Raw genomic sequence first — 72,089 nt, 5'->3', positions numbered from 1 at the left:
CAAGTTTGAATCCGGACTATTTGTGACAGGCCAAGAAACCTGTATTTTTTCAGTAATTTTTTGTAACTTAGTTATTACTTGTAAGTTCAACTGCTAGTTAGGGGAAATCTTTTTCTTTTTGGAATTTCCGCCCTAGCATTTCTATATGGGTAATACTAGGATTGCTATCGATACCCATAGAAAAATTAAAAAATCCACGAATCAAACTGGAATCAAATGTAGGACGAACTATGTCGTGACAAAGTTTGTGTGTTCGCCGAATCAGCCGCGTACTGAGTGGGGTACGATCAGATTGTTGGTCAGAGTTCGTGGTGTTGTCAGTGAATAAGTGATAAGATCAGGTAAACAAGGGATGGTGGACACACACATACACACACCCACACACACACAAGCGAGTATAACTCCCCAGAGGAGGACACATCACACAGTCACGCTGAAATAACTCAAGTCTAACTCACACGCGAACCTGACTTGGTTTGTGGCGGTGGTAGAATATAAAGAGATAGTTGATTTCAGAGGTTGATCCAACAGCTAACTTCTCTCTGTGGATTGTGGATGGTGTGGTGTGGAGATACAACGCCTTAAAAAGTCTTATCTAAACTACAAGACCTAAAACATAAACCATTACCTATCAAACCATAAATCTTAACTTATAAGATTAATAAATAACGGAGAATGTCCGTGGTACAATAGTAAGCAAATTATGAGCTGATTGACGATACCTACAACAAAAAATTTTAGAACTCAACGTATTCAATGGAAATTAGTACACATCGTCTATAGCTGAAACAATGATGATTCTAGAAGTATGCTCAATCCATGCATAAACAAATTGGCTATCCAATACTGTAAAACCTTTTCGAAAATCACCACCCCACTACAGTGTCAACAGTTGTAGATGTTGGTGTAAAAGTGCGGGAACACAGCTACAACCCCACCGAATCTCGCGGTTATAAGAAACAAAAACACTTCAACCCAAGAAAAGTGATAACACAAACACCGCGACCAACTGTCGCAGCCCATATGTGACGTCACAGGGTTGTGGTAATCGGTGAATCAACAATCAACGGGATCTGTTTGTTTCCGTAATCGAAGGCTGGACGCGTCAGCTGCGCAACCCGCATCAAAACAATTCCAAATAATTGGTAAGTGGCCAGCTGGTAGAGGGAGGCGGTCCCGCCTACGTAACATGTAGAAGTGTAAGGCTGATGACTTTAGCATGTAGCCTTTTTTGTAGGATGATGATTTGGTATTCGACTATTAGCGAAATGTGTCTCTGTTGCTTTCAGAAGGATGTTTTGAACGTGTAGTTGTGGTGTAAGGACAAAGACCTTTACACGTACCCTTTCTAAGTCGTTAAAGGGTCGAGACCTGTCAATCACCGTAAAGATATACAAGTTTCCGAGGATGAAAGTATTTTTTAAACCTCTATTGTAGAACATAACTTAGCAATGTTGGCTAATTTATTTTTCACCGCACTCGTTTGATTAATGGACTTTCCTCGCATCGATTTAAGTAGTTTGGATAGTTGTATTGTCGCCTTATAAACGAAACAAAATCAACAAATCGAATGAACATTTACGAAGATGGCTGTGTAATAACGCCAAAACTTGAAACCTAAAAAAAGAAACTTATTCTATAAAATACAAAATTTGCACCATGGATGTTTCTAAATTCACAAATCATATTTGTACAATTTTTCACGGTTATTTTTTGTTATTTTTCAAACCAAACTTAATTATAAAGTTAGCAGATATGTAAAATACAAGTAGTCTAATATTCTAATGACAACAAGTGATCACAAATTAAAAATAACCTCTCAGAGAATTAATGAGTAATGATTGTTAAGTCCTTAAGTCGATAGGAGCATATAACAAATGTTGACAATATTTTATACTTAGATCAGGGTAATAAATGGCGAAAAAAATGTTTATCTTATAACAAAATAGTTTAGACGTAAAAAAATCACTTGCTCATAATATGGGAACTTAAAATAATTTAAACATATTTTCACAATAATATTTACAGCACCGAGTCCTCATCGCCTTAGCATTCCCATCAATGATTCACTGGACCAGACAGTGGCAGCGACTGTATTCAGCTTGAAAATAAAAACAGCTGTTTGGCTTCCGCGACTTTTACAACTTGCTTCAACGAAAGTCCCACACTTTACGAGGGCCCCATAAAGCTCCACCAAACACTGGCACAACAGCGGCGGGGCGCAGTAGTTATATCTACAAAAGTCATAAATATAGGAAGTACCGTGGTAACAACAGTAAATTATTGACTATATAGTATATTTCATCAATAATTGCTTAAGTAACTCTCTTCTACATGAGCTCAAGTTTAACAAGTTTAACTCTGAGCGAGGGACGAGAATTCACTTTCTGTCTTTGTAGTGGACTATATTTTTTGTCAAACTGCACCATTATTTAAGCTCACTAAACCACAAAACGATGATTCCGTACAAAACTTTTTTATAAATTAGCCTTCAAAATAATTAATTTCTCATTTTTCAATTGTTTACGATCAGCTGTTACATAAACTTAGAAGGGATATTACTCCGCCAACACAATATTAAATTTAATTTCGACATATCTGTCTAAATGTCGATAAAAGGAAAGTATCTATGTAATTATATTGAATCACACAATGTGATACGATGATAAATCCACCATTTTTTTTTCATAACGACGCAATGATATATTTATCGATTGGGACTATTTTCTTTAGGCAAAATCAGCTGTCAAAAATAAGACAGGAAAATGTACAGGTGATCTCTTCGACTCCAATAATTCTTTGTTGCAAAGACATTTCTTTATCCCAACAACGAATGTATGAGAAAAAGAGGCAAAATAAAGCTATTTTAGGTAAAAAATAAAAGCTGGAGTCAAAGATGTCAGCTGGACATTTTTTTTACTTTAAAATCAGAAGGCCGACATTTCGAAAGAAAATAGTATAATTATGATAATTTAAACTTATATTAAATTCTTGGTCTGCACACTACCTTTATAATGTTATTTTATTTAGTTATTATATGGTTTTAATTTGGTACTCATGTTTATGTAGAGTTTATCATATTATTGCATAGGAGAGGACTGTAATTAAAACTGTGGCATTTAATTAAATACTGTTATTTCTGCAAACGTAATATTACTTTTCAATAATGTAGTAGTAATTAATTTAAATATTTACATGCATCGTTAGTTAGTATTTTACAGTTTTTTTTGTATTTGTATTTTAAATAGTTTTACTCTTTTGCTCTTCTCGTCATGCATAAAACACAATGGTGCTTTGTAAAACATCACAAACTAGTCTTATGTATTTTCAATCTCTTTTCGGTAATACAGTCTTAATTTGTATACATAATTTATTTCATACCTTCTACGTTTATTGTAAAAATAAAAATCTCCTACACCATACACTAACTATCCTAAACCTTATTTGCCCGTAAAAATCCCAATGCCCTTTACAAAGGTTGCAAAAAGCAGAGAGGAAATAAAAAGTGACCGTTACAAGTAAAGCGGCCACAGAGTAATCTAAACAGTTGTACCAACCGACATTGGCCAAGATTAATTAATCCCTCGGCGGTCTTTGGGCAAGAAAACACAGAGTTTAATCCAAGGTCCGGGCGTTCACGCTTCAAAAATCCCGCTTATTGCGGCCACTCTAATGAATGGGCTATAAAGCGACTGGCGACGGAGGGCTTAATGAATTAATCCCGGGTATAATTGTAGGGGTTGACTTCTCCCCCCACCCCCTACATCTGCGACTTAGAAATCGAACGCTTTGTCAAGTATTCAGAAAGGGAAATTTATGGGGATGTATTTGTGCCGCTTGATCGTGTGAAAGTTTGTAGAATTGTTGGGGAAAAAATATATGTTTATAATATATGTAGAGTACTATTATGATTTACTGTTAAGCTAATGCAATAGATGAAAAAATAATCCCTTATTGATCATCCTGAAATTCTTATACACCCGCTGACAACACTATTTTTATGTTTTTCTTCAGCGAATTTTTTTGTTCATTATGGAATAAGCTATTACCGTTTGTCTTAAGGTAAGACATATATAGACCCGAAACCAATTATTGTTTTTTATTTTGAAGCACACGAAGGTTATTAGCATTTATGTATTGGGCTTGATCTGGCATTCATTCCCTTTACGACCTAGACCACACTCCGGTCAATGTTGTCCTTTCATGGAGTGGAGAATACCCTGGACGAACCCTGTGAATACTGACCATCAACATAAATATAATCATCAGGCCTAACTTATAATTACAGCACTCTCACATCAGCTCATAACGTGACCATAAACATTACTGCAACAAAGAAGTAACAGCCCGAGTCAATCAATTCATCTAAGGCTAAACAGGCTCCTGCTGTTACATTGGCCGGGACTACCCCCCACCCCTTATCAGCTGTTATCACATGGGTGGGAAGGGGGGTGAAGTCATCACATAAATCGTCCAGTTATCTTCCGTTTTTTGTGTCCAATCCTTAACTAGATAACAAGCCGAGAGTACGAGTATAACTCAGCCAATCAAGAGCCAATCGCCAATTGTCGTGGTTTACTTGATAAACCCAACTGTCTCTAGTTTCTAACGCATTTGTCCCTCTTGTAAATTAACTGGATAAAAATTGCTTTGTCAACTGGTGTTGACGATTTATGACCTGTTTAACCGCCGGCGACCGTAATGAAAATCTTGACAGCCACTTTGTATTTCTTATTGGAGGAAAGAAGGACGAGACGAATTGCTGCATTTGCATTTTTACTGTTAATTTTGTGGGATATTTTTCATTTTTTCTAAGGGTATTGGTTTTTGTGATGTTGGTACGGTTATGCCAGGTAGGAGGGTGTGGTTTAAGTTGAGTAAAGCTCAGCTGTATAGGTGTAAGTCAATAATATAGGGGAACATTATGTCTACCCACGAGGAGGACTGTTTAGCCAATGTAATGTTTATTATGGTATAGTTTGCAGAAATAGACTATAAATATAATGTCGCCAATAAACAGCTCCTCCCGGAGAGAGTCTCACTCCACCTCTACGACATCTAGGCGTTTTTAAAAGTACAACACATTAAACTTTTCAAAACAAAGGCTACATATTTGTGAGCATCAACACGATGTTTACGCAATGTCCGCAATAATCTCTATAACAATGTTATTGTCGGTCCACAGTTACACAACGACCTTGTCACCATCATCCCTCGCCTTATCACCGTGAAGGGGCAAGGACAACCGTGAAGCCGTTGATTGATAACACCCCTGAATGACGCGGGGTTGTGAAAACAATCCTCATTCATCATTTATTAGGCTGGAGAAAAATGGGCCGCGTAGGGGCAGGGGTGGGCAGGCGGGCAATAATCGTAATCATTATGGGCATTCTACCCTCTTTGCCCTCCCCAACAAAGCGGCCCTCCCCGACAAATGTTTTTGCACATCTTGATTTGGACTGTGGCATTTTGCTTCTATATGTTGTGAATAAAGTGTGAGAAATTAATAGGGGGTTGTATTTTAAATTGTGACAGAAAAGTAAATGGGAGTGTTAGGGTGTATTTAGAATTGTACATGAAATACATTATTATATGTGATACCATTCAATTAAAACATTCCCTGTGGCTTTGTTCATCCCTAAGAACCATCTGAAAATTTTAAGGAATTGCTTGGCAGTACAAGAAAACATTTAGTTCTGGTGTTTTTCCTAAAACGTTTGTAAACGTCGCCTTTCTTGTCTACAAAGAACCCAGAAACCAGTTCCTTACTATGTAGACCACTTCATGTAATTTGTAAGCTATTACTCGTTCTTCATTATAGGCAAATGGCAAGTGGTCATTCTAATGTAAATAGTTCATAATTATTGCACTTAATATTTGAGATGCAATTAATCCATTTTTATCCGTGTCATTTTACGCCCAGGTTATATACATTAATTAATTGGTAACTTTATTGAAAAAATCTGAAAAATTCTCATTGGATATCAGTCTATTTAAACAAATATATATATATAGTTTAATGCATATTGGCGGTAAACATTTAATTTTCCTCCAACTTCTTTTTAAATGAATCAATAATGGCCTAAATTAAATAAAGTATACATGTATCTATTCCCTAGGCAGGTTAAGTAAAACTGTACTAAAACTGGTCTTTATATTAATAAATCCAATAAGGGTATATAGTAGTAAATAAAAAAGTATTCAATGGCAAATATGGAAACGTGTAAAGGTATTTGTTTTACTTGTTACAAAGGTGTTCACTGTTCAAAACCATATAGAAGTCTTATAAAACACTTGTTCATTTAATTGTTTCTTTCTGCTACAGTATTACATTGCAAAAATGCACTCTTAAGCTATCTTTTGTAACGAACGCTATTTTTTCAGAAACATTAATCTTAACAAACAAAAAATATTAACAAGCTTTGTAGAATTAATCCCAACAACTTGAAACAAAGACGACGATTTTTCATGGACGAAATTAATGAATACATTTTTCTGTTCCCTGAATGTGGTGGGATCAAAAAAGTCTCTCCGATAAAAAATGTGGGAACGGCGCTTGTGGCCAAACAATAGCAATTGTTGGGGGATTAAAGGTCGGGGATTACGTGCAAGATGCCACTTCTCACAATCTTGCAACGCAAATGGACCGAAATCACTGGGTATTTATCAGATTTTTAACAGCATAATAATCATAATTCCCCACAATGCCTGGGGCAGTTTATAATAACCATACACATTAGTTGCCGCGAATGCAATAGAAAATATAAAAGTGTTTTGCTATTCGACGATTAGTATGCTATTAAATTTTGAATTTAGTTTTTAAGTATCATTTAAAGGTCATAACAATCTGACTGAATACAGTATCTACATAAAATAATACACCGTTATATGAACAAGAAATATAATGAGAACGATTTACTAACGAATAATAATTAACTGTCTTTATCATAACAGAAAACAAAACAAAGCAAGCAGTAAAACAATAAACTAACAATTGTTGAAAAATAAATGTAAAAACATAAAGAGAGTTCAGTTCTAGGAAGTTGTCCCCACAGTTGGGATTCTTATTCAAAAATTAAATATACCCATCACAAAATTCCTGCTGGCATAGAGGATTTCAATTTACATCATTGGGGCTTTTGAATTCATACAAATTCATTAGAAACCAATGAAATCGAGACTCGGATCCATGTCCAATGTAAACAACGTGACTTAATGATCACTTTTCTTAATACGAGGAACGGAATACTATTGTTTTGGTAAAATCTATAGCACCTACAGTGGGAACAGTATTTTGATGAATACGTCTTGGACAACTCGCTGTACCTTTTTCAAAACTACATTTTAAACATGGACTGATATTTAAATATAGCCATAAGTTGTTTTCACATACAATCGGCTTAAGTTATAACCTGTGTAGCTTTGTTGCTGATTATGACCAGTTATTTCTTCAGCCAAGATCATAATATTAAATCCAAAGAGCAAGAACAGCTGGCTGTTTATAACTAAAAATCTTGCTTATCTCAGGATTGAACCAGCGACCTTCTGAATGATAAGTGATCACTTTAAAAAATTACCCACCACACAGTAGCCCAGTGTTCTTCCGATTGCTCGTTCTGACGATTGACAGCCGACACTCTACCCTAAATCTAAATCGTATCCAATCTTCAGTTCTAATCAACTCCGGGACTCCAGCTGGGTTAACATACATGATCACGTGACATATGCCCCTTCCCCCTCCCCCTCACCCACCCTGATCGTCAGCCCATTCACAAATTAGACGTCTAAATCACCCTGGCTCTCTCAAGGCGGTGCTGGGGTCGCGGTTTGTTTTGATATGCTAAACGGTCCGACTGATTTACTTTAACACTCTCCTATCGAGACCATTGTAGTGCTAATGCTGTCCAAATTGTGGGGGAGGTTTTTATTTGATGTTTCAATTCTGTGAACTAGTTTGTGAACTGAAAATCGGTGGGGGGGGGACGGTTTGGATTGTTCAAATTGTGTTGAAATGGTGTGTGAAAAAGTTGGTTGGTTTCATCAGTCGATCCATCGATGTTTAATATGTATGGTATAGATAATGCATAGGTAATGTAATACATTTTGTGGGATAATCAATATCTATTATCCAAGCTGAAGCGAAATGAGGAAAAATCGGTCCTGTCATTACAAAATCATATATGAATGAGGAGTTAATAACCCACCTAGCAATAGACGTAGGCATTGGTAAAATTTAGGGGTCGTCTCCCAAAACAAACTATCTAGGTAGCTAGAACCTGCATTTTATCGGGTCTTATTCCTGGCAGTTTTATCTAAATAACATATATAGCATTATATATGTCGTCTAGGTGACCACCAAAATACCGTGGGTGTCCGTTTTTATTATTTTTAACAGTTCTACCACAGAGAATAGACCATCTGTGGTTCTACATAATCCCGCCCGGTCAATGGACTTCCCGCGTGTTAAAAATGCTTCGTTCAACGTAAATAAACTTTCGATTCTTTAAGAGATCTACAACAGTGTGGATAAAATGCTTCTAAACATTTTACGATGTATGAAGGGGTGGACCAATAATTTTAACTATTCCTATAATATTTGATCAAATTTGATAAACGTAACACATAAACATACTGTTTGGACTTTCATGAGTGCTTATCAAAGCCAAGAAAAAAGAGTTGCGGGGATCACTTGTTTGGTTATCCAGAATATATTATTATATTATTATTTAAGTTTCGCTTCAAACACTTTAAGGTGGTAAGCATTAGCATGATCACCAAATGATCGTTATCTAATATATCTAGATCACCATAACTTTAATTTACTACTTCTCATACATGTCAAAGACTCTCAACGAATCACTCAATTGAAACACATTCTATAATACATAAGTACATTCAACAAAATACTTACAAATTCCTCTTTCAATACTGATAACTTACAGCCCTAACAATGTCCACCCTAAAAATGAACAACTCCAATTCCATCTGGAACTGCGTTGCGAGGCGAATCGAGAGTGATAAATAAAAATAAGAGGTCGTCGTAAAAATAAACGAAGACCACCCTTATTTAATTTACAAGTACACAAGCAACTGTCAGATGGCCACCCACCCAGTAACAATAACTACCCCAAGTGTAACCGATGGATTGCGAACCCCGTGTTATTTTTGCGCCCTTTGCCCCTTCGCGCCCTTTTTGTCAACTAATAATCTGCCCTTTCGCTCGGAAACCGCGGCATCTGCTCTCTAACAGCTCATTTGATTCGCTTTACCCCTCGTCTCCCTTCCCCCGCACTCCATATAATCAGTCGATTAAACTTAGTCGTAGATTCTTGGATCGAGGTTTTATTGGAGGTTTTGTGTTTGATTCAGGGCTTTGTAGAGTTTATGTGTTATGTTAGAGTTTCAAAATTTAAATCAGGTGTCGGAATGGTTGCTGTCTTAAGGTTAAGGTTAGAATTTCAAAATTGTACTTTCTCCTCAATACATAGTAGGCCTATATGGAGAACGTATTGTTGTCTTCAAAAGTATTGGGTTTGAGTTTTGGGTGGAAATATTTAATTTTCACAATATTTCCTTTTGTGTTGTTTTCCTTCTTGACTCTAAACAAAAAGGTACAAGCCTCATTGCTGTTAACATTACGGTGCAAGAGCCATAGCAACGTTTGAGGTTTTCCCCATATAATATCATAGTTAATTCCACCACCCATTCTAAGGGTTGTTGACAAGCTAATGGGAGAAAGTTTGTATCAGATTACTGATACCGTTTATTGTTCTTGATTATGACAGCCTGCTTCTGAATTACATAATTTGTGTTAATTAATTGTGTTATTAGTTCATATGAAGTGTACCCAAGACTATCAGTAGTTCAATATATCACTATTGTACAATTTTTAATCTTCAACAATTTTTTTAAACATTGACTTACAAGAATGTAGGATATAATAGCAATTATTTTTCTACGTCAAATGAATACCGTAGGAAGGACGAAAGGAAGAAAACAGGAGAACGCAGAATCGATCTGGTACGTTGATGGCAAGGACGGTGGACGGTGGTTCTGTTTTGGATCATCTTAACCCACTTAGACCATCCAACATGACAAGTCGCTTCTGTAGTTTGGTCAAGGCACCTGCAACTGGTAAAGTAATACAATAAAGAGCGGACTACAGGCCTAGGTGAACAAACAAGAATGTAGGATAGTGAGTATATAATCAACTAGCTGTTGCTGTTTGGTCCGTTCTGGAAATTTGTTTAGTAGAAAAATAAACCACCTTTGAAATATATCTGTTAGGCCCGGTTTCCCCAAAATGGTGTAAACTACGTTCATAATAAACTAGTTTATTTTTAAACTCCGTTTAAAATGTGTGTTCGGTTTCTCCAACATTTTACTGGCTTCGTTTAAGATAAACGGCAATTTGAGTGGTTGGAAATCCTGAATGTGTATTTGTAAGGAATCTTCGGTGGGTTGGACTAGTGTTTCCTACAACCACCACAAAGCTACGCTACAACTCAGTAGAGCAGACAGCAAAGTGCGAGTGCAGCTAGAATAACATCACTGTTTAAGGTTATGTTATTAAGTTATTATAAGTTGTTGTCACACTCAGATTCATTCCATTTTTAGTAGGGCCTCTTGTTCTAGGTAAAAGTGTCATAATCTTAAATTTCTACTTCTTCGAAAATGTCTATTAACTCTTCCGTTTGAGTTAAGGGGAAAATACTGCAATTAATAGTAGCCTAACTTGACATAAAATCAAATGTTCAAAAAAAGAACTTAATAAAAACAATAAATTAAAATATAAATAAAACTTAACTTATACGTTTACTTAAGCTAGCCCCAAACCAAGCCTATTTTCGTCCAAATGAATTTGTAGTTGCTTCAATTATTATTGCTTGAACACCTACTTTTTGTTTTGATTTGAGGTTATGTTAATGTTGTAATTTACTAATTTGAACTCAGTTTATTTTATCCCCAGTAGTTAAACCAAGTCGAGAGGTGGTTTAGTTTGAACTTAGATTAATACCTAGTTTAAATTTGGGGAAACACAAATCAAAGTTAAACTAAGTTTAAATGAGTTGGGGAAACCGGGCCTTAAAAGGTTGACAATTATCATCGTATGATGGAAATGAACTACCAATTAAATTATATTATTGTCCTAGCACTTTGAAAGAAGGCATTGAAATACGGCGTAAAAATATAAATATTAGTCGAACTTTATTTTTGAAGTAATGTGTACAAGAAACAAGGTGTTGACCATAATTTCGTATCCTGGTTAAGAAAGTGAAAATAGATTTTTAAGAAACATGCTATTTTTACTCAATAAATCGGTTAAGTTACCTTTTAAACTCGTTAATATTTATATATTTTCTAAGATTACTATGGTATAAAGGCTTGAGGTGCATTTAGGCAAAAACCTCTACAACTGTAGAACACATTTTAGAAAATCACGTGAAACAATTCTTGTCTCCGCATGAACTTCGATCTGAACTACGGTATGTCACAGTAAAAAAAAAACTAATTCATGTTTTGTAGCGAAAGTGGGCATTTTTAATTTACGACGATGTTAAGTGTTTAACAGCGAAGATGGACAATTTGGTAACCTTAGCCTTAAAAACTATAGTGTTATGAAAAATTATAAGGATTGTCGGTGGTGAAAGGTAACAAACTATTCATTTGGTCGGTGTATAATTTCAAACCAGGAGACAGATAATATGAATATATAATATTTTTGAAATTCGTCTCCGATTGGACTTGATAATGCTCAGTAAGACGGACCAAGACCAACCGCTGCGCCGTTGTAACACATTTTAATTATATTTACCGTGTTTTAAATAAGTCTGGCTAGAATCTAATCCAGCAAACTTAAGATTTTAAGGCGAGCACTAACACCACTCTTGGCTATCCAGACTATTTCTTACTTTGTTCAAAGTTTCTCCTTGTATTTGTTGATCAAAATCTATTGAGATGCGTGGTCGAGTGGTTTTTAGCTTTCAATGCTGATATTGAGAGGTACTTCATAATCAAATTAAACATCCATTAAACCATTTCTCTAATGCTATTCTTTAACACTGATACTGTATAAACACTCAGAGGAAGTTAAAACAGTCTCATATAAATCTGGCCACCAACCCCATAAATCTAATCAACTACACGAATGACCTTTCCCACTAGAATTCAGGTCAAACACATGTTGGGAATTCGCGAACATCCGCAATCTCAGATGCAAAAAGTGGCAAGTTGACGCGGAACCGCAGTAGGATACGGAGAGTGTGGCTCGACACCATCTGTCGTCTGCTAGACCAGATGTCCGTGCCGGGCCCGCATCGACCCACCGACTATTATTGCAGTCATTGGTGCAATTTCGCAATTGCCTTAACAAGATAACGTTTCACACAGACTTGTTTGATGCGAGAAATGCAACTAGTAATCAAGGGTAGTTTGTCAAAGAACAGCTCTTCTAGTGTTTAAAACCGACTCAATTTTGTTTAACAAACCCCAATTTTTAGAAAAGAACAACATTTTTTGGTCAAGGAACAACTCATTTGGGAAAGAACAGATCGGTCTCTTGTCTGTAAGTTTTTACACGACGACATCCTCTACTATTGTAAGGACTATTTAGCATTTTCATTTACTACACTTTTTGATTTTCTATGTGTGTTTATTTCGCTTTGCCCAGGAGAGTTCTTTTTCGATGCGTCTTGATCGGTATACAAGTAAAATATTGTGTAAAAGGCGTGGGTTCTTTTAAATAAAACGTGTCGTTTTAGCAATTATGCTCTTTAAATTTGAAATGAAATGCTACATAGGTCATGGTAAACTAATTTGTTGTGTACACAGATCAGAATGGCAGAATGTAGAATCGAGATGATATGTATTGTGGATACAAATCATGCAAATGTTAAAAACCACATGGTAAACTCAAAAGAAGGATAGTGATAAATACTTTACATAATATTTTAACTGTGTTTCATCCTTAAAATTTACACGTGAAAAGGAAACAATCAACTAATTGAACAAATAGCCCATAACTACGCTTAACGTTTATAGTTCGATGTAAAAACTAAACTGAAATTATTATTACCTATCTATATAATTAATACGCTACATGAAACTTTGTCGGTTGAACTCCTCCGCCATTTCTTAACCGATTTTATCCATTGACGTCTCATTGGAAAGAGCGTGTCGCATAGATTTGCAAACTGGCCTTACATTTTTGAAAAAAGTCCCTTGGGCTCTGCCCCAGTGGCTTTGAAAGTTCCCATGTTATCCTTATGAAGAACTTAATTGTTTACATTTTGATCAGCTGTATAATTTAAATGTTATTTATTTTTCAATTCAATGAAACCATATGAAACGCATTGAGTACATTTATTTACTATTTGAGTTTGTGTAAACATAACCCCTTAAGACGGATTGTGTTAGTATGGTTGTATCTTAGATTTGTGTATTTATCATTGTTTTGTGTCGCTATGACGGGTCGTGTTAGCATGATTGTAACTTAAATTTGTGCATTTATCGTTGTTTTGTGTTGCTATAATTTGTTTATTTGTTGTTTTTTCTTTTAAATGCCTCCGACAACGAAACATAGACAGGAGGCGTAATCGTGATAACGACCGCAGCTACAGAACGCTGGCGCGTAATAGGCTTAACTCATCACAGTCAGCACCTGACCCTGGGCAATCTCAACTATTAGGTTACAAATGCGCCCTTAGCACTAACCCAAAACGACTTTTCGTTCTCAATTGGCTCTCTATAATGACCTGTGTTTTACGTACAGCGAGGGATTTTGAGAAGGAGAAAACCGGCCGGAATGCTTTAGGTTTATCAATAACGAAGATAAACATGGTCTGAGTTACACATCAGTAATCTTTGAGTTGACTCTTAAATTCATTGTAAATATGACTGTTATTCGTTTTGAAATAACTGCAATTGCTCGAATTCGAGCAACATGTACACTAGTTATTATTATTTATAACAAATAAGTTTTAACTCCACGGCCTCTTTTCAAAATTCTAAGAGTTATTATCCTGCTAAGGATGTTTTGTACTAAGTATGGCTACAACATTTCTTCATTTAAATAAAAAAACATAAAAAACAAAAAAAATAAAATAAACTATAGTTTATTTTCCTAGATGATCCCAATCCTATTTTCTTTCTTTCGTTCTTTAATCCAACATCCTTTATAACTTATAGAGAGACACACGAAACGAAACTAAACCAAATTTAAAGCAAAATCCTCGAAGATGTTGGGTCCGAGAGTGGAGCCCTGAGGAACGCCTTGATTATGCCGGCGCCCGGTGGCGGCACGCTCTCTCATTGTCACTGTTGTTGAGTAAGTTAGCCGCACGTGTGTCGCTTACTGATTACTCACTACTCAACACTCGCCGCCTACTCAACTCACAGTGTTATAGGGACGTCCGGGCTCCGCCGGCGCCAAGATGACGCCGCTCGGGGATACACGAGGCTAAACTCAGATGAAGAGGAATTAGATTGGAGTTGAGAGAGTCATTGTCGAAATAAGGATGAAGAAAGGACAATATGTTTTTCTTAGTCGGAAATAGAAACACATGTTTTATTAGGAGGGCACGAATTAGACTTGGGGGAAAGAGTGTTTTGTTTTGAACTATCAAGTGTTGCATATAATCGTTTTTGGTTGTCTACACCAGTAGAATTTTTCTTGGAAGAATCGCAAACGACTTTACAGGCAAATGCAGGACTACTAAATTGATCTATCTATGTTTGTAGCCTGGGCAAAATGGCCAATGGTAGCTGGGTAACTCCACAGAGCACTGAATAAGAATTTCTCATTTACTGCTCTGTGGGTAGCTCTGGAGATATAGTTCGCCTAACAATCGTAGGTTGCCTGATTAGTGATTGATCCTGAGAATATACAGAAAACCTATCTAATGATGGCTTGGTACTGAATCAAACAAACCTCGATAATTAGTCTAAGAATATCCGTCGCTAAAAGACAACCACGTTTGTATTTAGTAACAAAGCTCTCACTCAAACCAATCTCTCACTCTTACTTCACTAATAACCGGGATTGAAATACGCCCGAATGCCTCTATATTATTTTGTTGAACGAGAGAGTCAACGTCACCAAACAATAAGCTAAAGAAGCACTATGCATGACAACTAAAATACGCACATAGTGGCGTCCCCATCTTAAATAATTGAATTGAATTGAATTGAAACTAAGTACAAGAGTTTCAGAGGGCAGTCCTTTTGTAGAGGAGAAAAGTTATATAAGCTGAGGAGTACAGTAGTCTGGATACAATCTTGGAGAAGGCCCGATTTCTATATAAATCTATGTTGTCTTGATTCATAAGGAGAGAGAACATAGGGTAGAGGATTGTAGACAGTTTTGTTTATAATATCGTGGATGAACATCCATGGGATTTTAGACTGAATGAATTGTATTATAAATATAAGTGGAGAGTGGGACCAGGGGCCCTATTTTTGAAATGGTTGACTGTTGAGTTGAGTATCGAGTCATTCTATTTCCAATCGTTTCGTATTTTTGAAACGATTGACGGTCGACTTATCCAACCAAAACTACTCAACACCTATCGAGCTGTTGAGTGGACGGTTGACTGCACTTTATTCTTCCTCTTTCGGTAAAAATTGCTCTTTTAGAGTCGACGCCATATTGTTATTACTTTAATTTATTAATTGCGATTTAGAGGTTATGTATTTAATGTCAATGTATTAGCACCCAATTATGCGATTGTTTTCTGTAGAATAATCGCATTTTAATTTTATTTACTGTGTCAATACTAGACTATTTAATCAAGGGTTTTATTCTTGTTGGAATGTTTGAAATAGACTAGGCATACTAATTGAACTTATTATAAGATAATTATTGTTATTAGACCTATGATTTAAGGTATTAAAGATTGTGGTAGAGAGAAACAATATCATAGTTTGTTTCAATACCATTCACCTAATAAAGGGATCAAATTAATTTTAGTTACGATATGCTTTCAGTGCAATGGCAAATAGCCGCTTTAACCTAAATAAAAAAACAATTAAAAATAACATAAAACAAACCGATGAAGGAAACTAAAATAAGGTGATGTGTTCCGAAATAGAGACGAAGAAAACAAATAATAATGTATTTAGGATGAGTGTAGGACCTAAAGTAAAGTGCAGCCTATGCCTAAACTTATAATTAGCTACACCCTAAAACAAACATCCATAGTAAATTTTATTTTTAATACTTAAGTTTATATAAGTTAAGGTACTTTGCAATCACTAAGATTAAGCAAGACATAACCTCAATCTCTCAAGAATTTCAAGAACGGAGTTGACAGTTTACCTCAGTGTCTCGAAATATGGCAGTTTGGCAGATTGAGATTAGCTGCCAGATTTTAGAGTAAGAAGAGGTTAAATCGAAGTCAGCAAGAACTCTGCATTGTGATTGGTTCAAAATGACGTCATCTGAATTTTTGACGGTCGTATGCTCTACATTTCCACCACTAGTCACTCAACTAGTGATTCCCAACTCGCTTCCCAACTGTTGGGTTTCAAAAATACCAAATCATGTTGTTGGTTGAGTTGAGTGCTGACGATTGACTCAACTGTCAACCATTTCAAAAATAGGGCCCCAGATCTACAATAATCAATAATAGAGGGTAGTGATCTTTCAATAATGGAAGTACTCAATTTTATGTGAAATTATGTGCTCTGGACATAATATTGTTAATTTAGTTGTTAGATCAGGAAAATTGTTGGTTTTTAGTGCAATGACAGCAGTACTATTGCAGCAGTTGAGTTTTTGGTTTGTTGATAAGATACGTGTTGAATATAGATTAGCAATATGTAACATACGTATTTATTAAAATTGACCAAATTATGTTATGTGCTTAGATAATCCAAACTACAGTTATAAATCAAATACTTATAACTAGTTATCGATGTTTTACATTATATAGAATTCAACTGTAGTTATTTTCCAAATTGTCAGTAGTAAAAACAATTTGGGTATAAAGAAATAGTAGTTTACGCAACGATTGCGTTAAGTGAGTCTTTACGACACGAGTAGAAAAACTTCTACGAGTGTCGTAAAGACTATTAACGCGAGTTGCGTACACTGCTGTACCTACGACCGTTTTTTAATTACTATCAATCTGGATTTAATTACTAACAATCACTACTGATAACTTTTTAGAGAGGTTATGTTTTCGTGTATTGTCATTGCCACTGAAAGTGATGCAACGACTTGTTGTATAATCAGCTGATTTCCTGTAATTACGTGTTTGTTAAACTTCGTTAAATATTACATTGCTAGCAGCATTCTTACCATAAATAATATTGTATCAGGTACAATTCGGCAAATATTTCATTTATTTTTGGACTTACACCAACTTAATTAAGAATACGCGAGTATCAACATGAACAAGTCGGATCAACAATTAAATTGGTCAACTGATCAGCTTATCAGCTGATTAGTTGACATTCGAAGCATTACAATTTTAATTCTTTTCTCTCAATACTTGAACCTCATTGGTCCGTTACCTGTGTTGATATGAGAAAAACTATGCTGATATGAAATGAAACTATGCTGATATGAAAGTAACAGCTGTAAAGTGAAACTTTTCAATTCTAAGAACTGGACTGAAATGGCTACTTTAAAAAACGGTCGTAGGTAAACGCATTTAGTTCAATGCCTTGTCTAACATTTAACGCCAAAAAATAACTTGTTAGTACGTAATTAGTTCAGAGAATTCTTATAAACCATTCTTATGTTATGTATCTCAAACTGAATGCCTATTTAGACGATTTCGCATACAAAGAGCATATGCGATTGATTACATAGTTTGTACTATGATATAAGAACCCTACTAATTATAAGTTTATACAACAGAAAAAGTTAGACTGCTGTAGCAATCATTAAAAGACTATTTTAAACCACAATGTATTTTTACCACTAACAAAAACAGGTAAATTAAAAATACTCAAAGCTGGAACGTACATTTTCTTTGAAAGTAATAGTTTGATAACGGACGAGATGATTTTGCTCGGGGTTGAGTTAAATTGCGTTTTAAACTCACTTGAGCTGCCGCGGTCGGCAATCTTTGGCGGGAAGGACAGGCGGGAAAGTTTAGATTGCTCTCTTTGATCCTGATATTTAAATCATGCAAATGGTTTAATGGAAATCAGGCCCCGCGGCGCTACGAGCTGCGGACGCCCAATTTGGTGGGAAATTGCTTCTGTTTCGGCTTTGTTGAAGGAAATCCATCTTCTCCGCTTCTCATGGGCGCCATCTTGCGGCAACTTTAGAGAGTTGTGTGATAGTGTTGGTAACTTTTGAAATCTGAGTTGCTACGATAGTATGATAGTATATTCTAACTAATAGTATTAACTATTTTGATGGCAAAAGTAATATTTTCATAGAGATTTTTAATAAGGGTAGTGACGAAGAAGTTATATCTATATATGCTGGTAAACTTGGTAGTTATAATTTGGTTTGCATGTTAATTCTGGTTTGCTAGTAATTGAGTAAGATTGAGTGGTTTTTATAACATGAAAAAGTATTTTGATTCTTCTTAATTTTTATTTTTGTTTCTAAAAGTTGTTATGTTGAGTATGTACTCTTAGCAATTCTTAATTGTACCCAATCAATTTCCATAGAAAAATAAATGAAAAATAGAAAGTGTACTTTCTATATTACTTATACTCTATATGTACCTTTTTATATTAGCTTCCGTAGAAGCTGTATTTAAATCTACAGTATATGTTTTTAAAGGGTAAAATAAATTAAATGGCTGAGCTGTTCTCAATTGATTATTGAAATTTATGATTAACAATTTGTATCCAAGTATCCATGTTACTCATATGACAGTGGTATTGTTGTAGATTGACGGAATAATATAATTACCCATAGTTACGCTTTATTAAAATAAAGAATCAAGCATAATATACTACTAACAATATAAAACAAATACAGTAGTAGCAAAGTACACAAACACAATGACCAAAAAGTTGTTCCAATGTACATGTAAAAAGGAACAATTATAGGACAGGTATAATAAAAACTCCTAAGCTTTCTGTGCCTCTCTGTGTTTTTGTAGTGCTGTTATGACGGTTCATCTATGGATGAACTAATATACCTAATTCATCTATGGTACTGTACTGGACTATAATGATAGCTGCTAGTCTATCATACTGTTCTTTATTTATTTATTTATTTATTTATTTATTTATTTATTCACGGTAACACCATTTATACAATAGTAGTTAGCATAATCAATTACAAGATGGCATAATTAACAACGACACTACATTACTAATGCAATTATATCAAACAAAACTGAACTTGAAAAAACTTTGGGTAAGTATGATATTCAATGAAAACAACAGACAATAATAACAGGCAATGCAGACAACAACAAAAAAAAAAAAAAAACAATCAATAACAGGCAATGAAAGACTAAAAAATAACAGGCTATAAATACAAGCTATATAAATACGGCAAGCAATAACAGGTAATGAAAGGCTATAATGACAGGTTATAACTAATAGACTATAGTACAAGCTATAATACAGCAAGCAATAACAGGCAATAAATACATACAAAAAATAACAGACAATAAAAATGCAGAAGCAATAGAACAACAGGCAATAAATACAGAGGCAATAGAATAACAGGCAATAAAAAACGCTCAATAGAATTCAGACAATAACATGCAATAAATAAATACGGACAATAATACAGGCAGTGAATGCAGTTAACGATGGTGTCCTTTCAGATTTATGTAGATTTTTTTGGCGGTCACAACTGAGGTGTTCCAAAGGTCAACGTGCGGGGACAGGAGGTTCCCAATCCTATGGAGACGGGGGATCACACTGTTGTGCTCATAGTTGTTGGCGTAGGCTTGAATAGCGAAGAGGTTCCTTGAGCGAGTTCCTCCTGGAACTCGAAAGTTGATCTGACCAAGTAGCTCAGGGCATACAACATCACCATTTAAAAGATTTACGAGAAGAGAAACATCAGCTAATTCTCTTCTCAAATGTAAAGATTGTAGTCCCAATTGAATTTCGATGTCGCTGATGGGAATTGTTGCATAGTTGTAACCCATCTTGAGTCCAACAACTCGAAGAAACCTTCTTTGGATTTTCTGTAGGCGGTCGATTTGTCCAATTGTATAGGGAGCCCACACAATGCTGCAATATTCAAGTACTGAGCGAACAAGGCAGATGAAGAGATACCTCAGCGCTGTGATGCTGAGACCATGTCTAGAGGTGCGAATAATGAAGCCCAGTGCCCAGTGCTTTGTTAGGGTTTTTCTTGTTGTTTCTTGTGGGGGTTTATCTTTGGTTAAACAAACACTCTATATATTTTTAAAGTTGTCGTTGTCACAGTACAACAACTTAAAAAATTCTATTTTTTTATTTATAAAATGGGTTGTCCGTCTATAAAATGCTCTTATATTCTTTATATAATATAAGAGCATTTTTTATATTTCATTTCAATGGTCAAGGACATTTTGGGCACACCAATGCCAATGGTTTATACGTAAAAAAGACAAGAAGAGAAATAGTCAGGGGCGTCATTTGGTTGGAGGAGGGGGGTGGCAGGGGGAGCAAATGGTTCCTGGGCTAGAAAAAAATGCTGTACTAGGGTAATATGCAAATATTTTCTCCTGTCAAATCCTATAAAGCACGGCAGACAAAAATCTGCCTATTCTTCTACAGCTATTTGAAAAAAATAGCCTATTATTTGTGTCTTAGTAGCACCTTCAAACGAATTTTGTCTAATTATTTTACTGATAATAAATTTTGATTTGCTTTTAAGTACTTAAATACTTGTGTTTTATCTAAAAACCAAATTAAACTGTTATAAACTATAGGCTATGAATACAACCGTATTCATTGCTATTGGTCTAAATGTTGTACAAGAGAATTTGGTCATAAATCTAATACGTTAGAACAAAACATAAATTTTCAGATTGTAAAAACAATCTTCTTGGTTGATTTGAGTTTTAACAGTCAAATATCCAAGTTTAACCCTTAAATTGATGACGTTACCAACAAATCTTTACACCTCGTCAAACACTCGGCAGTTTAACATTTTTACAAGAAACGGCTCAAGATTGGTACCCTTGAGCAGGAGAATCACATGAATAACCTCCCGGTGTGCGACAGAGACAGCGACATTGGGTGGGTGGGGGAAGGGTGGCAGTGATTGTGGGCGGGCCTAGCTCAGCCAATCGCAGAGCGGCGTTCCACGTCTTATAAACAAGCCCGGACTTCATTACAAGAAATCTCTAAGAGAATGTGGGTTAGCTTGTCACCAATACAAATAAACTCCTCACACACACACACACACAGAGAAAATCTTCAGAGAACCATTTAGTCTTGCGTGGATGCTTTGTTTTTCATCTGGGAACTTGTTATGAATAATATTAGTCTGACGTTTTTTGAATTAATTACTACCAAATTTTATTAGATGACTTATCATTTGATAACGTTTTAATTAGTCTTAATCGTAGTCCAGGTCGTTCAAGGGTATAATCTTTGCCTTACTCTGATCCTCAACAATAAAAGATAAAGAACAAGTGATATAGGGTCCAGATTTTAGATAATTCTAGAGTTGGAACAGGGAACTTTGGTATTTGGAATTAAGCACTATGCTATATTTGTTGAGAAAATTAGGACTACTAGTTTTGTTTTGCATTTTCAACTAAATCACTATTTCCATCGAACTTTTATTCCTATATATTGCTATGGAACACTCTAAAAATGGCAATAAATAAACGTAGTGTGTTTACTGTGAATAAACGCACAAATAGGGATACTATTCTATGGGAAAACTTTTAAATGTATTTAACGTTACTTATAATGAAATATTAATTCACAATGTAAATTTACGTAAGGGTAAATACACGCTTAAGTTAGGTAGTACTCAATTAGTTTTTTTTTCAAAGAAATAGAATCTCAGTACGTCATACAGAGTGTAGTCATGTTATGTTTGGCATGTATACCTCTCACTGTTTTGGCCCCCTGGACTTTATCTTGCCACAAAAAACATACTTACTATCTTGCCGTCAAATTGCCACGTCTCAAGCTAGGTACATGCCTAACATCTGTTAAGTAGAATATGCTTTGACACGAAACATTTTTTTATTTGATAAATAAAGCATTTTTACTTTAATTTTCATATATTTAAACATCCATAAAATAATCAACTACCTTATAGCAATCAAGACATATACATGTATATAATCTTTAGTGCAGCAATGCACAGATTGAGTTTTTTTTAACTAAGGGACATTTAACTTTTACTGTTTTATCAATCGCCTAAATAACGCGTTTATTTTTTTTTCAAGCGACTACAGAATGTTGTAAGTTTTTTTATTTTAAGAAATAACATACGATACATCAGATTCGGAAACAGAATTATTCACTCGTCAATAAAATAGCCCTCATCATATAAAATAAACCATAAACTGATCTAAGGAACACAAGCATGGTAACGAAAGTAAAACATACACCAGAACATGTTCATTACAAACTGCAAAAAACCTCACAACCCACAAAAATCTATAAGAAAGAAATCTCAAGCTTCAATCGTCTAGAAAGATGGCGTTGGTTAAACATCAGATAAACGGCGTCAAGTATGGAAAATCCCGACCAACTAGGAGCCGCCGATAACATAGCGAGATTTTAAAAGAGAAATCAAGTATGTAATTGCAAGGGAGGGAGGGGGCGGGGCCTAAGGTGGAGGGGAAGCCACACCCCTAGCGGTCGCGAGCAGAATCAGTGAGTCGCTGACTCAGTGACTCAAATGACTCAGTCTTGTGCGGTGTCAAGCAGCAGCTAGTACCACACGAGTACAACACTGACGCGGTCCTAAACATCTGCAATCGTAATTATTTTATATACATAACCTAAAAATATATGGTTAACAATTAACGTTTTTCAACATCAAAATATTTTTGCCGTATTTCGTGCGTTTGGCAGTCGAGATGCCCCCACTATAGGTGACTATGGAAGTGTCCCCCTCGGTTTTGGCCCCCCTGGACTTTAGTCTTGCCGTCAAATCGCCACGTCCGGACATCAAAATGCCGTCAGTTTCTGGCGCTGATACCAGCAGTGCGTTTCGGGTAGTCACTCCTAAAGGCAAACAAGGTATTTATAGAATGATATTGTTAAGTGTGTGGTAGTATTGGGATCTATTTGTTAATAGGCAAGCATGTTTCTTTAAAACCTTGTTTCTCTGCTCGTGTGTATCGCAGGGAAAATCTACGAAAAATGTTGGAAAGACATTTTCCTGTTAATGTGCGTAATCCCTTCGAAAATAAAACAGGCTAAAAATAAACTAAAAAAATGAATTTAAAATAATAAAAAAATTAACCTGGACCTAATGGGTTGCCACGCTGTTGACGGAATAACAACGCATTTTAAACAGAAAATCAAAACAAAGAAAAGAAATTCTAATCACATGTTTCATTTACAGCGTAGGGTGAAAATATAGAAGTCTGTACATTACATGTTTTTGGCCGAGTTTTCAACCACTGGACGACCTCTAGTTTTAATAAATGGCTGGATATAGAAACAGCTGATCCTTGTAACAAAGATGTCATCTCAATAATTCAATACTTTACTCGTTTTCTATATTCTGATATGTCTGCGTTGGATCAATAATTATATCATGATATTCATCTTGTACAATGTTATTTTTCTTATTCCTATATTTAAATGCTGGAATACTTTCGATCTCAGTGTAGTTAAATAGTCATGTTAAATAATTTGTACGTAATACAGTATAACTTTAAATCACTTGAATCCTCGTTTTGTTATTGAAATAGGTACATTAAATAAATTTTAATTAAAATTGTTAGATGAGACAGTTTGTTTTTATTTTTAAATTGATCATTAATTTTACTATCATTTAATTGTATACATATTGTTGTAAATGTTATGTTATGTTGTTGTAGTGTGATTATTCAAAATTATACTAGTCCACCATTATTACCCGATTGCAAATAATACAATAAATAATGAAGAACAAAATGCAAAGTAAATATAGTTGTAAAAAATAAATAAAAGACGTTGAGAACCACTTTAACAATTTATTTTTCTCACAGTATACAGGTGGGGTTTTGGCCAATATGTTTAATACAAGGGGTGAACTTGTATTACTGTAATGTATGATAATGATAAAAAGTAAATGACAGTAAAGAGATGCGAACTCGCACAGTCGCTACCTTAGTTTGATGATCCGTCGCGCTACCAACTCATTGAATCTCGACTCATTGAAATATATGGAAATAGTTTCTTCATAAATTGTAAATATGCAAAAGGTTAAATGCGGCTTGTTTTTCTTTCACAACTTTCACCTAACAGCTGTTATAATTGTTTTCAGCTTTATAAACTACACGATATTTTACTTGGTGGAATTATTTATCTATAGGCCTATAGCTTAGGAATCTTCAAATAGACTATATTCATTGTGAAATCAGATAGTTTTATACTTAATGAACATTATTTTTATCCCTCATATTCGTAGGCCTTCATCATCGACCCTCTGGTAAAGAGGAAAGATTGCGTCTGTCTTCAATAAAAAAATTACGAAAAACACGTACAACATTAAATCACATAGTTCCTATATAAGATCCATAGTTTTTAAAACTAGGAAGGGCTGCTCGCCTAATTGTTTTTTCTACCTGAATTTGAGTGGATATTGTGCATAAAACATATCAGCGTAACTGTAAAATGTTCCCAATTAGAACAACACGTTCACTGGCAATGGCGTAAGTAGTACCATTGACTATATAGTCAATGGTAATATATGTTGATGTACTATATAAAAATACCTACAATATTATCTGGTGCACTTTTAGGAATTTTCAAATAATTTTCAATTAACGATGGTATGTAGAAGAAAAATGCATAACTAAAGTAAAAATAATTTAATTAAAGAACGTTAACTTCGGTGTAAAAATTGTAAACCATACAGGTTAACACTTTTGACTTCTATATATCTATAAACAAAAAAATGGGTTTGAAAAAGGTTCACTGTTTATAGCTAATGAACAAGAAAAACATTTTGTAAATCCACAGTGAAGGGACGAGCCTTGGTGAAGGATACTGCAATATTATTTATATATATAAAAAAAACATTCGTAACACATACTTAAGTAAGTTAGAGGTGTATTTAATTGGCTATTATAAGAGGTTTATTATATTTGAGATACACATAATTAGGACACGATTATTTATAACACAAACAATAAAAAACATTTTCCATAACTTATTCCAAGCTGGTACAAATTTGAATTAGATCACTCATTTTATAGACACACATTAAAAAACACAATTCGTTCTTATCAATTATCATATGTGTTGGTTTACGAATGTTATCAAATACTTTTTCCATCCAATCTTTTTTTAGTAACGTTATTCCAACACATGTGCAAATGAAGCGTTTACTCCATTGCACGTGATGAAGGGAAGGCAACAGTTATAGCTGATAATCAACAATAATTACGCCAGCCAAATCATATGTGTTTGTCTTCTGTGTAATAGCGTACTATAAACACCTAACACTTTTATCAACTTTTACTGTTCGAATTCATAATGACTTGTTGAGAACAACAATAATATACAATTTAATAAAAGACGTTGAAAATTTTTAACGTGGGATCAAAATTTGAAATTAGGTTAGAATAAAGAGTGTTATTTTTTGGCATAAGTGATCTCATGAAATCTACTTGTTTGGTTTTTTCATATCTATCTGTTTACTTCATCTAAATAATGTATCATCAAAATTAATAAGGGATGTTTCTTCTATAAAATTACTGTTAGAAATGTAAAATTAAAAAAAAAATTATACTAAATGGGAACCAAAGCCTATATGAAAGACAAAATACTACATGTACAGTATTTCCTTGGGAAAACGCTCTGTTTTTCTGTAGTAATGGTAAGTTGGATAAATTTAACTATAGTTCCTTTTATTTATAAAAAAAACCATTAGTTATTTTTGAAAAAACGTTATCGTATATTTCTTGTGCAGTAACCTAATTTTCAGTATCACTGGTATGTCGAGAACTTCGTAGTCGATATGCAGTAACATATTATTCGAAGGCTAAATATTGGCAATCGTTACCTACATATGTGTAAATGATAATATACGTGACTACATTTTTACATTGTCCATCACCATTGTATTAGCATGGACCAACGGTGTCCGTAACAATGAATTCACACTAGCAAAGTAATACATTTTACACGGTTCTTGTACTTTATTAGTAACATTAAGTATTTCGTCTTTGAATTATTTAAATTTCCATCGTATCCTGTTCTTGGACCATCAACCAATCAGAGGCTGAGATTGTACAGCGGCGGTAACTTTCATCCCACTACAGCAATCTTAACTTCCTGTTCCCCACACACAACCACAAACCACGCTATGAAAACTAAACTGCAGCAAATAAAATACGTACGTTTAATCAGGGTAGAAAGTTGTCTGGGGAGAGAAATGTATTTATGCTACACATAGATACGTTTATTATATAATTATTTAAGAACCAATGTGATGGTGATGATGTCTTTTAGGTACAATAATTCATTGTTTTTATGGGGATTCTTAAAATGTTTGGGAAATAAAGTTCAAGGTGTCATGCTTAGGCAGAGGTAACCTTACACGCACGGAGCTTACTAATACTTAAAAATATGGTTTGTTCCACGTACATTTGTATTTTTGAGTATTGATATTTCGATATTTGTATTGGTAAGGGATGCGTATACGTCACTTAAAATAAGAAATACTAACTGAACTGCAAGTACATATTCTTCTATTTCTTTTCAGTTAAGTCAAAAGCATGTTTTTACTTTCAGTCACAATAAAATATTTTTTATCTGCCCTGGGTATTATGTCCAAATCATTTGGTACGATTCAAGCCCAAACTTGTTAAACTCAATGCTTCAAGTCTTCAAAACCTGAATTAAAATCGGTTTACGTTTCAGAGAAATGTAAATCTCTTAAGTAGCAAATCAACTTCAAATCGCTTGTCGAAGCTTGGGAGTGACTTAGCTAATCCCCTCTAATCTAGAGGGTCTTTAGAGGTTTGTACCTTTCCTTTAATTACCAATAATTACAAAGTAATTACCAAGCCCTCAACAATCACTTCTTATCTTGAAACTGATTAAACTTTATCTAACAGTTGCAAAATCCAAGCGTTACTAAATCTTTGAGATTGTTAATCAGAGTTTAAGTGGAATTAAAATTGAATTTATGATTTAATTTGTTTACAGAGCTTACCTTCATGACGTTTGAGTTTTCGTTTGATAAACAATTTTATGGACTGTTGACAGTTGTAATGTACGTTGAGTAGTCAAACGATTAAGGTGTGCTTTCTACTTGTGATAGTAAATACAAAAAAAGAAATAACTAGAACACGTTACAATGCAATTAAAAATACTTATTGCTGTAATTTTTGTGTGAATCTTTAGAATTCTCTAATGAAACCTCTTTAATAATGTAGTTAGTTTTTCTTAAATACAAATAAATATTATAAACATAAATATAAATCTTAAGCTTCCTTTAAACGTGATAGAAGACACACGACGGGCAAGCACTAATCTTATGTGCCATGACTTGCAGACGAAGCGAATACAAATCTTCTTCAACTTCAGTACGTTGAATCGTAAAAATATAACTACAAGGATAAACCAAATTGATGCATTCACTTATATTATCAAATTTAATATTGTGTTTGCTACGAATGAATGGTCACACTTACAAAAACATGCATCCTAACTAGTGGCTTGACTTAATTCCGGTGTATGTGCTTTCAATATCGGCAAAAAGTGTCACAACTAGCTCGTAGTTAGTTTTCTAGTTTTTAGTAGTTCTCGCATATCTACTAGCTGTGTACCCGTTCTACGCACGGGGATCTTATAATATTCAGTTGAAACCTTCTTATATAAAGAACAGCAGTTGGTTTGCATATTTTAAGATATGCTGGCCAAACTATTATACATAGCTTCATTTTATGTTGTTTTTTGTTGTTCCGGATCGGTATATTTTTACTATCTGATCTCGTTTGCATGGCTCAATCACGTCCTGGTTGAAGTTCGTTCGCTACGCTCACTCACCTGTATGTTGGAGCTCGTTCGCTGCGCTCACTTTCCTTCAGGTTAGCTCGTTCGCTACGCTCACTTGCCTTCAGGTTAGCTCGTTCGCTACGCTCACTCGCCTCCAGGTTGCAAATTAGCTGTTGTCATAAATGTAAAAGAAATAATAGTGCTAGTGCTGCACCCTGTTGGTAATCCTTGTAACTTTAATGCTATTGAACATCACAGAACAGAACCAACTTGTTTAATTGAAACAGCTGTTAAGATTCAATAATTTCATTTCTCATAAGGTTAACATGGGCTTCCAGAAATTCCACGTCAAAAATCGACAAAAACTTGATTTTCAAGGGTTTACTGTTAAATATCTAACTGTCTCATATTCGATGAAATACGTCTAAAACCATCTCATATATGTATAGTATTTGGAAAATAAGTTTCAGGCGGGACAGTGCTATAGTTATTGAGGAGTAGTTGTAATAAAGTGCGTATTTTAGCGTTACCAAGAGAATGACAGATAGACAGACAGACAGACAGACAGACAGACAGACAGAAATTGAGATAAGGTTTGATTCGGTTTCTCTGACCTATGAAATGTAAAAATAACCAAAAAGTTCATTATTCTAAGCAATGTACAGACAAAACTCTAATTTTATTTATATAGATTAGTAGGCTACATCACTATAGGTAAACAATGTTACTAGACCTAGTCTATAGATATGTTAAGAAATTATGTTTGTCTATGGTTAAGATTACTGATCGTTATTCATAACGCAAAACACATATCAGTAGCTCTTTGAGATGAAAATATGTTCACGATTATAGATTTTTATATCACGACTAGTTACTCGACCTATCGATATGTTTAAGACTATCGATACCTTATCATACCTCAACATGTATTTCAACTTCAACCTATCGATTTGTTTAAAACTATCTATTGTTAATCATACCTCACAACCTGTATTTCTCGACCCATCGATATGTTGAGAGTATCGATCGTCGTCTCACATCTCGCAGATGTTAACAATTCATGCGCTAAGAGGATTGCGTCGGTTACCACAAATCCTGCTCAAATTGCTTTTATCGATCATTACTTTTCCTCAATAAATTAGTGGCCTTTTACCGGTCATCAGATTTGCTCCCTTTAAGACGTCTTTCGTCTCTTACTTTATTACTTAAACCTAACTGTTATTGCACAGTTTTGCTCTATGAATGGCCATTGTATTACTTTGTCCTACAAGTTTATTGACACAAATCTTTAAGGATATTTTTCGTGTCTAAAAAGAAATAAATATATACTTTAATAATTTTAATTGAAATGGTGACCATAAGAATGTAGGTATTTTAAGCCAAGTATATGAATTGAGATGAGTTGAATGAGTGGTTGGTTCTTGTCGACTTTTTACTGACATTACGACATGTTCCTTAGACAGGACTATTAATTAAAGTTGATTTCATTTTCAATCCAGTTTCAGCATAACTACTATTTATTAACATATTAAAAAAATATCGTGAAGGCCTATAGTTTTTAAGGAAATAAACGATTTAAGAACTGTTTAAAATATCGAAAATATACATTATTCCGTAATTTATGATTTATCTGTGTCTTTACTCATCAATAAACACATCTATCAATACAAGACAGGGGAAGGAGATGGAATCGATGACAGAAATGACACCAACGCTTCTGCAGGGGATGATATGAGTATTTCTTGGAAGGGGATGTCTGCCCTTACATCCTTATTGGTGGCGAGGGGTCTTATTCGTTCTCAACAACCTCAGAGAAAAAAAATATTCTCTGTGGTGTAAAAATATGTCAACAGATTTAAAGAGAGCTGGAAGTTGTAGGTAGTTTATTTACCATAAGTTGTAGATAAAAACTCTTATGATCATGAATATGTTACAATAGGAAGAAAATCTCAATCAAGAAGATTATAAAAGTAATAACTTTACAGTAATTTTAACATCAATTGAATTTAAAATCATTCAAAAAATTATTCATGCCCACGTTTATGCACATTATCGCTATACATAAACAGTAAAAGATGAATAAGTCGAAATATGCAGTTTTTCCATAAATAGCATTTAAACATTAAATATTCAATAGTGGGTGAAACACAATGAAATAATGATACCAAAAACCCGTTAATACATATTTAATTACAAATTGTTTATAGTAATTTATTTAGCAGAACTAGCTCTCAAGGCGGGCGTTGTACCATAGTTCCCTAAATATTGACTTCAAAATCTAATCTACTATTTGTTTGTAGGTTTGCGCAGCCCAGACCACAGCTCCGGAGAGTTTTCTCCTCCCGCGGCCCCCGACCATGGGTTCTGCCCCCGGTTGTGGACCGCCCCCAGGCAGGAGTATCTGCCTCCAGCATATCTGCCTAGGTACCCGCCCCCGCCAGGACATAACTCCGGTAGGTGTTGCTAGTATCGTTGCTAGTATCGGCACTTTGTATTTATCTTTTACATTAAATGAGAAGAATAACCTAATTAATTGAATGGGCACTACGTCTAAGAATGTGCTATACGAAATGATCCCAACAGTCGAATAGTAAATATTTATTCAACTCAAATCACAGCCTCGAAGAATTTAAAAATCTTAAATCGTAACTTTTTAAGATGTTGTCCCTAACTGACCAAATTTTTGGTTGAACCGAAGTGCCAACCCCCGACAGCTTCACTGGCGATTATAAGACCACAGACAAGCTACAGGACCCTTGTCAATTCCTTTCTATGTCGTATTTCCGGAACCAACTCCGTTCATCCTGATAGTAAATAATAGAGATCTAAAAAATATGACATTGAATTATGGATTTAATAGGATGTTTTTCTTGACAAAAAAAAGTAACCCGCATAACCTTGAGGGCTTTCAATGGTATACATTTACTAAACAGGTTGATACTTAAACAAAAAAATAACTTATAACAGCCTATTATTGGTATCAGTATTACAGAACTGCATGTAAAATTATACTTTTATCTACATCCACACTCGTATTGTAAATTTAAACGTTAAACTACATTTTCGTAATCGAAGTTATCTAAATACAAATAAATGAATACCACCGCAACAGTTGAAATTACCATTATACTCACGTATACACACCTACAATTATTAATTACTCACACATTTATTTATATTGATACAAATTGCACTCGAATGATAAAAACAATCGGATCGAATTGGGATGTTAAACAAATCATCGTGTTTGTCTTTAAATTACCACCGGACAAATGTGTGTTTTACCGTCGGAAATTATGAGATAAAATATGATTTAACCACTTTTGTGGCTTAGTGGTGTGAAACAAACAAAACAAATGAGAATAAAACGCGGCCGTTGTTTTTATAATGCCGTATTACTGTTAAATAAAGCCCATGGCGGTGGGGAGGTGTGAGGGGGGAGTTTAAACAGAGGTTATGTGAAAACAATCCACTTTTTGAGATTTTATAGAACAAACACTGTGTGTTTACTTTGACCGAACTAAAACTCGTAAAATGCAGCTAATTTACAATTCAATTTCACACCGACAACAAAATCGCTATGAATAAAACGGGGGATTATTTTGTAATTAGGTTTTTGTTGGCAGTCACAACAGATATTACTTTCGAAATATTTATTTTAGTTTTCCCAGAACCCTATTGCTGACTCAATTTGTGGTAACTTTGTGTCGCCTTTTTATCGTGGTAATTTACGATTGATTCGTTTTTCGCTTTGTTTTGGTTACTTTGTTTGCCGAATGTTTGTTTGGGTTGGGTCAACAAGTTTTGGTAGTTCAAACTGATTAGAAGAGTTAGGTTGACGTTGTGAAAAATCTATTAAGCTTAGTTGAGACAAAGTGTTTATTGTTTTTTGAATAAACTAAACGATAAAATTGGCTTGGCACCTTTTCGTGATCGATCCACCGTTTGTTATACATTAGATTAGATTTCCTGAGCTTCATTGCGCGATTCTAAAATGTGTCCTGCAAATCGTGGTCGAAATCGTCCTCAATGAGTGTCGCGACTAGATACGTTTCGTTAGACTGATCATGAGAAACCACGTTATTTTTTTACGAACTATAACCCTTGTGTTTTGGAAGCAGAGTGTTTTGACGATCATTTTCATATGTTATTAATGGAGAGAACTCCGAAAATTGCCTTCTGTAACTACATACTACTGATATCTTGCAAAAGATTTTCAATTAGCAAAAGTGTTGCACTAAATTAAAATGTGTCCTATTAATATAAATCTTGTTCAAACGTATGCGGAAAGTGGTTTAAAATCAATATACAGTAGAGAACCCAATACATTCGAAAATTAAAATGCGTTAATACACAAACAATTTTGTATAACATTTATGGTATATAAATTAAAATTAGTTACATGTTATCATTTTATAACACCAGGGTGATTTTAGTATAAACAGATTTTTCTTATTTGTATTGAAATTGTAATGTTGGGAGGTCAAGTATTGGATATGGTTACTTCCGCAAGATGAACATTTAATAAACATCCATTCATTAATTATATTTTTCTCATAATATATCAGGTTAATATATCATTGTGTATGTAACCAGCTCTACAGGATTGTAAAATAAATAAAAAAAACTTATTTGATACTTTTTTAAACAAAGTGTTCATACCCTTACACCTCCCATCACAATAAAAAAAGAAATTTATCTCCACCACAAACCTCGATAATTCCCTTGTTTTTCAACAGCACTCAGCAAGAAAATCCAAGTTATCGTCCAAACTTCCAAAACCTTTTAGCCGAGAAGAGGTTGGTGGGAATCTGGAGGCTGTATTCACTATTGGGGATGTTTTATTAAGCAGGGAGTCCATCGCATTTAGGTTGGTGCACCTGTGTCCGCCGGCGCCCGTGTGGTGGCACCCCTGCTTCCTCTACCCTTACCCTACCACAGCTGCGACTTGCTATCAAATCTGCCCAGGGCTCACTTACCCGATTGCTGAGCTAGGGTACTGCGATTTTATTGGAGAATTTATAGGTTAATTTTGACTACAGTATAATTTTTAATTATATGGGTTAGAAATTTGAAGGATTACGCTAAATATTTGAACTCCACGACCATCATGATACGTATTGCTATAGTCGTTCTTGTTTTTATCAGCGGAGAAAAAATACCCACCATAAATTAGATAAACTATTTAATACAACTAAATATCAGAAAAATTCCCGGCAGTAAATTTTCTTGTTTTGATTTAGCTAGGAGTATGCTCCGATAAGTAATATATGAGAATAAACTATGATGATTCAATGCATACAATTTTGTTTTCCAATAACAGTAGTATGTATTTCAACTCTTACCAAAAGATCAGGTGTGTAGAATCGTCAGAAATGTTTTGTCGGAATTAAATTAACACAGGTCTGGTTTATATAATATTTTTTTATCTTTATTATATGAATTTTAAATGAACAAATAATTGAAATCATTGTTTTTGCCAAAAACATTTAATATAAATAAATAGTGACGATTTCTGTCTGTGTATGTATCTCTCTGTATGTTCAGGGTAAAAATAAGTACTATTAAACCGTATTGGCTGCAGTTTTACACAAACATCATGAACACTGCCAACATCTAATCTATATGTTGAATAGGCCTATGCCTATTCAGGTGTGTCGTGGAGGGTTTCAAGTAAGGCAAGGAGTATGAGGCGGTAAAATAAAAGAATGATACAATTTTGTAGATGAATTAATTATAAGTGATCTACTAACAATCCATATGTTTCATGCTTCTGATTTAGATTGGTTTTCAAGATTTCACTTTTGAAACAATTCCACCTATTTCACAAAATGTATCTTTTACAACCGATCGAAATGTCCGCTTATCATCGGATGACAGCCGATCACGGTTTGCTAGGGACGCCGCCGTGTTGACATGTGATAAAACAAAGCCGGCCACACCGTTAGTTCCTTATCAGCGTCAAATCCCGCCTCCGATAACAGGGACTAAATGAAATCGGCCTGATGTGTTTATGGCGCCGATCCCATAGTAAATCATGGACTATCTGAGCTGCGGCAAACAGCGGAATGTCGAAACTATCGATTCTTGTGGTTCGAGAAGTGGAAACGTTGGAGATTTTGTGGAAGATTTTTGATTTGAAATGTCACAGTTGAGATTGGAGTTGGAGTTTGTTGGTGGTTAAGACCAAAGCTCTCACAAGAGGTATATGAACAATCCATTTATAACTTCTTATTCTAAAAAAAAAAAAAACATTATATTTTCTGGGTATAATATAACCGAACACGGTCATAGAGATCGTCTTAAAATATGAAGGTCGCTGGACCCATTACGAGCGAGATATATTCTGGACCAAGATCCCATTTGTCAAAGCATCACGACCAGAAAGAGTCAAAAATTCCAATTGCGTTGAAAACCAATTACAATATCTATAAACAAACATCCTACAGCTTATAGCCGCTCAACTTCCTACCATACTCCTTGGGTTCAAATTAAACCGTTATAACAACTAGAAACATTTAATGAAATGTTTATTTTATTATGTTAACTATATTGAGTTATATACCACTGTTTACTATCTGTTACATATACATAACGAATATTACATAACGAATATATACATAGCTTTGGTTTGGAAAAACAATAACAAATTAATGGTGTTTTGAGTGCAATTGTAAGACCCAAGTAGCAAAGACGTTTTTAGAATGGATCTATTAATCTTAGAGCCGATTTCGCAAAAATCTGAGAAAACTATCAACATACGATTTAATAGCTATAAGAATTCAAATTATCTCACCATACTTAAAAACCCTTTCTGGATCTTGTATCTGAACTCTTTCGTGCCAACTCCAGCAGTTGCGCAAGAAGCTATCGACTCATACTGATGAAGGCAAATGAAGAGAATTAACTGTTGTCGTTTTCAATCCCGGCGGCGGCACACACAGACTCATCAATGGAACTGATTAATGCAGACAATTAGTGCGACCGAGACTGAGTTGACCTTGTGTTGACCTCTGGACAGTGGACAGCTGGTCACACAGTGCGAGGCTTTGCTTCGAACGTCCGAAAAGTCCGTTAATGTCCTCGAGAATAATGTGCCTCTATGGAAGTGGGTCGAAAGAGGTGACGGGCCTGGCACTGCTTCGAAATAGATTCCTCCAAAAATAATAAAAGTTAAGGAAATTATCCATATTTTATCAACCACTTAGGCACTGCCTCGTAAATACGCATCACCTAGGCACTTTTCCGAAAAGAGGCACTGATTCCAAAGAACATACACGGTGAAAAAAATTTGTTTGGGACTTGAGGTTCTGTCAGAGTGTTAGATATTACAGGCTAAGAAGAGGTGTAAGAGGGTTTCTGAAAATTAGTTTAAAAGTGTATAATTCATTGCATGAAAACTTAGGCTCAGTTCAATATACTTCAAGACACGAGTGTCATCGTTACAATCGAGTCCCAACCATTGCTGGAATTTCAAATATTATGCGTTATAATTGACTTGTAATTTTTTCGTTTGGTTTTCGACACAATAGTTGGTAATGGTTGCAGTACGGATAACACAAACCTCAAAATATTCACCACTTTCTTCTACCTTTATAAAGTATAAAATTTCTAATTTCGTCTCGGTACATAAAATCTGCAATCCTCCCAATCCTTCACTCTAATCCTGAAGATTTATCTTGTCCCGAGCAGGTGTTGGCGGAGTGGACAGTTTTTAATTACAATCAGGGTTGACGCATGCATCAGCTGATCAATCATCTATACTCCCGACAAAGTGGCTGATAGCGACATGTCGCACAACTTACCGACAGATACCCGATGGATCACATAGACACGGTAGATAGTGTGTGTCGGCGCGCCTCTGTAGGCTTACTTCAGAGACCGCTTACTTGTAAGTTGAGTGGATCGCACCACCTTCAAAACGAAAGTACAGATAGATCTAGCTATGTTTTCCAACAGAGACGGATTTGTCAACTTTTATGATTTGACTTTCTTATGATCGCACATGCTTGGAGAAGGTTTAAAGGAGCACGTTTTGGACTAGTTTGAAAACGTCTGTTCCTATTATTTGGCGTTAGGTTGGTAATAGCATACACAAATAGAATTAAATGTAGACCGACAGCAGTGCTGCGGCTAGCATATGTTTTGACGTCCACCGCTAGGAGTGCGCGTATTTACGGCGCACACCGCTGTAGCGTCTGCTAGTAGCGAGGAGCCGACGACGGCAGCAAATCAAAGAGCGAGCACGCTCTAGCGGCACATCGCGGAACCTTTATTCGTCTATATTTATTCTATTTGTCAATGGTAATAGTTTATTTTGTTGACTGATTGGTCTCTATGTGCCACCATCCTAAATCTGTTAAATATGTGTAGAAATATATAACCTGACTATATAGGATGTCGGTAATTATAAGACGCTTTTCAGATCATCCCATAAAACTAGGGATGTTAACCAAGTTCTTCCTCAGCTGTGTTGAAGATAGGAACTGTTATACGCTCTTATGCTTGCGGAAAACTACGAGAAGATATAAACTATAAACTTAGCCATAAATACACTACCATGACGTACTGTACTGTAGATATGCCAAGCTGTCTAGTCTAGACAAGATATTGTAAGAATTTCATAATACTGTATTTTATGTACCCATAACTATCTTAGTTCAGTATGAGAAAAACTTACTCGCTAATCAACTTAAAAACTATCAAAATATCAACCAAAAGATAAAGTAGTCGTTTCTACTTACTTGCTTTTTTTATGACAAACAGTACATGACCAATATCAAATTATGATAATAATCAACAACATGACCTTTAGGTGGTTATACAAAAACTACAAAAGCTATACTCTCCTCTTTTACGTCATACTCGACGATGTGAAACACGAAAAAAATTACTCATTTCAAAACAAAAACAATTAAGTAGTTGAGTTTGCAAAGAGCACAAACGCAGGTATACCTGTGGGGGGCGCTATCGACCCCCCTGTATTTGTCTCCCCTTGTTTATTGGGGCCGCGATAAATCTATTTTTGATGTGCGGCGCGCGCGCAGAGTCAACACACGGACAATTTACGGTCACGAAAGTCTGTTGACAAAATCGACGTTGTGTGGCGTCCGCGATAAAAACGTCGCTCTGTTGACTCAAGGGGCGCAAATCTCGAGGTAGAGTTTGTATTGCTTGTCAAAATATCACCCGTGTTTGGGTTCGTGTTCGTTCGGTTCGATTTACTGCTTTTGTGGGAAAAAATTAGTTGAGTTGAGAATTTGTGTGTTTGTCTGAACGATTGCCATTCGTAGTAATGGAGTACATTGGCATTGAAGTTTAGAATTCGCATGGGTGAAAATTCAATATGAAACAAGTTATTCAAAACATACGTTTTTTTACGATTGCAGTAACTAACATTGTGAATTATTTTAATCTCAGTTATAATGCATTCCTTATAATGTGATTGTGATTATATTTTGACCATGTGTAAGGTATATTTGTATGCTAACAACGTATTGTGTGTATTTAGTTCGCGCTGCAATGAAATCGCGTCATCATAACTACAATTAGGATTTAGAAAGGGAAATATCCATTAATGTTTTAACAGTTGTTAAACTTAATAATCTCACTGGGGCAGAGCCCAACCAAATGCTTAAGAAAATGCTTTTATTTTCCAAAGATAGTGTTTTAAAATATCCCAAATATGTTTTGTAAGCGGCTATACGACTCAATGATAGAATTCAAATTCATGAACTTGAACTCCAAAACACAAGAGAAGTTGTAATCAAACCAATCAAAACTGAACACAAAATTTTTAGGGGATACCTAAAGTACACACAAAATTGTGTATAGAATTCACACAATTTTAAACTATTATTCAGGATACTGAAATAGTTTTCGACCCTTCTCGAGGTAAATCAAACATTTTCCCTTGTTCTCTTCAAAAGCCCAGCTCAATTGTTGTCTTCATCGCCCCTAATAGTCGCCGGTCAATCCCTTCGTCAACCGTCTACCCCAGCAATATCATTGCCATAATCACCGTGGAGGGTGCAGGGTGGTTATAACCTAATAGTTATCAATAAGGAGAGGCATGCACCAATAAGGGCGGTGAATAATGCAAGTGTGTGTGAGCGAGAAAGAGAGAGAGAGAGGGAGTGAGTGAGAGGGGGTGTAATGACTGCTGCCTCCTTGATAGATGACCTTACGATTTGTCGATCTCGTCAACATCGGCCGGTTCCCACGGAAAATCGGTAAGGGGTTTGATCGCTTATTTTCCTAAAATATTCCTGAACATACTCAAAATGTCTTTCGAATTGGCGAATATTGGTGGGAGTTTTTTTGCTAGCGTTGCGATTAAGTGATTAGGTGACACAGACTCTTATGCTTAACCATGCATGAATTGAACTTTAAACTTATTCTGATACCACTTGTGAAAAGTACTGTAAGCTCTAACGATACTTTGAATCCTAAACTAAACTGTTTCAAATGAGTGGCTTTACTAACGTGTCAGTTAGACTACGGATTGTTCACTAGACACATTGCTACTATGACACATTACTGATACAAGGGTATTTGAAAACAATCAGAAACTGAACATTCGTTCGTTGCAAAGTGATGTTTGTAATTTAGAATTCGCAGGAAAACTATGATATAAAATTTAACTAAATATATTTGTCAAATGTTAGCGAAGCATAAATTAATTTTTACGGTTACTAGTTTGAAATAAGTTTAGCTCCATCCATTGATTCATTAGTCCTTCCAAATTAATATGTTACCGATACCACAGATAACTTGCCACAGATAACTTGCCACAGATAAGTTACCGCGTTGACATTCAATTCATAAAATCTTGCTAGATGGGTTGGGTCCGAGTACACTTATCAGTTTGGTCTGCGGCTTATAAAGTCTCGAGCTCGTGAACACGATTTTTAAGTCGCAGTGCAAATACCGGTTATTTCCGGATTTTGGGCTCGGACTACGATAAACCCGAGCTCATGAACCGCCTCTTAAGTGCACAGTTAAAGTGCACATAGACGTAAAGGCGGTTTCACACTGGCGTCCGAGAGTGGACTCCACTTAGTTACCGTTTTCCTAGAAGCGGAGTGGAACACCATGTTAATCTCTTTTCCGCTCTCCGCGTTCCTCTCTCCACTCTCCGCTTCCGCGCCTAGGAAAACCCAGCTTAAGGTAGATTTTTGAGTGCGCTCTGCCCCTCAACATCAATTAAATATCAAAGTACAAGTTTCCAATGGCTGTGTCACCCAAATAGCCATTGTAATAGTATTGTATTTTAATAGTTTATCATTGTATTGTAACATTGTTGGTTGTAATAGTTGGGAAAACACCAAAATTAAACAACAAACACATACCGCATAAACATGCTATAAAACTAACCAAGACGATTCACTGAGTATGTTTAATCTAACAACGAACACTCTGTAGGAAGTACACTTAGATTAAAACGATCACAAGGCGATCTGGCAGTTTTCATTAACACTTCTTTTTAATTAAACGGAGAAATCTTAGCTGGGATTAGTCGCGCGTTGGTGGGAGAGACGTGCCTGGCAAGCCAATGAAATCTTGTATTGATTCAAATTGAAATGTTTATGGGCGAGCTTGTTTATGTGAAGTGACACGGGATTTATCGAGAGCCGTCTACAGATTGAAACAGATTGCGACATGGACAGATCGGCGATCGGCGACCATTGGGCCTGATGTCTAAACACTAAACGGTCGGTGATTTGACCAGTGTAGGTTATAATACTGACTGTAAAATACAAGTAGACCAATTCTATTGGTTATGAAGCATGTTTTTGTGTATTTAATATGAATTTTATCCATGTTTGCCTCCTGGATTGAATAATAATAATAATAATAGGTTAAATACCTTGTATACGTCCTCAATCCAAGTCGTCTTTTTAAATGACGACTTGGATTGAGGACGTATACAAGGTATTTAACCTATTATTATTATTAATATGAATGTTTTGTATCCTAGGTGGTAACGCAAAAGTGAGTAACGTACTTCAAAGTAACGTAGGGAAATTATTTCACTCTCATTCAAAAATCGAAAAAAAGATAAATATCATACTACATTTTCCATCCTATAACTCAAAACATATTTCAATATGAAGTATCAATAGAGAACCACGGATGGATCACAAATTCTATGTACATAGAAATATAGATATTACGGGGAATTGACAAACAATCTTACTCAAATTTGAAGAAACCAATATTTAAAAAATCAAAATATTATGCAAATTTCTTACCGTCATTACTTGTGTGTGTCTTTACAAAAAGATTTTACAACAAATAAAATAAAATATGTGTCTGAGTAACTAAATGAATGTGAAAACTATACTGTTAATTTTATGTCAGAACAACAATTTGAAAATAATTATTAATAATAAACATTTTTAACTATCAAAGAAGAAGTTTATAAATTCAAAAAAGATATAATCAAAGCCTTATCTTCTAAGTCATCATCAATTACAAGGCTCAACTTTATTTACGGTAACGATTACTGCGCCTCATTGAATTTACAAATCGCACATTGATTCGCTTGCAGTCTAACTCTAACCCATTATTATAACACCGTGACTATGACAAACTCCCCCTCCGACACACGCGTCTAGTAATCCGCTAATTTTCTATTTGTTGTGCCAGTAATGGACTAATCCCGGGATCAAAAGTCCATTAAAACTGCGAACGAACTCGCCGATGAGTTTGAACCTCAAAGAACTCATCAGGCCGATATTATGTGTTACGAGCGTGATTGGTTTTTCCATTATTCACGAGTCGCGTATTCGAGTCTCATTATTCACAGAATCGACACGCCGATATTTTCGCGCCGGTTTATCCATCGTGTGATTCGTTTCCCGCCATTACCACTCCCCCGACAAAAACCACTGCCCGAATAAACAATGTGGTCAAAACATTTAGTGGATTTTATTTGACGCTTTGATTACTCCGTGTCAGAGCGTAGTGTTTTTGAAATTCAATTTTTCATCCCCAACGATTGGACATTTGCAATCCCCACTAAGCCGTGCCGCGAAAATTTGCGAAATTCATCACAACCGTCGCTGCAGTTTTGTTGTAATCGTTCGCCGTACGCCAAATCCGTGGATAATTGCTTTTGGTCGATTGTGTCTGTTAAAATGTTTATTTGGCTGTTTTGGGTGGATGATTTACAAGTTTGTAGGTTCTTTAAGATGTATTCTGACTAAGTAAGCAGCCCTGTATGGTGATTTTAATTTGTAGAACAATGTAAACATAAACCCAAATCAACGAATGTATACCAATCAGCAGACTAAACGTTGTATTTATTTCCTTCCAGACGCCATCAAGTTCGGAGTCAACAGACTGATGGAGAAGTCAGACGACGAGGAAGAAGACGAAGACATCTCCAACAACAATAACAACGACCAAATGAAAAACATCAACAGGGTGCGAAGTGACGTCACTACGATGACTGACGAATCCACGCGGAGACCTGACCCTTGGAGGTCATCAAGGTCACGATCGAGGTCAAGGTCGAGGTCAAGATCGAGAACTAGATCGACCTCACCAGAGTTGGAAGTCGACAGTCCGCCGAGAACTCCGCCCCTAGAAATGACGATGCGGACAGCTTCGCCGAGCTCCAAGTCGAAAAAGGCAGAAGCATTTAGTGTCAACGCTCTCTTGAGGCCTGATTACCCTCGCATAAGGAAAGACCCGAATTTTCAACCGTTTTCTGAAACAATCTCTGTGACGCGTTCTTTCTTCTATCCTGGACTTCCGTTTTCCGACTTGTTGCTAAGGGACGGGAAGGATCCGGGAAATTCTGCATTTCTGCCGCGTCATTTTCTATCACCTCCTGGGTTCCCGTTGGGTTCCTCGCTGTACCCAGCACCGAAGGATGGTGAAGTAGATACCAACAAGAATCTCCTGACGGGGTCGCTTTACCTGAGCCTCGGCGCGGTCCATGCGGCGGCTGCTGCAGCAATGGCCAACTCTTCTGCTCCTCAAGGTAATTTAAAATATATTATAACTCAAGAACTACTAAAGTGATTAACTACGCCACTATGTTGAAATATTGACTCAGCTTCGTGCATTCCAAGCAATGAATGGTAGATTGGCGGGGGTAGAGTGAGATTTCTTTGTTTCTAACGAAGCCAATCAGTTGATTTCTACCAAAGATCATTTAGCCTGGACAAATTTAAAGTGTGCTGATTCAAAAAATCTAATTTTTTTGACAAACTGCAATTATTTAGTACTTCCAGAAGAGTACTCTAACAAAATTACATACATCAAGTGATCTCAAAGCATAATGCCTTTGTATGAAGTAATTTTACATCACGAGTGATAGCTGAGATTCATCAAGAGTTGCTAAGAGCGGTTCACCTATCACTGAATGAGTTATTCCATCGCTAAACACTATTCTGCTTTTCCAGGAGCCCCCAACCCCGGAGGTTTGTTCCCCGGGATTCCTCCTCAGCCACCGACTCCCGAAGACCTGTTCCGCCTGCGCCATCAGTTGTTGACTTCTGGGGGTAATGATCCTCACCATCACCACCTACTGCTGCGAGGAGGAGACGTCTACAGCTGTGTCAAGTGTGACAAGATGTTCCCCACACCTCACGGACTGGAGGTTCACTCGCGGAGATCTCACAACGGCAAACGTCCATTCGCTTGTGAACTGTGCAACAAGACATTCGGGGCCGAGGTGTCGCTCAGTCAGCACAGGTAAGGGAAGACAAGACTGTGAATAATAAAGAAATCGTACAGTAGAGTCAAAGGTGTTTAAGAAGGGGTAATAGATGCGAACATTAAATGTAATATCGGACCAGGTGTGTTAGAATCCTAGAGAAAAAGTTAATAGAAAGTATTGGCTATGTGCAGAACTTTTAACAAATAAATTCTTAATCAGCATCGTGAGTGTTGTTAAAATGCCGGAAATTACAAAACATTCGTAAAATAACACTTTTAATATGTACATAGAATAAAACTGTTTACTCCAAAGACTAACGGGGTTCGGATTGATGAGTGTTTAGTATACATTGCTGAGACATTGGTATGACTGAATTGAAACCGAGAATATATTGTATTTGCGTCACGATGTGTAATCAATGTTAACATAATTTTGAAATACGATTTTCTTGTACAAAAAAAATGTCTCTTCTTCGTAGGTGGTTATGCTGCCGCAGATCGGTACACAGTGTGGAGAAGGTGTTTGAGTGCAAACAATGTGGCAAGACATTCAAGAGGTCGTCTACATTGTCTACACATCTGCTGATACACTCGGATACGCGGCCCTACCCTTGTCAGTTCTGTGGGAAGAGGTTCCACCAGAAGTCCGACATGAAGAAACACACCTACATACACACAGGTGAGTCTTGTATCATGTTGTATACAACAGCTAAACATAGATCTGTAAATATATTTTGATGCACCAGAATGCAGATACATTAACATTAATCTCACTCAACTTTTAAAGATTGCACCACTCAGTCGGATCATATTATTTGTTATTGAAGTTTGAAGATAAAACAATCGCAAAAGGATCTCACGAGATCCTAGCTGTATTTGTTTGGTAATGTGGTTTTACAATAATTGAATTGAAAATCCTCTAAACAGATTTCACAACGAAACGAGGTTAGACACAAATTAAAAATTATCTCTGCAGAACAATTTACCACCTTCAACTGCTTCATTTTTCATAACTTCACTCGTAATTATCTAATTACTCTACATTTATCCTACAATCCCCGCTCTTATGCGAATTTATCGTTACAATCCCTTCTTCTCAAGACAGTTCACTTATCATTCTCCCTCCTACACCCCCCTCCAGGGTAAGACGATGAGCTGACCGTGGGGTGATAATGTGCTGAACACCTCTAACCCTCCTCTACAAGCCTCCCTGAGCGTATTCCGTAATTAGTGCATAATTCACAGACGACGATTAATAACGGGATTGTGTCTTAGCGAGTTAATCACTGTTGAGGAATGTTCTGCTTGGTCCTGCTCCTTGCAAGATGTTCCCTTCTACAATAGCATCATTGTAGTCTGTGGTTGTGTATGTAATGTTTAGATTATTGCTGTAACAGTTAATCACTGTTGAGGAATGTTCTGCTTGGCCCTTCTCCTTGCAAGATGTTCCCTTCTACAATAGCATCATTGTAGTCTGTGGATGTGTATGTAATGTTTAGATTATTGTTGTGACAGTTAATCACTGTTCAGGAATGTTCTGCTTGTCCTGTTCCTTGCAAGATTTTCTCTTCTACAATAGCATAATTGTAGGCTGTGGTTGTGTACCTAATGTGTAGATCATTGCTGTGACATGACAGTTAATCACTGTTGAGGAATGTTCTGCTTGGTCCTGCTTCTTGAGAGATGGTCCCTTTTACAATAGCATCATTGTAGTCTGTGGTTGTGTATGCAATGTTTAGATTATTACTATGACAGTTAATCACTGTTCAGGAATGTTCTGCTTGTCCTGCTCCTTTCAAGATGTTCAATCAATCAATGAATCAAATATTCTTTATTCACAAAGTTAAGACAATATGTCTTGAATAGCGTCATTAAACTAACATAAACAAAAAATTATAAACTAAATAATTAAAATCATCCAGAAAGGATTTATATAGTAAAACTAAAAATGAGTGCTATAACTTAAAAAAAAATCACAAAATCTTGGAAGGCTACGTCAGAGTAAAACTAGGTAGTATCTGGAATTCAAATGGTCGTTTCGAGATTACAATTTAAAAAATTCTTTGATGGAATAAATTGGGTTTCTTATCAACAAGTCTTTCAGTAGGCTTTTGAATCTGTTTGTATTTTTTTTTTTAAGTGAAATCGGTAATTTTTGAAGAAATTTTAAGCCTGCATATGAAGGTTTTTTGGTATAGAATTCTAAATTATGTCTAGGAAGGTTAATTTGAAAGCGTGTGTTATATTTATTTGCAGTGGATAATAAATGAAATTGTTTTGCATAAATTATTGTCTCATAAATATACAAACTGTAAACTGTTAATACACCCAATTCAGGAAAGATATTTTTAACTGAATCTGTTCTTTTTAATTTCATGATCACTCTAATAGCTTTTTCTTGTTTTATAAGTATTTTATCCAAATTTGCCAAATCCAAGTTGTTGCTCCGTAAATGGCGATTCCATAGGAGATGTGGGAATGAATTAGAGAATAATAGATTATCCTAAGAGTTTCCAAGTTGCAAACCTTGGACATCGGCCGCAAGGCATGAATGCCATATCATAATTTATTTACTACATAGTTTTTTTTTTATTATCCCAAGATAACCATCATTAATAACCAGTACCAGAAACTTTGTTTGGTTTACCTGATCAATTTTGTCTGTTTTTATAAAGATATTAGGTTCAAATGCTGTTATTGATTGTTCAGTTGAAAAGGATATTAGATGTGATTTTGTTGTGCTGATAAGCAGATTTCTTTCATCCAAAAACTTTTTATAGAGAGGAGACTCCAGTTTGAGGATTTTTCAATAATTAAATTGGATTTTCCTGAAAACAAAACATTAGAGTCATTAGTTCTCTTCTACAATAGCATCATTGTAGTCTGTGGTTGTGTATCTAATGTTTAGATTATTGCATTACTTGACAGTTAATCACTGTTGAGGAATGTTCTGCTTGGTCCTGCTTCTTGCAAGATGTTCCCTTCTACAATAGCATTATTGTAGTCTGTGGTTGTGTATCTAATGTTTAGATTATTGCTGTAACAATTAATCACTGTTGATAAATGTCAAGGTTGGTCCTGGTCCTTGCAAGATGTTCCCTTCTACAATAGCATCATTGCAGTCTGTGGTTGTGTATCTAATGTGTAGATTATTGCTATATAATAGTTAATTACTTTTGGGGAATGTTCTGCTTGGACTTGCTCTTTGCAAGATGTTCTCTTCTACAATAACATCATTATAAAAATGGTTTATTTTACCTTTTTGCGTCGAACGATCCGTGTATAGTTAGTACAACTACAGCTGTTTCATACCACTAGGGTACATCATCAGGTTGTTGGCAGAACGTTAGATAAAACGGCATTCATTAATAGATGAACTTGTCGAAATAAATATGTCTATATACACATAATACACGAAAAACATTAAAAAAAACACGAATTTACGAACTTGGCCAAGTAACGAACACACGAGACAGGCGCCGATGGATGTTGCGTCATGACTGCTGTCGTGTGTCCAAGCATCAGCTGTTACCCCTCCCCCCCAACTCCTTTATCAGTTTTGTTTTGGTTTAAATGAATGGCAGTATTGTAGATGATATTAGATCTGAATGAAATTTGTTCGTCATAAAACGAACATAGAGTTCTCTGAACAAGAAACCAATCTTTTGAACAAAGGATTAAATTATAATTTTCCCAATGATAAGAAAAATAGCTTGATATCAGAACTACTAAATGCAGAAACAGCTGTAAAATATTTAAACAACAATGACGCACGTGATACGGCAAGAGTAATGATCACAAACAAAATGAAAAAAGCTGTCTTAAATCCAAACATTAGAAAATCATACTTGACAAAATATAAACCTTTAAAACAAGTCGCTGCCAACATTAGGGACAAGTTAGAACAAAACAATGCCGTTATCACAAAAGCTGATAAGGGAAACTGCATTGTTATCCTCAGTAAAACTGAATACGTAAACAAAGTTTGTGAATTCATCACAGCCAATAATATTGACACATTAAACTGTGACCCTACTGCTACCTACTCCAAAGAAATAAATAAATTGATATCCTCGTCAACAAATCTTTTGTCTAAAGATGAAATAAAGCAATGCAAAGTTACTAAACCCCAGGCTCCCATTCTTAGAGGACTACCGAAGATCCACAAACCTGACACGCCCATCAGACCACTAGTAAATTTCAGACCCTCACCAGCCTATAAAATTGCTCAAAAACTTGACAAAATAATTAGGAAAGAGACCGCCTTAGATAACGACCATAGTGTTAAGAACACAGTTGATGTAGTAAACCAACTCTGTAAAATTAAACTAAAGGGTTCTTATACTTTAGCCTCATTTGACGTAGTGAATTTATTCACAAACGTACCCATTGATGAAACCATCGACATACTTGAATCTAATCTAGATAAAAACTCCTCCTTATCAACCGAGGCTAAAAATGAGTTAGTTAATCTCACTAAAATAGTCCTCAAACAAAACTATTTCACGTTTGAAAATAAATACTACACACAAAACGAAGGTTTAGCTATGGGCTCTCCACTTTCAAGCGTCCTTTCAGAACTGTTTCTAAACAATATAGAAAATAAATTTCTATGGTCAGATTCCAACAAACAAAAAGATAAAATAGTTCACTACAGCCGATATGTGGATGACACATTAATCTTATTCAATGGTAATGAAAGGCAGATAAAGATACTTGGAAATTATTTGAACAATGTCCACCATAAACTAAAATTCACCCTCGAAACCGAAGCTAACAAATCAATTAATTTCTTAGACGTAACAATAACAAGAACTGATCACATCACGGAATTCAAAATCTACAGAAAACCAACAACAACTGACCAGACCATCCATTCGTCATCACACCATCCTTTCAACCACAAGACAGCTGCTTACAATAGTTTCGTTCACAGACTATTATCCATACCCCTTACCACAGAAAACTACAACAATGAAATAAACATTTTGAAGCACATTGCCGTTGCCAATGGATATGAAAGCTCTCTCATTGATAAACTTATCAGAAAACAGAAAAATAAAACAAAAGAGATTCTAGAACCCAGAAACAAAAAGTATGTATGTGCTGAATTTGGAGTAGTACTCAATAACACCTTGAGAAAAGAAATGGCAAAGAACGACGTACACGTTGCATACAAAACATCTAACAAATTATCTACTATGCTTAAAGAAAAAAATAAAACACATTCTGATAAAGTAAACAGCACAGGTATTTACAAAATGACATGTAACGATTGCCCGAGCTTTTACATCGGCCAAACTGCTCGCTCTTTCGCTACTAGGTTTAAAGAACACCTACCCAAAAAGAACTCGAAATCAGCATTCGCCAACCACATAATTAACGCAAACCACAACTACACGGACATACATAGTAATCTAGAAATTATGCATTTATGTACTAAAGGCAGATACATGGACACAATAGAGGAGTTCGAAATATACAAGGCATCCAAAGAACACCCTGACCATATATTGAATGAACAAATTTCATTCAGATCTAATATCATCTACAATACTGCCATTCATTTAAACCAAAACAAAACTGATAAAGGAGTTGGGGGGGGAGGGGTAACAGCTGATGCTTGGACACACGACAGCAGTCATGACGCAACATCCATCGGCGCCTGTCTCGTGTGTTCGTTACTTGGCCAAGTTCGTAAATTCGTGTTTTTTAAATGTTTTTCGTGTATTATGTGTATATAGACATATTTATTTCGACAAGTTCATCTATTAATGAATGCCGTTTTATCTAACGTTCTGCCAACAACCTGATGATGTACCCTAGTGGTATGAAACAGCTGTAGTTGTACTAACTACACACGGATCGTTCGACGCAAAAAGGTAAAATAAACCATTTTTATATTGCAATTTTCGATCCAGAGGCTAACCCATCATGAAATAACATCATTGTAGTCTGTGGTTGTGTATCTACTGTGTAGATTATTGCTATGAAGAGTTAATCACTGTTGAGGAATGTTCTGCTTGGTCCTGCTCCTTGCAAGATGTTCTCTTCTACAATAGCATCATTGTAGTCTGTGGTTGTGTACCTAGTGCAGATTATTGTTATATGACAGTTAATCACTGTTGAGGAATATTCTGCTTGGTCCTGCTCCTTGCAAGATGTTCTCTTCTACAATAGCATCATTGTAGTCTGTGGTTGTGTACCTAGTGCAGATTATTGTTATATGACAGTTAATCACTGTTGAGGAATATTCTGCTTGGTCCTGCTCCTTGCAAGATTTTCTCTTCTACAATAGCATCATTGTAGGCTGTGGTTGTGTACCTAATGTGTAGATCATTGCTGTGACATGACAGTTAATCACTGTTGAGGAATATTCTGCTTGGTCCTGCTCCTTGCAAGATGATCTCTCCTACAATAGCATCATTGTAGTCTGTGGTTGTGTACCTAGTGCAGATTATTGTTATATGACAGTTAATCACTGTTGAGGAATATTCTGCTTGGTCCTGCTCTTTGCAAGATGTTCTCTTCTACAATAACATCATTGTAGTCTGTGGTTGTGTATCTACTGTGTAGATTATTGCTATGAAGAGTTAATCACTGTTGAGGAATGTTCTGCTTGGTCCTGCTCCTTGCAAGATGTTCTCTTCTACAATAGCATCATTGTAGTCTGTGGTTGTGTATCTAATGTGTGGGTTATTGTTGTATAGTGAATTTTTAAATAGACTTATTACATGTTACTTTTAGATGGAATTAAGGTACAGCCTAACCTTCCAAAATTAGTTATTATTTTTGTGAACAATTCAACAATTTAGAAAAATGCAAAAAAATCGTATTTATTTATAATAATTTGATCTACATGTTTTTTTAGGCAATGATGTAATAGTGATCGTTTAAAGTTTAACATACAGCTGCCATTTTGCCATATATGTATGTGATTACTTACTTTTAGCGAATTTCCCATATAGGGAATAAGCTATTACCGTAGGTCTCATGGTAAGACCTAGACCCGGGACCGATTTACTTTTTCGTTTTGAGGTCCCCAGAGGCCAAAAAAACCATCCGTTCAAATTCATATATATATATTTATATATATATATATGTGTCCGTTAGCGCGATAACTCGAGCAAAATTGATCCGATTTTGATGAAATTTGGTACAAACGTGTAAACCTACGTTTATTCGAACGAGTTCGCGAACCAGCATAATCGGACCATGGGATCAGGGTTTTATGGGGGGTTTTATGGGGTAAAAATGGGTTTTTTTTTCATTTTTGACCCTAAAAACTTTAAATTTCTAAATTTCTCTCTAGACCATTTTGAAGAGCTTAAAAAAACAAATAATTTAGTATATTGAAGTGTTTTTTCATGTTCATTGACTACGGAGAAAATTAAAAAAATTGTAAATTTAAAATTCCCATGTTATTTTTATGGAGAATAAATAAACTGTTCTAGTTTGCTTGTTTATGGATATATTTTAATCAAATTTGGCAATTTGGTTTATTTCATACTAAGCTATCAATATTTCAATTGAAAAAACACACCTCAACATCTTCCCCATAGCAGCAAACCTAACTACTCACTAAAATTAATGTTATTTAAATAGGAAATAAATCTGAAAATTTATAGGGAATATTTTAGTAGAAATCAAGCCGGGTAAATGGAAATTCGCTTAGTATGCAGGTTTGCTGCGACGGGGGTATTTAAAGTATTCGCTAAATAATGACTAGTTTTTATATTAATTTATTGATATGCTGTATAATATCACAATAGTTATGCGGCTACAGAGTTATTTACACGTAATCTACCCCATCAAACTGAAGCACCGCGATTGTCAAAATCGTTTATGACGTCACTGTCGGGATCGTTTCCTCTTAATTGCCGTCGCCGCAGAAACAATTTCTTAATATTCCGCATAATCCGCAGTAAAGGCTTTATCGCTGGCGTAATTAAACATTCTGAGACAGTGAGGGCGTCCGTCAACCTTTGCGGTCAACCTCGCAACTGTCAACCTTAACAACTGTCAACCTTCCTTAGACTTGTTAATCTTTATGGACTTTTCACCTTAATGGACTTTTCAGCCTTTCCGGACTTTTCAACCTCAGACTTATCACCTTACAATTGCAAACCTTAGACTTGTTGTAATTTACGGACTGTAATTTAGCAGTGAGTGAAGATACAAACGATTATCGATCTCTCAGCCTAACTATCGAATGATTACTATTGACTGGTAATCCTTCATGTAATGAACTCTTCACTAACACACCAACAGCAGGAGCGGGTGAACGGTGAGACACCCTCCTTACAACAATATTTTGTCGCCGGGTAAGAGCTCAATCTAAATTTCGCGACTTCGCTGTTTTGGTTTCCTCAAGTGTTTACATTCTGAAGCCCAGGATTGCAACCGAGGACAAATAATGTTCTGCTTCTCTTCACCCGTTATTTGATTTCGCTTCTGTTTGTATTTTTAACAACGTTCAGTGCGTTCAGTGTTGGTTCAGCATTTCTGATACTAATTTCTTGATTACTCATGCACGTACTTTGAATATAAATTTGAATGCAGCGTTTATTGATTCAATGAGTATCGATTGATTACATAAGCTTTTTGGGAAATTAATTAGCGCGATGAGCTGAAGCTAAATGGTTTTATTTGTGTTTCATGGGTTTACGACTTGAATTAAGTTACTACAATCTTTTAACTTTCTGAAAAACACAAAGCATATTTTGGCGTTGGTTCCATGACCAACCAAAATGAGTTGATGGTCAATGTTTGATTATTTTTTTATATTGAATTTTAAAGGTTGCTCTTGTTTTGATTGTAACACAAGAAGACAGTATTAATTTGTAAATAAAGGCTATTTTTCCATCATAATGATTTTAAAGTTGGTAAAACAAAGTGTGTGTGAATAGAAGGCATCAACACGCACTCGAACTTTGCCGAGAATTTAATCGGACCGGTATTCCGGATGATAATAAGTTATAGTGTATACTCGAAATCTGTTCCTACTTAAGTTCGTTCATGTAGTTAAGTTTGTTGAAATTGTCAGAACAACCCTCTATTTTAATAATATGAGTATCTAGATTTGAGCATGTCAAATATAAACTCCATGATATAGTGCTCAAAACACAACATAATATTAAATATCACGGTGGTTTGCAATACTTTAATACTAGCTATTGCTGCATATGTTTTAGCTACAGTAACACCATCTCATCCTAGCTACAATGCATCTTATATGTATGGTATTTCTCATGTTTCTAACTAAAGCACCCTTCAAATCATAAGACAATTCAACGTTGTATTGTACAGATAACACAATGGTAAATCCACAATACGCTCCACACAGTATACATTCTGAAGTTAACCTCAAAGTAAATCCTTGTCTCTGAATATATCCTCTTGAGGTTGGTGTGTACGTGCCTCGCGTCTGTCTGTCTTCAGTTGATTGTCTAACTTCGTTATCTCAACCTCAACCTAACTATCCGAGTTGATTTTCTGAACCTCTGCAACGTCTCAGCTCCAACGTGGAGATTTTCAATCAACTTTAACTTGGCTTCACTTTGTTGCTGGTATTTTGTAGCTGAATCCTGTACCTTTGTTGTAAAGGGTGATGTTTTCACTATGTTTACGTACTGAAGACTATACGAATGGGAATGAGCCGTTACAAATTATATTGAGCACATGTTATTGGAATTCAAAAATTATAACTGTGATTGGGGGAAATTGTATTTAAACTCTCATAGGTAAACTAAATAGCTGAATCAGTACGTTGACAGCTAGGTTGAATTGCTTCCTTCTAAATATGTTTTTAATTTTTACTTAAATTTACTATGAGCCTAAACTTGTCTAACTAACTACTATAGGCTTACGTTTTCTAGTAACTTAAAACCGACCTTTTGTATCTGTTAGATCTACAAATTCGAATAATTGTAAGCACTATTTTGCTTGCCATATAAAATTGCAGAAAATACTAAACATTTAATAATTAGTAGGTTTGTATAAGTTTGACCGTTCAATTCCATGAACTTTTCAACAAGTAGCTAAGTATGTGAGTAGTTACATTGCTTTGAAATCAGGGATTAGTAAGTGTGGTCGTAAAAAAGCTAACTCTTAATCTGTAGTTTTTAATTCAGGGCCTAGCTAATGAGATGCTGATCTTATTAACAAAGCTGTACCGGTAAGCTCACTCAACTCTACTCTCTTACCTTAAAATATGCGACAAATTGTGAAAGTATTACCAAATAATTAACACACGTAACGCAATTTCGGCGTAATAAAAACATTTGAACTCTATTTCCAACTGTAATATACATTAAAATCAGTATGAAGCCGGGCCGCAGTAGTGAAAGGAAGGTGGTTGAAAGTCAACCAATTAGGCGGTCCTGGACACTGTCCACTTCTCTCTTGTCCCCAGTTCATTACAGAATTGCTTCACACTCCTTTTAATCATCCCTCCTCTCCTCTCACCTGAACCTAAGTCCACAAAACATTTGGCCACTGCCACTGTCTCCCTTTATCTAAACCTGCCCGGGCTCTGAAATATCGATTCGGCCCTTTGAGAGTGGAAAAGACTGGTAAAATACGGCCATAATGGACATTTTTAATTTGTTTGGTGGAATATTGTGTGAAATTTCAGTAAGAATTAGATGCATATTGTTACAACCAGTTTAAAAGAGAACATAAAAAATTAAATATTTATAGTTTTTAAGTTATTAAGCTTGGAAAACAAAACTAGCCGCCATTTTGAAACGGTTATTGATATTTTGATCGTATTTTATACAAAGGTAGTGGGCCAAACGGTATACTTATTTTGCTTAATTTAATTTGTTGAATCGGTTTTATTTGGTTAAAGGAGATTTTGAATCTCTAAAATAACAAGAAAAAAATTTCTAAACAAACCACGAACCATACAACAATGCATTTTTAGTTCTGTACAACAATAGTTCTGTTAGTTGTTAGTTCTGTAAAACAATAAAATTGACATCAACTTTTCCAGCACGAAGGCAGTGTTGTGGTTTAGTGTATAGTCTGTTATCTGTGGTTAGTTCTTTTACCTCTAAACAAAATTGTTTAACATCAAATTGCTTTAAATACGGAGGTTGCTGAAACCTTTGTGATTGAATATCAAACCGTTAGGGAGTTTTAAATGTGTTTATAAAAAGCACATAGGCTACAGACAGACAGACGCTAAACTGTTTGAGATAGACACATTTTGTATTGCATTTTTTGCTTGTTTTGACCTCTCGAATTATCTGGTAAAGTTTGTCCTAATCGAAGCTGGACACTCTGTATATTATCCTGCAGTCTAAGTAAAAGAGAGTTTTAAAGATCTATATATATATACACCTAAGATGCGTTGAAAACTCTATAATTTGGCATAGCTAATTTATCATTTTTATTGTAATACTAGCAGAGTACCCGTCCTTCGTACGGGGTTGGAATATAAGAATAAAATGCTTATTAATTGCAGTTATACTCAAGCTTTGCGTTTGCAATAAGGGAGGACACAGTATTCTGTAGTATTACACATCTACCATAGCCATAATGTTCTACCACTTAACCTAAACAATAGAGAAATATAAATTATCAACAATTCGCAAAATATCACAAATTATTCATGAAATGAAAAACATAAACATAACTGTAAACAATCCTACTTTGACAGTTCTCATTGCGAATCACAGTTTTTTGTTGTTATTAGTTCAAATTAGCTGTTTTCATAAATGCAAAAAAAATATAGTGCTGCACCCTGTTGGTAAATCTTATAACTTTTTAATGCTTTTCCATATCATAGAACCAACTTTTTTAGTTAAAACAGCTGACTAAATTCTTTAATTCCCTTTAAACATGAATACTCATAAGGTTAACATGGGGAATTACAGAGCCACTGGGTTGGCGCCCGAAAGGATTTTTGAGTTAAGAATATGCCTATATGTTAATCGGGAATGTAAGCTATCATCATGCCAAATTTCAGCCCAATCCGTCCAGTGGTTTATGCGTGATTGAACTTCAAACACACAAACAAACAAACAAACAAACACACAAACTTTCACATTTATAATATTAGTAAGATAAGATTGAGACAAATCTTAATAAAAACGCCATGAAATACAATCTCCCATGACAAAAAGTGATGCTAATGATTTCGTAACTAAAAATGCCACTGGACACCAAAAAGTCAGTGAAGATTATTGTCAGCTGTTAAAATTAAAACGCAGTAATAACACTTTGAAACCAATAATTGGTAGAAAAGTCGTCATAAAAAAATCATTTGCAGAGATTTTCCCCCCGCGAAGGAATGACGGGAAATCCCGCTTTACTGCGTTGTTATCTAAGACATGTTATCTCGGTTTACTACCTCCGTGGGAACAGTGTATTGACTGTCCTTACCTCGACAGCATCTCGGGGTCGTAAAACTAACAAACTTACAAATACTGCATTGCCGACGCCGCCGGTAAACAAACTGCGGTACCGACACTTGTTTGTGATCGGTGATCGATTGTTTGGAATCATTGGTATTTACAATGGGTAACGTCGACTTTTGGATCTTTTGGATCCTGAAGTATGGGCCAGATGTAGCAAATGATAGTTGATTGAGTTACTGAAAGATTGTGCTACAGTCTACATTTATATTTCCTCCATTGGTTTTGGTCACTGTGATAGTTGTGTGGTAGTTTACTCTGCCCTTAAGTTAGCGTATTTGTCAGTACTGTATCGGTCAGTCCCATTTTACATCAGCATAAATCTTTCGTCGCTCAATACACATACCATTATACAATATGTTCATTTTTATTCTTAAATTGGCATGCGAATGGAATGTCTAGTTATACAGTATCCATAAATGGCAATGAACAACACTCCCTGATAATTTTTTTTTACCTTCAAACATTATTGATATTATTTAAAGGTATTTCTCTCTGAGAATAGATTTGGGTTTGTTTTTATGTCTACTACTTCATTCATTTTGAGTCATCAAACACTTAAAACTAGTTTTGTTTTGTTTTAAATGAAACTTTTGTTCGTTAGTATAGTAGCCACCAGAATGCACGCTGTTAATTTAACTTTTATTATTTTAATTCTTATTTATTTTTGATTTTATTTATTATTTTTTACGTTATTTTTTTAAGTTATAACTTTTCGATTTTATATGATTTTTTTAGAGTATGCTACAAATACGTGATGTGTTTTATTTCTAGTCCTAAATATTTAATATACAAATTAACACCTTTTAATCTTGTAATAATTTAATTTCACAAAAATCGTTGATCCTGTTTGTCAGGAATATTTATTCTAATAATCCACTTTAAGATTTCACTGTCTAATACTTCGAATTTCATTAACTGATTCTCTTCACGAAATTACGAGATGAAATAAATACACTTATTGTAACCATAAAAGGGGCATATAGATGAAAATAAAAACAATTAATTTAAGCTAGAAAAATAGTATCTCTTTTATGTCTCACAAAACAAAATTACAAAGATATCCAATAAAAACTATACGTGAACGCCACACACGAATTCACAAGGAAATCTGAACAGAAATCAAACTAAAAGGGAAGTAATCGAGTTGAGAAAGGTGCGATCGCTATAGAACCCGATAACCAAGTTTTATGAACAAATCGGAGAAAGGAGAAAGAGAGGATAGGGGGAAGGGGGAGAAACAGACGAAATTAAGTTGACCTGCTGAGAGAAGATTACAGATATATGATTGGAAGATGGGTGGAGGCAGGGGGTTGGGAATATCAAAGTAAAGGTTTTTGTTTCTGTACCAACCTGCTCGCTTTTTGTTCCCGCAGTTTAGAACCCCAGCTTAATTGGCCTTGGACCGACGCCGACAAAAATCGCATCGCCAATTAACACTATTGGCCCCTCGGTCCCTAGGGTCTCCCCCCTAGTCCCTGCTAGCTCATGGGCGTCTGCTCTCTGAAGATTGATTTTTCCGAGTATCATAACCGAATTACAATTAGACGATTGAGATTTTCGGTTGTAATCCTTTTAGCTAGGAACAGTTTCATATTTCGATTTTGGGGTTGAAAATGTGGTCGTTGAACACTATTTTACTTTGGAGCAATATAATAATTTTGTTAATATGTTACTTATTGCGTATTTTGATGGCAATATATACCATCGGGATTCATGTTTACAGTAAGTATTCCCATATATTTCATTCTGATGTCAGAGTTGGTAAGATGCTTGGAGCGCAAGTTGTCTCTGAGGTCTGGGGGTACAAAAAACAATCCGGTTGATTTACTGCCTTCGGATCTCAGATTATGGATAATGAAGAAGAAAAGAAAATCCGACATGTCTCTCGGCCTTGAAACTTGACTATTGATACTTCAGTATCCAATGGTCAAAGCAAGGACCTTCTCGTTATGAAGAACTTTACAAAAATCCATACATACGCGTGAAACAACTCGCATTTTTGGTTTGAAAAGTAGCAAAGTAAATTGCTTCTAACGTGGTTACAAATATAAATGCTTGTTTAAATACTTTAAAATCATATTAACTCATAGATAGGCTTAATCGACTGTGGCAATGACTACTTTTACGAAATTATAATTGATTGCGGTACATTATTCATTGTTACAGGTAACCTATTTGTAGTTAGCACTGTATGTGTCTTAAGTGTATATTGCGCAACAGATTTAGAATATAATCACATAATATAAAATTAAAACACATAATTGATAAACTAACAACAACCAACACACTGTTTAAGCAACGGGATCTAACGGCAGATCAAATAAAAGAAGGAAGCTAGTGTAAAAGATCCCAATAAAAACCGATGCGGGTGTAATTCATATCAATGAAACAAAGAAGGCAGACATTAACAATTCCGTGACACTTTTTTAATCTAAGCTCGACGCTGTTAGCTTTTTATCCGAGGAGAAAAAATTGAAGTGACCTTGATAACAGTGTAAATAAGTAATGTGATTATTTGTAAATAATGCACCGATGGACTCCATCTACTAGGTTGTACGGAGTTTTGTAGACGTTGATATTTATATTTTTGAATACATATACCTTTTACTAATTTTATTTAATCACGAAACCAACGAATGTGATTCACTGATTTAAAGAAAAAAATCATTACTTTGGGATGATGCTACTCTTACTACAGCAACATGTAAAGCCAATATTGGCGTGTTATAATTGAGTTCGTTGACGGCGACTAAATATTTTAATGTTATTCCAAAAAGGTTTTACAGCGCTTTATTCTTCTGTATCAAAACCAGAGGAGGGAAAGAAACCGATACAACCACAAATATTTATAACGTTAAGAAAGTTTAGTGAAACACCAATAATTAGTCTAGTAAACAAAAACTCATTCTATAGATACTGGACATAAACCAACTAGTCCGCCATTTAAATAAATTCTCTTGGCGTGTCTCATTTACTTCGTTCCATATAAATCATATTTCTTCCAAATTCGAGAAGATAACCATAATTGGCATTTAACACACTTCTTCACGACCAAACCACTCACACGATGGTCGAATCATTCGCTTCACTGTATTGCAGCGTGGTCGTGCTCGAATCAGTCGATCAATCGAACAACAATCGACGAGTGAAGGTCGCGAGGATCGAGGATCGCCGTCCCATGCTGTGGTGCGATACATAGTACCAGGGCGGCAGAGAATGATAGCAACACAGCTCTCAGATCTATTGACTCTCAAACGGCCTTCTTGTTGCCGATACAGTATATTCCTTTCAGTACGTACTTACTGTATTTATGTTTGTAAATTGTAATATATAGTTAATAAATCGATAGTGAGTTGTACTACCGTCAGGTTTTCGGAAGCAGTACCCTAAAATGTCTTGGATATTTTCTGTAAGTTTCAAAGACTGTAAATAGAGTTGTGCAAGTACAACTGCAATCGTGTATTAGTGTATTAAGTCTTGATCTCGTGTTCATTGTCAGAAAGTACCTTGTTGTCAATGTACAGTAATGTATACTTTAATGATGTATTTGTACTCGGTACTTAGTTGACATAACTGTAAATCGGATTATCGTTGATGTCTTAGACGAATATTCGTGAATTTATATTTTCTTCAAGCTTTAGGGGTATTTAATATGTAGTTGTACTATTATGATGTTAGGGAAATATATAATATGTCTGTACTAAAAGCATCAAACAAATTGGGAATGAAACCTTTAATACCTGCGATGTGTTAATATTATCGTGTGATTTACCACAGAAATAAAGTAATATGTAAATAGAGGATTGAAAACAATATATCAACATTAAGAAAACCCGATCACTGATTAGTTTACAGCCAAACATAATCTTAATAGGCTTTAATTCGGGTTTGTGGAGACTGTAATACAGCTGATACAGTTTCCTGTCCTTTTCTGGTTTAACAAACTCAGGCGATAAAACTGCACACATATAATACATCTCCCTTCCTGTATGCGACCCACCGGAGCATTTGCGTCTAAGATAAATTCGATTAGTTTTCTACATTCTCCACAGTTGCGTTTAAATACATTCAGGACTTAAGCCTTGACTGAATGATATGTAAGTTTTATTAACAGTTGTTGCGGTATTCATCTCATCCTAATCATATGAATATGCGAGCCCAAGAGCGCGACACTTCTTTATCCTAATAGTTTTTTGCAATATGGAAATATGCGGCCAAGTATTTATCTATCAACCTTTTTTTACCTGTTTACAGTTGTAAAAAATTATTTTTTATAAGAGAGCTTTTTACAAGACGCTGTTTTCAACTCAAATAAATAAATAACCCGGAGAACCCGAGGGCACAATGTTAACCATTACAAAGTAAACGATATTTGAAGATAGCCAACGTAAGTAACACAACACAACGGACAACTTTAATCTCACACCGTGAAAAAGTTCTAATTCCACAAACACGAAACCAAAACGTATTTTCAACCCTTTTTCTCGCAGTCCATTCCAGCAGCTCCCGAAACACTACGTCTCGGCAGCAGTGTTTCACTGTCGCAGAAATTAAAAACAATAGACGAAGATAAATTCCAGCCGACTCGGTCACGTCGGAGCCGTCAGTTTTTCTAATGCCTGGAGATTCCAGCACAACCCTATAATGAAACGCGCGTTCATTAATGAGGGGCAAATCTATTGCTTGATGAGCGTGCCTGCGCGTAGTAGCCGTGGAGGGGTTAAGATTTCTTTCATTAAAGCCTTCTTTAATTCCTTAAAGTGCGATTAAAGTTAACGGGCGTCATGTTGAAAAGTTGGCTTTTTGTGATGTAAAAACTGGGAAAGAGGATATATTGTATCCTGAGTTAAAGTTAGAATTTTAAGTTTTAAATTGGATGGAATTGGATTTAGTAAAATGGATTCGATTTCTTTTTGTACTCAGAAAAAGTCAATGGCTTTTTATTTTGACAGTTTGGAATTGCACCTAGCCTCACCTTGTCTTTAAATGATTGGGCTTTTGACAAATGGTCAATCCATTCTATACTTACCCTGTTTTCATATTTGGCTTAAACCACCTAGGAATGTCTTAAATTAAAGACTTTTTTTTAATGTAAGACTAATTTAAAGGGCTTCGGTTTAATGTTAATTCGTCATTGGCCTAAAAAAGAATTGTCCTCACAACCACTGCTCAGTACTGTGTTTAACGTAAACACAGAGAACCGACACAACTAAAGCTTAATATGAATCAAATATTAAAACATTGCCATCAATATTGGTGGCATATCAGCAGTGTAATTATGTCGTTATCCTAAACATGAACATTTTTACGGTGCGTTCCAAAAATTCGATTTGACTAAATGGCCCACAGATCAAAAGAAGACATTTATCGAGTTGATGATTAAAAAGAGACTGACGGTTATCTCACTATAAAAAAGGCCAGTGAAGCCAAGTGACAATAAGCTTTAATTAAAAAATAAATATCAACCGCGGCCACCAGCACACCATCTGATTCCCACAGGCTAAACAAAAGAAGCTATAAATCCATTTGTGCTGGAGATAGAGACATCATGGGAGATTATGATTAACTGCTAATGTGATTGTAATGGGGAGGCATGGGGGCGATATGGGATTGGGATTGTAGGGATCAGCTTACACTGTACACGTTGTATCCCATCATCGTCCTTAGACAAGGTCGCTGACTATAGTGGAGTTTGTGTTAGTTTGGAGTAGTGATTAAAATGGGGATGATTTTGGACTGGGATTGTAAGAAAGTAGAGATCAGATGTAGACACTTGTTCAATGAGATGTCGACAGTCTAAGGCCCAAAACCCTTTGATAATCACACGCCATGATTTTGAAACAAAATCTTTAGCTTTTCATTCGCCAAATTAAATTCCAATGATAATTATTTGAAATATCGGTGTGATTGGTACCTTTGTTAATTGATACCCTGCTGTCAAGAAGACTTTTCATAATTATAACAAGTTCCAGCATATCTTAGAAGAAAAAATTTAAAACCTAAGAAAAGATAGGCCTAATGCTAACACTATTATTACACTTTCTAAGCCTACTTCGACAATGTCCTTTCTAAATGAATCAACGCTACATCTAGTTTACATACTTCGGATGTATGATATCGTAATCAAAATTCAATGATATTACACATTGCTTAGTCTGAAAATAAGAATCATCAGACGCACCAAGCCAACCCGTGTATCACCGAGACACCCTTGCAGTTAAGAAACAGAAAACACAAAAACAGCAACATTCCCGCCCCCAGTCCTGGTTACCTGCTAAATCTCCCCAAACAGAATAATAATCGGAGGACGCCGTGCGGCTTTTTCTGCTTTATTAATAATGAAGGGGAGAATTATTATACGCGTGCACCACCAGGCGCTAAGGGTGGAAGGGGAAAGAAAACAGTTAAATGAATAAAGTGTGCGCGAGGGGAGGGGGGATAAACAGTAGGATTAAAAAAGGCATTACCAGGACGAGGTTGGACTAATAGCATTAGCGGTCAGACGTTCAAACACCGGGATCGACTTTGAAGAGGTGACATCGTGGGAAATATTTTTTAGCCTGGATTGGTAATTTTCTTTCTTCCCTTTAAAGCACTTCACTTGGAGGTTTTTACTTAACGATTACAAAAACACTACTAACTTGAATCCTCTAGACTTGGAGAATTACAGTTGCTTATTTTTAATTGAGTTCTGATTTAAAACAAGTCCACAGTCACACACAAAATTAATGGTCATACTTAACTCCATGATTAAGAATGTCATTGGCTCAGTGATTTGCTGCTACAAGGAAGAGAAATTTGCTTAAGAAAATGAATGCTGAAATTGTTGGTCATTTAAGCTAATTGAAAATTTAAGCATTCCCAAAATGTAATCCACGAAATATATTGCGCACAAATCCCGTACAGGCATCGACCCATTTTGGTGGATTTAATTCCCAAATTCAAAAAGTTGAATATCGTGTTGAAATTTTCACTTCAATGTTTCTATACTATCACAATGATTGATTAGGTAACGGGACCTAGAGTTTTTAATGCTTAAATTTTAACCAATAAAACTCAACCTAATATAATCTTAGTTTGTTATTTTTTAATTACGTCAGAAACATACGCGTGGCAAGAACACTAATAATATTTTATGGCATCACTCTGCTTTTTTAAAGCCCATAATAATGTGTTTTATTATTTCAAAAAATTTTAGTACATATTTTCTACCGCTTTATAGGGCATAATCATTACCAATGAAATACATAACACATAAGAGCATGGAGTTTACCTATCTAAACGGAAACGGACATATCTCTTATTCGAGGATGAGAAGAACGTTCTCTACAATAGAAACCCCCATAATAATTCATACGATAATGCATGTAGCCTATGAAAATGAAGAAAACAAGACCACCGAGAAGTTTACCCCTCTAGTCCCCACCCTCAAAACCCACCCTTGGGCGCCTAATCCAGTTTTCATCAGGAGCGCACGGCATAGGACTTCTCCGAGTTAAAAATTAACCGAAACACCCGGGACTCACTGTTTTTTACCCTCACTTACAGAATTGCCCCAGGATTTACAATCAGACGGTGTCTACATTCTTCTTCTCTTCTTTATGGCCCTTTATACACCGCGTGCTCTTGTATTCTGGTTTAATCTTTTAATGCTCTATCTAAGTTCCACGGAGTACCGCTGGGGATTTCAGTTCCGTTTCTTTGCAGAATTTCATGTTCGGATGAAAAATGTGGAAAATGATGAAGTGGAGAAACACTGTGTTTAGTTTGATATGTCAAATTAAGTTGTTCTTGGATTTTATTTTCATTTTGGAATGATCCAATTTAGGAATTATGCTCCATCTTAAGATAACAGTATAATATGTCCATGTCAAAATAAGTAAATATAAATTACCTTTAGGTTTTTTTTAAATTTTTCAATTTTCATCGGGGGTTATAATAAGTTTCCCATTCAACCATTCGGATTCTATAAGATGATATAAAATGCAAATAAAATGTTTCAAAGATTATTTCAGACATATTTGATCACCGATTGTAAAACAGAGTTATAACTTGAAATTTATTCCCTTCCACAGTAAAAAAATTCTGAAACTTCATCAAACTTACGTGGTTTTATAAAAATTGTCCCCCAAAATTTTTGGCAACAGGGCCATAAAACATGGAATTTAAACACACAAATTAAATAACTACACACTGTGTGCTGCAACTCTTTTTAACTGACCCAGCCAACAACATAGTGATACAATATGTTTATCACAATGGTAGTTTTAAGCTGTCCTCGATAATTAAACAGATTAAAGTAATCTTTGTGTTTATATATACAATTGATCACGTTGCCACATACGGATTTAATTAACGCACTTTTTGTTGTCTGTACACCCAGTTGTCCGGCGGTTTCCCATTGAACTACTATCCGTAGAAACGATTACGGTTTGTATCAAATAAACGAACTGTGTAGGCACTGAAGACAATATATGAACACAGAAAAATTATTTCACTTAGACAGTTTATTTTGAACTTCAGTTCTAAAACTTACTAGCATGCTAGTTATAATGTATGCAAATGTATGATTTTGATTTTTACGAATTATGAAATAAAAATAGTTAGGCTACAGTATTGGTATTACTATTGTTGTTCCCTCGCAATTGTCTTCGAAGGCGTTTGCTGCAATGTAGGTACAGGCGTGGTGTGCGGGTTGCGTTATGCGCCGTCTCAAATACGAATAAGCCGGGGAGCACAGATTATACATTTTCTATTGAGCTTTTAATTCTATTCTTTGTTCCCTGGCATCACCCAAAGAACATAAAAATCGAATGTACAAATTAGGTATAATTTTTTACATGCAAAGTCAAATGGGTTACAATCAATATAAAATAGTTTTCCAATTAGTGTAGCATCACACGATGAGGTAGAGGTTAAAATACATTGTTATTTAGATTATACGGTTCTTTTCCATAGTTTGTTTTACCAAAATGCGGCCTTATTTTATGAGTACATTAACATCAATTACCGTACATCAAATTATTTTTTTCATAAGAAGGCGTGTATTTATAAGTGACGCTTTTAGTCTTAATTAAAATATAAATATTCACTCGATTAAAATATAATGCTCACTTTGTTTGTTCTATTTATTGATGTTTAATATCGGTTATGTCACGATATACAGATTTATATTATTATAATTAGAAAGTGGGAACAACGCTCTATTTAAACAAGCCAAAATGATTCAATTCAATGTTTTTGTATATATGAATAATTTATTAACATATTCTACAATTTGCATACGGAACGTTTCTTCTATTCACTATTTTGGTTGACCTTGAGTAATGTTTTAGCCCGTGATTTTTTTCTTAAGCTTAGTCTAACCATTGGGCCAACGGAAGGAAGATAGTAATATCAATGATAAACCCAACGAAAAAATATTGACAACTAACTAAACTATTTTTTATTATACATAACACTACTATTTCCGCCAACAAACCCAAAATAATTCGAGTCCCAACTTTTGCATCTAATTTTCAAAGTGTTGAAAGACTTTACAAACAGCATAACATATGGTTTCCCGTGTTAAGTGAACCTTTTCAAATCCCGCGAAACCCACAACTGTTTAGCCTAAGCAAACGAGGATTAGCGGAATCCCGGCCCAAAACGCAGCTTTGTATCTGGTTGTGACGGTCTGTGAGAGAGCAAAATAGAAGGGGGGGTAAAATAGTGGGGGGGGGGGGTAATCCCTACCTAACTAAAGATTCATAAACGGTTAATAGGGTTAGGGTAGCACATAGGCCCTGAGGGATATACTACGCTTAGCCGCTCGTTTAACGTTCAAGGCTGTATACGATACTTGTGGAAAATTGCTGGTTTAGCGAACATTCGAATGGGTATCTTGTAAATGTAGTTCACGCTACTGTTGATTGTTTACTGAGTGTTGGTTTTGCATTTTCGATACTTTTAACTGACCATCTATCAATTTAAACCAATTCAGTTAATAATATAGTAATATTATAATACGATGCACGTCTGTCTTGGGTTCTTCCAATAATGTACTAAACTACTATTTAATCATCAACCAACGGGTATTTGAACCGAAAAAATATGAATCCTTTTTTAGGAAATCCTAGATTGGTATATAGGTGTGCTCGTTGGTATATACAGGGTGGCTGGTCATCAGTGTTACAAAAATCTTTCGGTGTTTGTACAAAGTAAATGAAGTGTGATGATGTATATAAGAGGTTACAAGTCTAAAAATTGGCTTCCCAAAAAATTATTTTAATATTTTCTAAAAAAAAAACATGTTTTTAAACACTTTACAGCAATTTCTCAAATACCGCAAACGTATATGAGTAGATTATGTTATTTTCGTGATCTACATTACATTTTTATTTAAGAATCATTGGGATTGTTGGAGGATCAATAATAAAAAAAACTCCATTGTAAATATTTCCAAAGATTAAAATTATCGTATTTTGATAAAAAAAAAAAAAAAAAAAAAAAAAAAAAATTGGTCTATAGCAACATAGATAGTACGCATGTATTCAGCAAAACATGTATTCTTGTTTCAATTTTAGCAGTAGAAAGCGTCCTTGTGTTTTCTAGTATTCAAACCACTAAAACAAAATCAGATCTAAACCTCAATAGTGTAGCATATGGTTGGAAAGCTTATAAAATGGCGCAGTACAATGGAGTTCTTGTCATTGATCCTCCATCATTTTCAATAATTATTCTTATTCAAAATGTAATGTAGAACACGAAAATAACATCATCTACTCCAATCTGTTTGCAGGTAATTGAAAAATTGCTGTATTGTGTTTAAACACATGGTTATTTTTGAAAATAACACTGATGACCAGCCACCCTGTATTGGTAATACATTAAAACCTTTTGAGCAACCTAAAGCCGATGAAAGGACAGAAAATATTGTAACCACGTTTTTTTAAGGTAAACAATTGCCATACTCAAAATTATGTTTATTCTCCCTTCATTTAACTAAGATTTTAATAACTTCACTCTCTCTATCGCATTTAGCTGAATTTACGTAAAACCTCAAGAGTAACCGTCGAATTCGACAGGTTTCACCTAGTAAGAATTAATTTTGTTTAATTTATTAGTCCTGACCTGAGTTAAATTCTGATACAGATGTAACTGAAATTCACTCATGAATATAAATTTGCCATTTATATTTCATACAGTATTTTCCTTATGACCTTATTTTTAAATTTGATACTTTTTAATTGAACATTCTTCGAGAAAATTATTTAATTTTATTCGTTCATTGAGGCAATTTCTTGCTGCTTGGTTAATAAATATTTCCTTTGTCTATAAGTATTTGTTATATTACCTGTAATAGCTCATTTGACTATTACACCTTAATAACCAGATCAACTAAGGAGGCCGCCAATCTCTTATAAAGATTACACAAATAATCAAAATATTCCCAACAGCAAACTAGTCGATCCATCGTCGATGCAAATTCCAAAATGAAACGTTTCCTACACAGAGAGGACAGAGAGGTGTGGACGAGTAGACAGCCATGGGGTTGGAGGAGGGGGCTGAGATTCAATTTTTGTCCCTCGCAGATTGAACGTCCGACCCGGGTCACTCGGTCCCCGAGGCGTCACAAGTAGTTAGGTGGAGTTTATAGCAGCAGTCAATCAGAACCTTGCGTTATGGCTGTGTGAATCACGTGCTCTCAGTAGTAGATATTATTAATCTAAGTTTCTTGTTGTAAAGGTTACGGTTTATTGAAATAAAATTAATGCCGATAGCAAGGATTAATTTTTTGTTTATACTACGAATGCAATGAAAAATGCAATACAGTAGGTCATACAATGTTAAAAACTATGTATAAACGACGGTACGATTTCGAGATCCATTTTTATGCTATATAGGCGATAGCTTGATGATGACTGGTGTAGCCGGTTTAACCCGTTCTCCGATCTAAGATATTTTTGTGTATTTACCAATTAATGTTTTCAGTGTAAGTGTATATAAACAAGTATTTAAGCTAAATTTATCGATGGAGTAAAATGGTGCCAATAATAATAATGATAATGAAGAATTGGTTTATTACATGTATTGTAATCAACTAAATATTTGAGTGGAAAAAGTTGATGTAAATCCTGAAGATGGTATTTACGGAATATTTCATTATTGATTCAAAATCAGTGAAAAATTAACTAGAATTTGTGCAATCCTTTATGTTGATTTAAAATTGCAAAAACGGGATAACACGTTTGTCGAGTATTAACGCACTTAACCAAGCGACAAGTGGGAACCAAATCTGTTCAATACTGTAAGTTGGAACCTTTCCGACGGGTGTTGCAATTGAGCAACTCACCTTTATAAACAGCAATTCTCAACAAACCTAACTGTTCATTAGTGATAACGCGATTCACCACTTTCGGTTGAAATTCATTTTCGCATTTTACGTATTTTTAAATTCCACACCAGCCATCTTGTTTCCATCGTAAACTAGAGACAGAAAGTCTGAGACGTGTCCCGAATGTCAAGCGAAAGCGGAATCACAATCAGAGACGGAATCAGAGACGCGATGGCGAGTTTGGCGGGAGTCTCGGCGGTTGTGGCGGGAGAGCGGCAAGATGGCGCGCAGTGATTGGTGCTTGGTCGCCATGGCAACTGCAGATCTCTTGACACCTTAGTACGGCCGCTTGCCGCTGTATCTACCTAGCGCCACCTGCACGTCAGTGGTGTACCACAAGGTGGACGGATTGGAGCGTAACTTTCTTATTAAAATAGTTATATACTGCACATAGTTATGAATTGATACAAATTCTATCACATACCAATGTAACGTAAAATACACAATGAGAAGTAAAATATTTGTTTAATTAGTTGGGGTGGATAAAAAATTCTTTAAATTGATAAAATAGATTTTATTTAAAGTATGTGCATCTTGTCTAGTGGTTAGAGCTCGGGGCTTTTATACTTTCCTTTATTTTTCTTATCAACTAAATGCGTACGATTCATTCTATAAATTCCACATTTACCGTGCATCTTTCTTCATTTACTCCAGATGCAACATACAGGCTTTTCTTGTAGATCTTGTGTATCCGTCGTGATAGTGAGATTTAATCTATTGACGTACTTCCCTGATATGATTGTTGTAATTAAGACATAGTTTTAATCTGTATTCACATAGAGTACACTCCTTTTATAATTGCTAGAACACAGGCCTTCTACGATCGAAGCCATGGTTCACCTCTGTTTATCACCCGTTGTTCGAACCCTACTTGTTGTAGGTCCGTACTTACCTTGCTTAGTGCTTTGAGATCAACGAGGGATTGCAAAAATTCGTGTAAAATGCACACAAATACACGTATGTACAAATACACAGTTATAAAATTAAGACGATAATTTTCTAGACATTCATAAACCACCACTAACAACTAAGGAGCTTGTTGGTTCGACCCAAGTTCAAATTGTGATTGTGCTATCAACTCGGTTGGACAATTCCCTTTCAAAAACACTTTTTGAATTCCGATTGTTTTTAATGTTTTTAAAAATTCGACTAATCAGATTATGTTTGTCCCCAGGCGAAAAGCCCCACAAGTGTCAGGTTTGTGGCAAAGCGTTCAGCCAATCGTCCAACCTTATTACCCACAGTCGCAAACACACCGGGTTCAAACCTTTCGCTTGCGACTTGTGCGGCAGAGCCTTCCAGCGCAAAGTAGACCTTCGGCGGCACAAGGAGACTCAACATACAGAGATGAGGCCTTCGCTGGACCCTCCGCGGGCACCACTCAACCCCCAGGTTTGTTACTGCTATACTACGCTGTGTTTATATAGTCTGTACGATGGAACCTGTCTCCTGACCTGGGCCTAAAGCCATGGGCCAGACTCCAAGTAGACACGGAAGGTCAGGAGACAGGTTCCATCATACACACTATAATAATATTGTTTGTTAGTATATATAATGTTTTACGTATGTTAATCAAATACTAGCACTTTTTTATGATAATGTCAATAGAAGCATATCAAATTGTAATAGCGAGTACGCATATGTTTACGAAGGGCAGGACTTCCAATAAAGTCTTTTTAAGAAGAGGGCTTCCACTATTAAAATGTGCCCCGAGAAAAAATGTGATGTAAATGAGGTTAGGCTGTGTTATGTTATGTTAGGTTAGGTTGGGAAGGGACGGGCTCAATGAAAAATATGTCCACAAACATCAACTACAAGTAATGGGGGATGATTAATGTGAAGAAACACAGTTTATGTTAAGTATGATCTCTTTCCAAATGGAAGTAAAGCGATTTATTTCTTACTATCATATATGTACCTACATCTATTGATCATTTATATTATCATTATTTGCAAAGGGAAAACTTCAATATCAAGATTGTCAGTAGGAAATATTTCCTAGCAGTGATTTAGGCTGATTGCTAAGGGGTTTATACTACAATTGTCTTTGGATAGTGAACTAGATATCCTACCTATATTAACCAGCTAAAGCCATATTTTACTCAAAGACGATATCTACTTTTGTTACTGTAATGTTGTAAAATTATATTCGTATTTTCCTCCTGGATTGAAATGAGGTACGCATAGTATTTGATCCAATTGCAGAAAGCCAACCCACAATTAAGTACATAACTCCTGAACTATCAATAAATGTTTCTATCAAGATAATACATACCACGATTCATTTGATAGTTGGATCAGTCCCCACATTTTTTTATTTACTTCCCACCTAACCAAACTCGTAATGTTTGCAGGACTCTCAATGCCGTTACCTATCGGAATGTCCTCCAACATAGAACGAGGCACCACAGGGACCGTCCTGTCTGCGTCTACAGGGACCACAGGGACCGTCCAGTCTGCGTCCCTCCGACCATAGGTTCCTGTGAGCTCCCTGGGGGAGAATACTCTGGAACTGATCCCCAGAGATCGCTGTGCAAAATTGAATAGAACTAATAACGTACAAAGATATTCTACAGACATCAATGCAATTTGTGTCAATAATGCTTTTGGCGAAAAACTACTTAATTTAACCATTCCCATGGACAATAAGTTGGATCTTCACGTTTAGAAACGTTGACTATAAGAGTGTTGGCATCTATACCCATGACTAACATGTTTAACAGCTCTTGTGGTATGTGGTTGAATTTGATAGGCTCTAATAATGGGATTCAGTGACGTTCCGTGAACATTATGACCAAAGATAGATCTATAGATGAAATCTTTTAGTCTAAATTTCAAATGAATATCGTGTGTTAGTAAAAATATATATTTCAATTGAGAGTTCTAGTTTAGTTCCAAAAACTAAAATAGTTTTATATTTTTTAATCAGGTATTTTTACCAAAGATCAGTTTTATATTTTAAATGCCAAAGATATTATTTCTGGGTCCATGTAGACATTTTACAATAGAAATGATTCATTTGAGTTAAACCTTAAACATTGTTGTTAATCATAACTTAAATTACTTCTCTATATGTACAGTTAGGATATTGATATCAAACTATACCATCTCATGTACTGTGTACTACAACGTTATTATATTGATTATGTATATTTGTGTGTATAAGAAATTGTAACTCTGCCAAAGATCTATTAGGTGAATTAGTTTTGTAAAATAATTTATGTAGATAGCCTATAAATATATGTTTGAATATTGTTTCGGCTAATTTGTTATACATTTTTGTTATTCATGTTTAGAATGTGTATGATAAGGTCTAAGTTTAAAGAAATTTTGGCTTTTACGACTCAAAAATCTACCATAAAAGCTGGCTTATGCAGTTCTGTTAAAAGTACTCGTATGTTACTTTAAAAGAGTTATCAAATAACGCTCGGTCAAAAAGGTATTATTCGTTACTTGGGAGCAATCCAAATAGCTTTATTTAAACTTTAAATTTAGAATTTTTTTAAATTGTTTATCTTGGTTAGTATTTATTTATTTGTGGTTTTTTTGTTCACGGGTAAAGGCTGTGTGCTAGTGTGAAACAGTTAGTAGTGAAACAATGTGTTTGTTTAGATAATTAATAATCTTCCATGATTTTGTAATATTTATTTGATTTTTCAGTATAGCTGATTTAAAAAATTACTACGTTATAGCCTTAAATTATTGATTTAATTTATCAGTATGAATCATAAAAAACACCACTTCAAAAACACAACCAAAATTATTTATAACCACTACACTAAATTTCAACACCAACCATCCTTAAATTTATCACATTTTAAACATTACTTTATCCTAAATTACTAAAACTAAACACTCTCATTCAATGCGCCACATTCCCTCTCCACATTTCCAATGCAAATCCGGTAACCGATCCGAGCATCTTGATTAATAGACTCGGCGCCATCAATTAATAAGGTGTTTTAATCGCGCGTCGCCCAAGACGCCTTCGCTAATTCAATTTGGAGGGGATGCGCCGCGGCGCCTACTCAGACTCCATATTCGCCGGATCGCGTTTCACCAGCACTTTCGCTCGGCGCGCCTTCCGAATACTAATACAAACCAAAGTGGAGATTTACAAGGGTCGTCTTACATCTTACTTTTTTCGTTATCACTTTACCTTCGGATTTCCCCCTTCGAGTGATAAACTGTTAACTCCTGACTTAGAGATATATTGAGGCATCTTCGTATGATCAGGGATGGGATGGGTCGGTGGAGACTCGGGGGACTCAGAATCTGGGGCTTGGTTGATTTTTAATTTATTTCGGCAATGGGAGTGTTAAATTTTCATAAACACACTATAAAGTGAAAATCAAAGTCAGTAGCCTTTTGATGATTCGAATCCGGGCCCCGCTGACCTTGATCATTGGGTTTTTAATAAATGATTCTGACTAATGAAACAGCTGATCTTAGTCAGTAACAAAGCTACACAGATCCTCTCACACCATTCTACACTCATCCTTCACTCGTATTTGAGTTAAAATACGCACCTAGGTGGCGTCCCAATCTAAATTGGTAATCATACT

At 35.4% G+C, this 72,089-nt stretch overlaps 1 protein-coding gene across 1 annotated transcript; it reads left to right on the top strand.

Moving 5' to 3' along the window:
* Nucleotides 1-30,424: 30,424 nt before the first annotated feature.
* On the top strand, nt 30,425-69,952 carry LOC129004698 (fez family zinc finger protein 2-like). Its single transcript, XM_054433263.1, has 6 exons — nt 30,425-30,503; nt 41,372-42,043; nt 42,468-42,759; nt 43,221-43,402; nt 68,699-68,916; nt 69,879-69,952. Exons 2-6 carry the CDS (start codon nt 41,401-41,403, stop codon nt 69,918-69,920), a joined length of 1,377 nt encoding a protein of 458 aa, XP_054289238.1. The 5' UTR covers nt 30,425-30,503; nt 41,372-41,400; the 3' UTR covers nt 69,921-69,952.
* Nucleotides 69,953-72,089: the final 2,137 nt, after the last annotated feature.

The sequence above is a fragment of the Macrosteles quadrilineatus genome, unplaced genomic scaffold (assembly GCF_028750875.1).
Source record: "Macrosteles quadrilineatus isolate MER2022 unplaced genomic scaffold, UCM_ALF_1.0 Scaffold_10__1_contigs__length_6754688, whole genome shotgun sequence".
Classification (NCBI taxonomy): Eukaryota; Metazoa; Arthropoda; class Insecta; order Hemiptera; family Cicadellidae; genus Macrosteles; species Macrosteles quadrilineatus.
The sequence above is the reverse complement of the archived record's forward strand: the minus strand, read 5'-3'. Positions and strand labels throughout refer to the sequence as shown.

Bases quoted from the DNA above. Each gene is read 5' to 3' on its own strand.
- LOC129004698 (XM_054433263.1), top strand. From the start codon at position 41,401: ATGGAGAAGTCAGACGACGAGGAAGAAGACGAAGACATCTCCAACAAC. The intron at 42,044-42,467 runs GTAATTTAAAAT...CTGCTTTTCCAG, and splicing joins CAACTCTTCTGCTCCTCAAG to GAGCCCCCAACCCCGGAGGT. The intron at 42,760-43,220 runs GTAAGGGAAGAC...ATGCTGCCGCAG, and splicing joins GTGTCGCTCAGTCAGCACAG to ATCGGTACACAGTGTGGAGA.